This window comes from Ammospiza nelsoni, chromosome 6 (assembly GCF_027579445.1).
Source record: "Ammospiza nelsoni isolate bAmmNel1 chromosome 6, bAmmNel1.pri, whole genome shotgun sequence".
In the NCBI taxonomy this organism is placed as follows: Eukaryota; Metazoa; Chordata; class Aves; order Passeriformes; family Passerellidae; genus Ammospiza; species Ammospiza nelsoni.
The window spans coordinates 27,517,516-27,589,604 of record NC_080638.1 but is presented as its reverse complement, the minus strand read 5'-3'; the positions used below and the strand labels follow the sequence as shown (position 1 = coordinate 27,589,604).

Here is a 72,089-nt window from a genome sequence, read left to right as displayed (position 1 = left end):
ATAACAACAAATGAACTAATAAATGCTGTTAAAAAGAAAAATCATGAAGTAATCAAGAATGTGTTTTCATATAGGTTTAGCCAAAAGATCTTAGAAGTAATTTCTTTGCCATATTTTGGAAAGCTGGAGTATGTCCCTAAAATCACCAACTGCAGGTGTGGTTTTAAATTGATGGTTTGTTGCAACTTTAGGGGATGGGAAGATCGCAAAGAGTCCAGGGATATGTTCATGTGGACAACACCATTATAGTCTCCAAAGATTAGGTGGGTTTAAAACAAATTTTTATTCCATGAAACATTGTGGTTTTATCCATATTTCTGTGGTCAATTAGTCAAACATAACACAATAGTCCCATTATTTTATTCAATATTGTGATCAGGATCTGGCATATCATTTGGCTCCCCTTTTACCCTTTTTTAAATGTCAAGCAATATTCCCTTTCTTTGCATACTGCGATACTTTCAGCATTTTGAGACTTTCTAAATTGAGTGTTAACGCAGAAGCACCACCAGCCAGTTTGTTGAGAACTTTTGAGTTCAAGCTCTGGATTTTTAATCTGTTTATGCCTGAGGAAGTAGTGCTCTTACATTCTCATATGGCATTGATGTACTGTGGGTTTTTATCCCCTTTTATACAGAATCTTCTGTTAATAGAACATTTGCCTTTTCAGCATGATTATTGAAAATTTTATAATTTCTGTTTAGTAAATATTCATATCTTTACTTCCTCTTGTGCTCTGTGCTACCTAATACTAAGCCAAGTGCATTCAAGTCTCCCAGATCTGAGGCACCAGTGATGTAACATAGCGTGTCACTGATTCATCTCTTCTCTAATAGAACCTTTCCTTCCTATGCAGGTTTATAATCTCACAGCAGCTTCCCTAATATCTCAAGGGTTCTGGAAAGATGTGTACCCAGGAGCTAATTACAGAGACAGATACACCAGTTGCTGGTTCACTGGATATCTGTTAATAATTTGATACTTCTGACCTTGTTGAATGACCTCAGAATCTCTTTCTCCTCTGCACTGGAGAACATGTATTCACTTCTTGTATTTCTGTACTGTGGTTATTTTACTGCTCATCTATATCCTTGTGGTTATCTGATATATATCACTGTCATATGAGAATAAAAGCATGACTTCTTAAAATCAATCCAGGAAGTTTTGTGCATGCATCAGCAAAGAAAAGGGAATAAAAAAAAATGTTAGTAGATATGTCAGAGAGCACTTACAGCTGTTGTATATGTGATCACACAGATCTTGGAGTTGTGTCAGTCACTAAGGCGCATAAAACACCAGGTGTCTAAACACTACAAACTGTGCAACACAGAAATGAATGTTAGTTTTTGACTGGGAAGGATGACGGGAAGAGGATGAGTGTTGAATTCTGTGCTGCAACATGTCACCAAAAAAGCTTGAAAGTGACCAGGTATGGTTAGACATCATCTGCTATATTTTGTGGCAGAAATATTGCAAATAATACACAGTTTATGTGGAAGCAGATGAATCAGCAGTAAATGGAAAAGACAACAATACAGCGCATGTTAACATCTAAGCATATTCATTTTTAGGTTAACACAACCAAAATTATGTAAAAAGAAGTTCTGGTAGTACAACAGGGCTTTGATGTGCCTGATGAAAGTATAAATTAAGCAAGGTTTTAAATTATTTTTCACAAAACCTGTGGAATTGGGGTAATTTAGAAATTAATGGAAAACACTGAGTGGAACATGGAGTATTAACTGCTGGATTAATGAGGATAGATTCATTAACATTGAGGACAGAAAAATAGAATTGTGACCAGACTGAGGAAAGAAAACGTTAGACTAAGTGATCCGTGTTTGTTTAAGGGTAGAAATCACTGAATACTCAAAGCCTGTGTTACAGATACTGTAACAGCATCTATGTTTCAGGAAGCAAACATAATGTTGCAAAAGTACTTGCTGAGAATAGAGATCACAGGCTGTCTTAGAAGCATGCTTGGAAACAGACAGGCCATTACATAATGGAAGGGTTAACGTGAATTGAAAGTTTGGGGTTGATTAGGCTGATGTCTAGTTCCAGGAGCATCATGTAATGAGGACTGCCCCATCCTGTCCTTCTCAAGGCCTGCCTCTCCCCCCCAAAATAAATCGGTGTCTGAAAGACAGGAACAAGTTTAAATATAAGACTTGAAAAGAAGACTATTTCCAGCAGTACCCATTTCTGGAGAAAATGGCAGCATTAAGAAAACCAAATGATCTAATATATACATTTAAGAGAGTATTTTATGCAACTGGCCAAACTTCCAAGCATAAAAATGTACTGTGTATAATAGTACAAAATTACTGAATATTTAATAACAGTGCACATATGATTATATGAAAACATAATATACCATGCAGAGATTTCAGATCTTAGCTTCAGCATATAACTTACTACTGAGAAAAAGAAAGAAACTTCTAAATTTCATCAGTGTCAGTTCTGTTGATGTTACAAGTAAATATCAAGGTTAAGAATACATAGCCAATTCAGGAAGCTACAATAAATTCCTAGCAGTGTTAATCCATGGCTGGTGTTAGTCTACTTGGAAGAAACAGGAAAGGTTTCCTTTTATTAGCTGTTACTCCATTTTATTTTCAACTGAGTTGGAATAACTCCGATCCAAATGCATCTGGATAAACTTTAATTTACATAAATTAAATTACATACTGAAAAAGTTGAGAGCAAAATTTATTCTCTCTTAATTCAGATGAGGCTTTCTCTACTTCCCTCATTTTTTCAGGTGCAGTGATGGGGTAGTGGTTAAGAAGTGTGTGAATATGCATATGAGATTTTTGGAAGGTTATTTTATTTATTTTCAGAGCTGCTAGTAGGCTGTATGAATTTAGGTAAGGAACGGAAAGCAATGGTTTAGCTGTGAGTTGTAGCTATGAACATTCTGGGATGAACTTTTAAATCAAGTTCATGCTGTCTGTACTGTCCAACCCTTACTCCAAAGAAAGAAGAAAAGGAGCACCCTTGATATTGTTTTCTGTTCACCCTAGCTGAATAATGCTTTAGTCACATTCATGGCACTGTGGGCTCTCTTGACAGTGTCATTGGTGTTCTCTGTGGAGAGACAGGCCAAGCTTTGACAGGCAAGTGCTGAGGTACCATGGGTTTGTTTGGTTTAGGTGTGTTTTAAAACTCCAGCTAATGTAGCCAAAAGCAGGCATCTTACAAGAGAATTAGATCACACTGGCTATTTCAAGGGTGCAGAGGTCACTTAGCTGTCCCTGGATTTGATATAACAAGGTTCCTAAATCCCTTAGCAAGTGAGAGTCCATCGCAGTATTGATAATTTTTGTTTATTTTTATTCTTCAAAGAAAAATTATGCTTATTAGGCAGAGGGCTCCTTCTCATGATTGACCACTTGTATCAGCAGAAAAATATCTCCAGTTCACTTTTGTTGGCTGGGAGGTTAAGACACTTGTCCTTGGCTATACCAGTGAAACATTTCAGTCCTGAAACACTGAGAAACACTTCATCAACACAACACCTAGCCTGTCCAGAGAGAATTCAATTCTGTCACTAACCCACAGCTGGCAGACATGCAATGAACTGCTTTTTTAGAGAGACTGTTCTCTGCCCAATATGTGTACAGGGGGCCTCTGGACAGACCAGGTGATTTGGACACTTCTCTGTCTATTGAAAAGAAATTCCATTTTATTTCTAGTTCTTTTTCATGACAAGCTGCTGTACTGTTTGCTGTAGTCATCTGCATCTAAGCTTTCAAGGCAAAAACAACCCCTCCAAACCTAAGTCTCATTCTCCCTTTCTTTAACCTTGAAGAATAGAAACTTCCTTGTTCATTACCCTACAGAAATATGTGGAGTGTCAGGATGGTTGAAGTGGTGGGAAACAATGCTGTTAATAGTTCCCTGCATGTAAATGAGAACTGGATAGGACTTCTGGAAACACACGAGGAGCTGAAGAATTGTTATTCAGAGCTAGTACTGTGAGCTAATGGCCTGTTTCAATAATGACTTCCATTAAATGTTCAGGGTTTTGTATACAACATCAGAAGTAAGACCAGAGGAGTAAGTCTGTGAAACAACAATGTAATACAAGAAAAAATCTTGCTGCTCTCTCTTAAACTTGTTTGACAGTTTGAATTCATCCTGGAATGTTGTGTTCCACAGCAGTTGCACCATGACCACTGTGCTAGAACAGAACCAAGGTGCAGCTTCAGATCAAAGAAAAACAGCCATCACTTTCAATCTCCTGGTGGAGGATTGATGAAAAGCAATTCTATGTGTGTTAACTTTGTGATTTGATTTGATTAGCTGATGCATTCATTCAGTGATTTCAGAATTTGATTATCTAAGACACCACCATTAACCTATTTGATTTATTGATCCATGTTTTTTGTGACATGGCTATAGTTAGATTTTAATTTACAAAATTTGAACCAGTTTTGGCCTAGTAATATCTTTGTTTGATCTTAATATTTCCTTTCTAATTTTTAGAGAGAAAATCTCTGCAGAGAGCATAGGTCTATGTTTTGTGTATTATTTGTTCTTTAAAACCCAGAAGCCTTCAGGGAAAAAATGTAATTTAGTTCTGGTGTTTGAAAGATATGGCTTTCTTTAAATTAAATTCTTTGTTCCCACATATTGCACAATATTTCAAGCAGCAGGGAAGCAATACTCTGTAAGTTGCAGTTTGCTCATTATAAAATCTGAAATTAACTATTAGCAGGTAATTATCCACAAACTGTCAGTCATTCATTTCAGTAAATCTCTTAAATACATCAGTTCATATGCATAAATCCCAATCCTTACTGTACTGTGAACTGACTTAGCAGAAATAGAATTAGCTAAAGAAAATAGCATCTAAAATCCCAGCATTTAGTTCCACTGAAATATCATAATGATGCTCAAAATGAATCATCAAATTCACTTATTTGGAAACCTGGTTGGAGGTCAAAAGCTTTTATATTTAACAGGCTTCTTTAGTGAAAGTCAATTAATCCTGAGATGGTTGTGAATGAATGCAGTGTGCAAAGGAGCCAGAACAGAGAGAGAAAGCCACAAAAATGTCATCTGTGGGTGGGAATTGAGGCTGGATTTCAGTGGAGAGGTGAAAGGCTCCTACAGATGAGGGCTGGCTCTGTAGGAAGTGAGAATATGTTCTATGTCTAGGAGGGCACCTTGACTGTCTATTGCTTGGAAATATGAAGAATTGCATAGTGTAGCTGTGTCAGTAATGCTGAAACAACCTTACAGCTTGATTTCTTCATGGCCCTGTTTGGTTTGGTGTTCATGCCAGACTACATGGACTTATGTAATTGTGCTGTAGGTGCCAAGGCAAGGAGTCCTCGAGTGTGTGACTTAGTGACAGCAGATTTACTTGAGCAGCCAAGCCTGCTGCAAAAAAAACCAGAGGACTACAGGACCCACTGCATCCCTTGGGTTACTGAGTACCAAGTGCCGCAGATCCAGGCAGTCCTGTCATGAGAATTTAGATGAGAAAGGACTACAAAACATTCAACCTATGCCAAGAGTGCTGGAAATGCAAAATAAAATAAAATAAAAAAAAAAAGGGACAAGAGCTGACTGAGACACTAAACTCAAATCTGAGGCAATGGAGCGGAGCAGAGCTGCCTGATGGGTTTTCTGACCCAGGCCCAGTGTCAGAGCCAAAGATTAAATCTGATTTCATTTTCATGTGCCAATTGCAGCATTCCACCTGAAAAAGATAGTTGCTTCATGAAATAGTAATTTGAATTGTCACAAAGACTGCTGTAGTATTGCAGCAGTGTCAAATTAGGTAATAGGACATGCTCTGATTGTGGGAGTAAGAAAAAGTAATTAAAATAGAATGAGTTCTTTTCACTAGCTTGATTTTTCTAGACATCTGAAAACAATTTTGGGAAGCTTAAGTAAGAGTATCCCACAAGCTAAGATTCTTCCTGTTTGGAGGAATATGCTGAAATGAGATTTCTTTGCTTAATTTCTAAAATGCTGGTTTAAAACTTCTCGAGCAAATTGTTCTATATACCAGTCCTACCAGGAAGGAAACTAAGTACTAACTGTGCAGCATGCCTGCTGCCTTAGTTTTTAAGATAATAAGGAAATTAGGGTCATAATTCTTTGTTCCTCAGTAACTCAGTTATTAGACTGATTTCTAAAGAAAGAACAGGCTTAGGATCTAATACCAGTAGCAATATTTTCCATTAATGTCTCTGCTAATGGCATAACAGAATGAGAAAAATGAGCTTTTGTTTTGCTGATCCCCATCCTCTGAGCTGTAAGTTCAATTGGATGTTCACTGATGAACATTGGCTGTTCTGCCTCTTTCCTTCCCAGGGTCAAATAGCCATATTACAGGAAATGGCAGAAGCAGCATGAGCAGAAGAACCTTTATTCAGTCTTGGTTTATATGTTGAATGCAAAAACCATCAAGACAGGTTAGAGAAAATTGATCACATGAATAAAATTAGCTTCTGCCTAACTACATGTTTTCATTACTCTCTGTTTTGCAAAAAGCAGAAGCAATAGGATCTCAGTCACTAGTAGTGCAGACCCACACATAGGCATATTTACAGGTGTGCTCATTGATACCTTTAAATGAAGGCTAGGAAATGTGTGAGCTGCAAGTAACAGTACATACTCAGATACTGCCTTCTTGTATGGAAGCCCACCATAATTACTGTGTGGTGTATTTTTCCCTCATCAGTTGGTTAAATCAAGAGTGGTGGGTAGGGCTTCTGAGACAAAGAATTCTGAGGAAGTCAGTATGGCAAAAAGCAGATGCTGCTGTTCTGAAAAGGCACAGGTCTTGTACTCCTTTACCTGGTTCCCAAGGTCTAGCAGCTACAGCCTTTGTCTGCCAGAAAATGAGATCCTGACGAGTGCCTGCTTGTGAATGAGAACATAGCTTTGCTACCATACCCCAGTTTTATTAAGTACACTTTGCCACTAACACTCCTGGTACGTTCTGTAATTTCCAGCAGGTATCATATCTTCTGCTTGGCAAAACAGGATGGCACAGCTTGTGACAGTTGGAGACTATTCACTTTGGGACTCCAGTGATATATTCTTAAAACAATGGGCATTACCTGAGGTCAGGTTCTTAAAATCAAAACAAAGCAACTCCAAACAAACACCACAGCAACAACAAAACAACCCCCCCAAACCAACCATGGCTTTGCAAGGGTTCCTCAGCGTGAGATAGACGAGAATCTTGCTTCATGATCAGAAGGCTGGATTTATTAATTTATTATATATATTACATTAAGACTATACTAAAAGGAATAGAGAGAAAAGTTCAGAAGCTGCTAAGCTAAGAATAGCATAGGAATCCAAAAACAAGGGAGCTCTCTGTGAATCTGTCCCAGAGAGCTTTGCCCCTGATTGGCCCTTAAATGTAAACATGGAACATGGGCCAATCACAGGTGCACCTGTTGCATTTCACAGCAGCAGATAACAATTGTTTATGTTCTCTTTCTGGGGCCTCAGCTTCCCAGAAGAGGGAAAATCCTAAAGAAAGGATTTTTATGAAAAGATGTCGGTGACACCAACCAACCAACCAACCAACCAAACCCCAAAACCAAAAACCAAAACAAAAAAAACCCCAACTCCCCCCAAAAACCAAAAGAGAAACATTTTTTTTTAATATTTGAAGGCAATTCAGTTGTGCATGCTGCTTTTCTCATATGAGTTTATTCTTCTTCTCTCTATACAATTTTATTTGCAGTGCTATTTCTTCATTGTTACTTATCTGAGAATGTGAGTGAGAGCTGGGAAGTTGGCTTCCTTTACATTAGATAGAGCCTGATTCTAATTATCTGTGTTATCTCTGTGGAGTGTATTATTGATCAGAGCTTCTGCCTATGCCTAGACTGTCAATAATCCATGGAAGAGCTGAGATTGGGATCCAGTTCTTGAGGCCTTAAGGGTTTCTCTCCCCATCCTGAATTTCATAACAGATGTTTCATACAGCTCTAAGAAACCACAGTCTCATATAGCTTAAAAAGAGGTGGCCAGCAGCCAACTTCCAAATAAACAACCTCTGCTCTTTCATTAAAAGAAAACATTATCATAATATTAAATTACATGTCAAATGGTGAAGGTATCTTTCCTTGTGTACAAGATGTTATACTTTGAAGTCACAGAGCCCAGAGTGATTTTCATATGAGGGTGACCAAATAGGAAAGAGGGAAAAAATAAATAAAACAGTAACACTGGTTGCTTTTCACATTCCTTTTCTGGTTATAGAAACACATGTGTTTGGATAACAAGTTTCTTGTTACCCACATCATCTTCTTCCCCTGAACTTTAATGCCTGATATTCTTTATTTTTTTATCTAGGATGTGTTACCTTTCTAGTATGCTTCTCCTTATTGACAGAAAAAGGTAAACTTTGCAGCTGTACCTTGGTGAAATATTTTGAAGTCAGGTCATCTGTCCAAACTGTAGTTGATGCTGTTGGGGGAAAGAGTAGGAAGCTTGCCAATGAATCTAGCTGAGATAAAGGAGAAATTTCATGAAAGAGCTGATTAAAGGCCAATTTTTATCCTGGTGCTAGGTAGCAAGCTTTTAGATGAAAGGGATGACTAGCAGCTAATCCTACTGACTATTACTATTTTTCTTTCTTTTCAAACGATGCAAATGAAACTTCTCACTCATCACACACCAGTTCTTTGTAGAATACAGGAAAGTCAGGAAAGTGACCTGGCAAAGCAGTGTGAGAATCTGCCTCATTCTTCATTTGCACCAATAACTTATTTGAACTTTGGTTTCACACTGTTTCTTGTTCCCTGACCCCTTCCAGCTCAGTTGGGGGCTATTTCTGGGGCTGACAAGTGTTTTTGTTGGCAGCTACTGATTGACAGTCTGGATCACCAAGTATCACAATGTATTTAGCATTCTAGATGCTACAAGAAAAATAAATCTGGTTGTCCTTGAGTTTATTTTGTCTTTTTTGGTGCCAAATGATCTCTTAAAAATTCTGGACACCTGCTTTTAATCCGATTGTACAGTTGCTAGCCCTTTAAAGTTTGCTATTGACTGTGTCTTGAGAATTCTGATACTCACTTCTGCTAACAGGGGAACTGAGTGACATGCTTAGTGAAGTCTTGCTGTTCTGGTTTCCCAGCATATTAATATTTTAACTACCTCCCAGTTCATTTTTCTTCAGGGATAAAGACATGAAGTATAGGCAGTAACAACTGCATTCTCCTTTCTTTTGTGAGTTTGAACTGGTAAGTCATGAATGATATATTGCAATAACTATCATGTCAAAATAGTTGTTATTTGTTCAACTAACTTTGGTACATTTGAAATTATTGCTCAAATTAGTTAACTAAAATGAGACTGTAGATATAACTACAGTAATCAAAATGCAGTTTACAGTGTTTTGCTCTCTTAATAATGTGGAACTTCACTACAGAAAACAAACTAATCAGACTAGCTCAGTAATAATAAGTACCATTTCTTAACAGATCTCTATTCAAATCAGACCAAACACAACCAATAATGTCATGGTTCTAGCATGTCTCTCATTCTACACCCCATGGTCTGTACATACTGCTGACTCCTCCTGTGGATGGTTTTTTCCTCAAAGGTATTTGTGTTATTGTTATGATAAGAGTTTTGAGCCTCATTCTTACACTTTGATACTCAGATCAGTACTTTAAATCACACATCGTGCTTCTGATACCAGACTACATTTTGGTACTGTCAGGAGGATTGTAGCTGTGAGCTTTTCCTGTTGCAAGATTTTCTGCCTTCTTTACAGAAGTTCATGTACCAGCACAACATCAGATGTAACCATTTAAGTATCGTTAGAGAATTGATAGTTTAACAGCATTTTCCACAGGCTCCTAGGAAAAAAATCATGTATCTGGCAGCTCTGCATCTCCTCCCCATTTATTAACCACTCTGCTCAAGCTGAGTGTGGATAGGTGGGCTGTTGCCTTCTTTTTTGTTTTAGAGTTGCTTTTGGGGAGGGAAGGGGTTTCTTGGGTTTGATTAATTTATTTGTTTAATGTTGAATTGCAATACCTATGAGTTATGCTTTTGCTAGGTTTATTTAGATCTGTCATAATCAGTTGTTCCTCCTTGGATTGAGATGAACATCATCTCTGGGGCAGTCTCTGGAGTGATTAAATAAAGATGAGTAGAAGCAAATAATTAGCAGGCTCTTTCAGTCTTTGGTCTTTCTATAGGGGTGGTATAACTCTTTGTTCTTCTTCCCTCTTTGTTTATGCTCTTCAGCAGCAAGTGGATTTTATTAAGTCTTAATGAAAGTAGGAGATGATGCTGTTTCTGAGTGAAAATGGATGGATTTATAAGCTACATACAAATTAGTTTCTGATTCTTCAGTAATCTCCAAACAGATTCATCAGAAATTGAATGTTGGAGAAAAGCTTGTAGGTTTTATTGACCAAAAGACTTGGAGAAGGAAATTAGTGTTGGCTGCCCTAGTTGGTTCCTTGTCCAGGTGAACCAGGAGAGCTGATAGGAAAACAGCAACCAAGTCTTTGCTTCACACTTTTCCTTTTTTTTTTTGCTAAAAAGCACCTTCCCCAAGAGTGTGATCCCATCATCTGTATCATTGCACACAGTGGCTCAGAGCATTAGTAGCAGGATGAGAATGGGGACCCTTCCTCTTGAGTAGTGCCTGCTCAACAATGCTGTACCTTGACAGCCTCGGTTCCTGTCTGGGAAGAGTTACCAGACAAAGGAATGTACCAAAAAAAAAATCTTTTAATGATATATGGGCATCCTTGTAGCTGTCCTGCACTGCTGTGCAAGGCTTAAGTACTCAAAAGGGAATCCTTAGATGATGAAGAGCTGTTGACAGTCATCATTGTGTCAAAAGTAGATCAAGGAAAAAGAAGTGTAGGAAATGTGCCTTTATGCTCGGAATAGCCTCTGTGAGCAAAGCAGCCCCTGAGGGATTCTTAAAGCAGGGCTTGCATTTCGAGCATTCCTGAGGTTCTTACTAGTAAAACAAGGATGGAAAGGGACATTAAGTAACCTCGAAGATCAATGGAGCTCAAGGACAGATTAAAGTCACTTTTGTCCTCTCCACTTATGTTGTGTGAAATCAAGTAATTGAAAATAATTTTATTTTTACTAAACTTAATTCTGCAGGATCAATTTCATATTCATTGTAATAATTTAATCAAGACCTGGATCTGGAAATCATATTTCTTTCACTTTCTTGCTGGCAGACAATTCCTCTTTTTCTGTGAAATGTTGCAGTGCTGTTATGTGGAAGTTGAAGTGGGGAGACAGAGCTCCTGTACACGCACTACAAAGTGCGGAGGCATCCTGAAGCTGGAAGTTGAGCATCTCCTGAAGGACAGATCTCTAGCAATTTCTCTCTCACCTATTTTTGCTGGTTGCTCTGGGCAACTTGCAGAATTTTTTTTTTGCATCTTAGCATAGGGGGTTGTTAAAAACTAGATATTCTCTTTCATGGGAAACTGATTTTAGAAATCTTTTTTCATTCTAATGATGATGAAGACTCATAATCTTAACATTTTTCACAAAACAAATTGTTCCAAATTGAAGCATTGACTTTATTAAAAGTAGTCATTCAGTATGGCAGTCTGTTTTGAGAACATTATTTTCCTTTAGCTAGATATAATTTTACTCTATTAATGTTAACTCTAAACTCAGAGCATATTACAGAGTGAAGATGACATGTTTCAACCTTAACAAAATGATGTAATATTTTCCACTTGATTATTTGGAAGATAGTAGTATTTCCTATTAAGTAATGGAACTGGCATTTCCATACAAAAACATACCATGAGAAAATGGTCACTCAGCATTTTGCTATCATCAGCAGAGAGTGAGGCTTCAGGTAACCTTTTGAGGGATCCCATCCATTCTGCTTTTGTCTCTGCATCCACAGGCTTCATATCTTCCTTCACCTTCTGTTGTGCCTGTCACCCCTGCATGTGTGAATTCACAGATACCTCCTTTTAAGCTGCAATTGAAAAACCCTATAAGTGCTGTTCTAAAGGAATAAACCAATTATATTTCTTTCTCTACATTTATGTGCAAGAGCACATCAGTTTGTAAGTGCTGTTCCCTCCCACAATTGAAAGGCAAAACATATTTCAATTGTGTATTCTTGGTTATTTGTAGCTGCTTGAAGTGCTTCATTAGGAATTGGACACATTCCCCTACATTTTATTCATTTCAGAGTAATACATAATGTAAGTCAGTCATCTAAGTTGCATTCTCTCTGGGAGGATGGGTCTTTGGCAATTTGCTGTAAAACAGGTGTATTAGGGTGCAATTTCTTATCTCTTTTCTCAAATGGCAAAGCCAGATTGAAAGGCTTGAGTCCTTCCACTCTCCCCATCTTGTCATCCTTCTGATTTTGGCAACAGCCAGTGTGGCTTGATGTGAACAAGACTGAAAATATTGAAAGTTAATGTAAAACATTTAACCCAATGAGAAAGGAAAATTTTCCTTAAGAATGGATAGTATTTTTATTGCAGAAAAATGAAAAAGTATTTTGAGGTTTGGAAAGGAAAGTTCTTGAAGAATCAAAGAATTTCATGGTTTTGGTTCATTTAACACTTTTGTTTTTTTTCTTTTTATTTTTCTTCTTTTTCCCATTTCTGTTTTTGGTCAGTTTGCAAGAACCCAAGATCCATATTCCTTTCAGGGAAAGCACAGTTATGCATCTCTTAAATGAATTTTTTTCCCCATTAATGTGAGTGGAGGAGGAAGGGAGGAAAAGGTGCCTTTGTGCTGTTGTGCAGCACATGATTGACTCTGAGCAGCCTAAAAAGAGGTGAGACACAGTGCAAAACCCAGCCTTTATTACCTGTAGTGGTAATGAGTAGTGAACAGTTAGTGTTATAAAAATAGACATTTGAGTATTGAGCAGCTTAGCTATAAAAAGAGAAATCTCTCCAAGTTAATGTGGCAATATGTGCACACATAAGTATGTGCATGTGTGCAACACACAACCAGCAGGATGAAGTAGATGCCGTATTTTGGATTTCAAGAAGTGGTTTTGGCATCCTATTTCTCAATAGTAATTAAAATAGCAATTCAGATCTATTTCAGGAGGTGTAGATATACACTGAAAACTGAGTAAGAAATCATAATTAGCAAGTTGCTATTCAAAGGCAATATGCCAAGCTAGGGAAGTATCGAGAGGAGGACCCAGGAATTTCACCTTGCGTCCTATTCAATAGGTGAGGTTTGTGAGAAAAATACAGATGGCATGGGCAAAATTTTTTCTGGGTGAGTTCTGTCTAGTGGCTGTAGCACAGGGGTGGAAACCTGCAATGTACTGTACTTAGTGCCAGAGCTTCACAAATCTTTGCTTTTGAAGGGAGACACAGTGATTTTGTTAGAAACAAGTATTTGATGCACGAAGGGATGAGGATGCACTCTACAAAGTGTTGGGGAGAATAAAGAGTGGTTGCACAAAATGATTCAGGAAACACCACTATCTAGGGAAGGAACTGGCCACTGAGTGACCAAATAAAGAAAGCGAGGAAATGTGAGACAAAGCAGCATTTTGTGTATCCAGGGGCAGCCAGGAAGCAGCTTGCTGTGAGCAGCAGGAGAGGGGACTGGAGGAATTTCATACAACCCTAAGTGTCTAGTCATTCAGTATGTCATGGAAACTGCAGATGATCTTTGGCAATCCAAGTGAAAATTATAACAGGGACTTACTGGTTGTGAGAATCCCTTTGGATAGATCCACTTACCACCCCTCATGGAAGAGTCTAGTCAGCAGGTGGGCAAGGAGGTGGTGTTCTGTCCCTTGGGATTGCAGCATCTGAGAAAGTTCTCTGAAGAAAATATCTACCAAGGCAGCTACCAAGTATAGTCCATAGCATAAGTGACTTGATTTAGTTTTGCAGAATATAACTAACTTTTAGAAATTTTGTAATAGTGCCAAAGAAGATGGACAATGTATGTTCTTAGGTACTACTCATGTTCTGCATATAAAACAGGAAGAAAGTTAAAAACAGACCAAACAAATAAAGGTCTTCAAGTATTCTTCTAGTCAGACAAGTTGTATAAGACTTGTGTCAATGAAATGCACGTCTGTATTCTCCAGTGAGAAGAGATTGTGCAGTTTGACTGGCCTCCATCTCACTGGAGAGGAAGCAAACTTCCAGACTTGTTAGGACAGACTTTTTCAAATGGTTAAATTAACAGCTGAGGGAAATGATAGAAAAGGAAAAATTAAAAACGCTTAACAGAGAGGCAAGATATTGAGAATAAAATTAAACAAGGCCCTAAGGACTAAAAGAGGAGTTCTCCAACTGCCTGTGATCATTGTGATGAGGCTGGCTAATAAGCAAGTAGCAGTGAAATGCAATTAATAACTTCTAAACCTACAGTGATGATAAACTGGAATTTCTCAGGCTAGGAGGAGGAATTCCTGTAATTCAAAGGACAGAAGTAAATTTGGAACAGTGTTGTATGTAAAATGACATTGCCTCTTTCCCCAGCCGTTGAACAAAATTATCTTGAAGGTCAATTAATACCTAAAATAAATGTCAATGGGATTGCTGATGATAGCTGTACACTGTCAAACCCAACTAAAGATCTGGATAAGATAATGACTATCCTCTTGTGTATAAGGGGAGGGAAAAAAGTATTTTTTTTCCTTGTGTGTGTATGTGCATGTGAAGCCGTTAACAAAAGTGGCATATTGGTGGTTTCATTCTGTTAGCATGGGAGCAGACTTGCAGACATTGAATAGATGACACCATCAGAATGAATTCCCCTGTCACTTGTTAGGATAATACCTTCCATCCATTCTAAGCATATAAAGAATTGAGATAAAAATTGAGTTCAGAACCAAACTCAGATGTTCAACAAGTGGAAGTGGTTGTGGCTTGAGTACACCTTTCTTGGAAATAGAATAAAAATCTTAAGTGGTCTGATATGTACCTCAGATGAGGTATTCAAATAAAGGGACTTCTGTGCCTAAATAACACCTGAAAGTGGTATATCTTGATAGTTCCAGAAGAGCTAAATCTCTCAGAATGTAAAACAGTGCCAAAGGAAAGTGCTCAATTGAAAGAAAGTTCATGGACAGAAAGATTCAGATAATAATTTAGTTGCTTGTTTAAACAGCTAGAAAGCTACAAGCCTATAGCTGACAGGGGAGGCTATGCTGTTACAAAAATAAGGAAAATACTACATTGCTTGCACTAAAAGGAAGTTGAAAAGTTGAAAGTTTAGCTATAGATTAAAACAACCAAAAGAAATTAAGAAGAAATCAGCAGGAAGTCTAAGGAAATTTTCCAAGTACATTAGTAGCAAAAATATTTTAGCAATTATGTGAATCTGTCATAAATGTGTGTGGTAGGTTTGTCAATAATAGAGACAAAAAGAAAAATTATTCAATAAACATTAGTATTCTAGGAAAAAATAAAACAATTGATTTTTCACTGTCACATAGAAGTTGTGCACTGGCTTTCTGAACAATGAAAAAATATTGTGAAAAAACCTGTTATTAAAATGCCTACTTTGTAAAACAACTGTTTGAGACAGCTTGTGTTCAAGAATTTTGAAAGAATTAGTAACGAACTTTGAAACACTTCCATGCATTGATATTTACAACAAGGGTGTCAGGATACTGAGGAAATTCTGCAGAACTGGAAGAAAACTAATGCTGCATTAGTACTTTAAAAGGATAAATGTAATAAGCTGGATGACAATACTTAATTACATCTGCTCTACTCCTGCGAAGTAGGACTGCTTGGTAATACGAAGATTGCTGGCTTAACATCAGCCAGAGTAAAAATACCATAATATTATACATAGGATCAAAGAGCTAGAAGAGGGTTTATAAATACTTGTCAATCCAAAGGGCTTATTTGAAGAGCCATCTTGTTGAAGCATCAGTTTGTCAAATGCATTTACCAGTGTGACAAAAGTCCTGTAGGAAGTTGTACCTTCAGTCACATTCTTAAATTAATAACTCCACATGTGTACTTAAGTGAGTGTGTGGTGCAAATTGCTGTGTCATGTTTTTGGTTTAAAACACAAGTATCAACCACAATTATTGTCAATTAACTCTACCTATAAGTTTCCCGTAAATGTAAGTTTTGGGTTATGTTCTCTTTGGGAGTTTAAGAATAAGTCAGAAGACAACATTAAAACTGTACTTCTGATCTGCTGATAACTTACAGATTAAGGCAGGAAAAAAAAGTCAGTGTTCAATGGAACTCACCCATGGAATTAGGTATCTCAAAGAGAACTACAGTGGAGGTTGGGAATACATGTCATAGAAGGAAATATGTCACAGGACACCTGATGTCTTGGTAGACAATCAGCTACAATAATTTATTTTGGCCAAAATGTTTTAGGAGATTGGTACATGGATTAACAGAGAGATCTCAGGAGAGAGAGAATGGCCATTCTGCATAGCATGACATTAGTGTGCACTGATGTCTGCCTTTTTCCCTGAAAAACTGGAGAGGCCTCTAGAAAATTTTGAAGTAGCACCTTGTAAGCCTTGGGAAAATTGTATTTTGTTGTGTTGCTCCCTTTTGACCATTACCTGCAATCTGTCTAGACAGAGTACAACAAGAGTGATGAAGTAAGCAAGGGACTTGGGGTAGAACCAACTAATGAGCAAAGAATATGAGAGATTATTAGCAAGCAGTAGGATATCCCAGTGATATTTTCAAAGAGCAAGGTCAATAACTTAAGGCTGTAAATGCTCATGAACAAGAGAGACTATTTATTGAGCTGGAAGTGGAAGTTTTAGGATCAATAAAAAATGCTTGAATAGGTAGCAAACAAAGAGTCTACTTCAGGCTTAGTGTGACTTTCTGACAGAGATATTTTTCTGTATATTAATCTCAGAGAAACAGTGAGAAACATTAAGTGGCTATTTTGACGTTAGATGGAGAATACAACTAGAAAGTGCTCTAAAGGAAATTCCTGTTTTGTCATAAAGATGCCTTGGCTTATCTAGAACTGATTTCCCATCAGGAGTTCTGTAAGTATTTTCTGTAATTTTCTTCTCTTCTGCAAGGTAACAGCAGGATGCAGGATAAAAATCACCCCTGCAGGTATCTTATTGCTTTTTTTTGGTAAGATAGTGAAAGAAATGGAATTATCTTCTCAGTGCTGTAGGTTTCTTATTTTACTGAAAAAGAGATGGATTTGTGCTCTGCTGTTAAAAGATCCCATCTTTTTCCTGTGGCAGTTGAATATGTTACACTGTTTCTTCCTGATCACTTTATGTTCCTTAATTACAGACTTAGCTTAAAGTCATTAATCTCCTTCCTCTCCATCTTATATTTCTTCTCACTTTAACAACTGACTTTTGCTGTTCAAGGTAGAGAAATCATCGAGGTGAAAAGTAATAGTCATTATTATTTTTTTCAGGCTGAAATTTATGTAATACAAAAATTACATGCAAATATGTGTGAGAGGACATGATGTGGGACGATCAGAAGCATCTTAGTGACTATATATGCTAGATTTTTCAATTCTATCAAAAAAGTTGAAAAAATGAGAAAAAAAAATAATTGGGAGATAAAGTAAGAGCATATGCTGGACTAGAGGCTGCTAAGCTGCTATTGTGAGTCTTCTTCTGCTCAGCCATAGCCAGAAATTCTTTGCTCTGATGAAATGAATTAATGGGAACCTATTTCTGTGGGTGCATTGTCTATCACTGACTCTAGGGTCCTCTGTCCAAGTATATTTTGCCAGTGAATTTGGCTGTATATGACTGCCCTTCCTTCCTCTCAATTAGGTAAGTGGCATCTTCCCAGGACAGGTAAATATGGTTGTTACACTCATTAGAATGAACTCTTGCAGTTTCTTGCCAAATTGATTAGGGTGTTACCATTGTTTTGTATCTTATTTGTCTCAACTATCACCAATGGCAATGGAGGTATTTTCCACACTGAGGGAGTAAATTCATGTTTCAGGTAGCTTAGGGCTCCTTTGCTGGTAATATGCCACTGGATCTTGTGCTTGTTAATGCAAAACAAGAGGAACATCCCAAAGGTGTTTCTAGGGGAGGGGAGTGGGGGTGTGACTGCATCAAATATTTTGTGTAAGTTTTAGTTGTATCAGGAAAAATGTCTGTAGCAGAACTTCTGCTATGACTGCACTATGTTTGTGGGTCCCATGATACTCAGGCTATTTCCAAAGTATACAAGCAGCTTGGAGTGTGTGAGGAGATGAGTGGGTGGAACAGACTTTACATAAAACCCTGAGGGAAGTAAATACTGAAGCTATAGCAGTGCTGAGTGAAGATTGGGAGATAGAAATCTCAGCAATATCTCAAAAGACACAGAACAGAAGTTGGGAGAGCAGACTTCAGCTGTCAAAGCCCTTTACATAGCAGAATTTCTTTTCATATAATGAAATAGATTTGTTTGCAATATATGATTGTTTATTAACATGGATTTCTCATAAGGCTGGCTAAACTTTGGCCACATAATTCCCATTCTTTTTGAGGATTTCATCCTGTTATTGAAGATATCTTGCTTATCAGAGCAGTGCCTGTGTCACATATGCAGTGCAAAACTAACTTTTCCTATTTTAATGTCCCTAAATATTTGGAAACAGGAAAAAAATATAGTGTTTGACAATTGATCTGTGGAGACCCCAAATCTGTCACCAGTAGAGCATGTGTCTGCTGCAGCATAATGCTGTTCTGTTCTAAAATTGCTCTTCCTTGGAACCCCTTGAATTACTGCTGTCTTTAGTAACATAGTAAAAGATGGAAGGATGCAGCATTTTCGTGCTATGAAACATTTCACAGCATTTTACTCACTGTGTGATGCATTGTCATATATACTAAAATTAAAATTGTTACAGCAATTCAAAATCAGATTGGATATTGCTGAAAACTTATATGCAATAATGAGTGAACATATGAACATATGTTCAAGTTTGAGGGGTTTTTCTTTTTATAGATATTGATGCAAGTTTTCATAGTATTATTGTTCAAATTATCTCTGCTGAAAATATCTTAAATGTTATAAATGACATGTCTGTACATTCCTGTGTCAACTGCAATTCATGTGAATAAGATTCCTGTCCCCTCTGACATGATTTGACATTTTTATATTGCTGAATTTATAACCCAAATGGCCAATTAATTTGAAAACAATTAATTTTGCTTTCTGCCTGTGAACACCTTTTGGCAACAAATATGTTTGTTTTTACCAACTTGTTTATGACTTCTAGAAAAGACCAGAGATAATCTTAGATACAAACTACTGCATGCTTAGCTCAGGACTTGTGTATTTTCACATGCACAGGTTAAATAAATAAAAGAGCTGCTGTTGGTATGAATTGTTCTGGAGACATCAGGAGGGTACTGCCCCAATGCACTGCAATGAAGGTGAGAGTGATGTAGCAGGGCTTCGTTATATATATGCACATGTTTTATAATATGGGAGCAGAGTTTTGTAAAGCAACATCAAACACATCCCTTCCTCTTTTTATTTTTTTATAGCTGTTGTCTTCTGCTCTGGTTCACATGAAGAAAACTCTTCTTCACCAAATCCAACTCAGAAGCTCTCCCTGATAAAAAATAGGATGGTTTCATTGCATCATCCTTCTACACCAGGTACCACACTTCCTCTTCCTTTACATCCTCCTTATTTCTCCTTCAGAATCTAGGTGTAAGATAAGTGCTGGCAGTCACAAGCACCTCTTACCAGAAAGCTATGGCACTGTATTTCTGACTGGAACTAGAGCAATGACTCAGAAAAGCCAGTGTAAACTGAAGGGAATTCCTTATTTCTGTATTAAACCAAAACAAAAACCCTACCAAACTCAAAACATAGCATGCAAACCAAACCACAAAGAACCCGAAACAACCCTCCACAGAAGAAACTTACTGCCTCCCCCCTCAATAAACCAAAAAATCCCCAACACAGCAGGAAAAGAGAAAAGAAAGAAAAATAAAACCACTTTGATCAGCACACTGAAATCCACCAGATTTGAGATTGGGAGTTGTTGGAATAAAAGCTAATTAGTAGAGCTGCTTTCCCACTACTATAGAAGAATTATATTTTTTTTTATACTGAATGAAGCATTTTTCCAAATGGACTTGTATTTTCAAGGCATTGTGAAAACCAAGTGAGCTGTGAGGTTTTTTAACCTGTGTTCACTGCTTCTTGTCCTGTCAGTGGACACTACTGAGAATGCTTAGCTTCCGCTTCATTCCTGGTCATCAAAGTGTTTGTACACATTGATAAACCCTTGACCATACTTTTCTACAGACTTAACAATCCCAGCTGTGCCAGCCTCTCTTCTTATGTAAGATGCTCCAGTCCCTCAGTCAGAACCTGTGCTGGACTTGTTCCTGTAGGTCAGTATGTCTCTTGCATTAAGGAGCTCAGAGTTGAGCACAGAACTCCAGCTGTGGTCTCACCAGTGCTGAATAGAGAGGAAGGATCACCTCTCTTGATCTACTGACAGTGCTCTTCCTGATGCTGCCCAGAAAGCTGCTGGCTGCCTTTGTTGCACGGGTGCATTCCCTGCTCACAGAGAGCTTGCTGTTCACCGTGCTCTCCAAGCCTTCTCTTTGGCTGCTGTCCAGCCACTCAGCCCCCAGCACGTACTGCTGCACGGGGTTATCCCCCTAGGTGCAGCACTGGGCTTTTCCTTCAAGGGCCTCCTGCCAGCCCATTGAGATCCCCAGCCTGCTGAGGCTGCTCTGCATGGCAGCACAGCCCTGTGGTGTGTCAGCTGCTCCTCTCTTTTGCAACGTCTGTGAGCTTGCTGAGGGTGCACTCTGTCTCCTTGTTCAGGTTGTTAATGAAGATGCTAAACAATAAAGACTTTTCTGGGTGTCAGAAAAGTCACACATTGCTCCCAGAGGGTGGCAAGGTGACCTAGCCTTGCCAGAGGAATATTCCTTACAGTAACCTCTTCCAGAGGGTATCTAATTCTTTAAAGTCCTTTCTGACAAATCCTGCACTGTCCATGTGCTTCTTTCAATCCAATCTTATTTGGAGCATTTTTGTAATATCTTAAAATACGTCCTTTGCTGATTGTAGTAATACAGATCTATTTCTCTTTGATACCTTTTTTTAAAATTTGTCATGTTCTTCCTTTTTGCTGACTTGTACTTGAGGTTCTTCAAGTTCATAAGCAAAGCTGGATATGAAGCACTTGTAAGATGGTACATAGTGGTGTTAAAGGTTTCAGTTTTCAGTGTTTCTTTCACTGTAACCACGAGTGTACCCAGTTCTCTTACTCTGTGATTTGTGCTAAAAACCAGCTTACTGTTGATCAGCGCAATGCAATGCATATAACCTCTTCCCAGAGAAAACAGTCTTTTTTCTACTGGATGTCAAAACTTTCCAGATCAGTTTCAGACGCTTGCAGGTACTCAGATTTCTTCAGTGTCAGGTTGTGGCAGACAGACATTATAAAGTTCAGAGAGCTGGGAATTAGGTGCTTTTCAAGGGAAAATTGTGTTCACCTATCTCAGCTGGGAACCACCTTGTCATGAAAGGCACACTCAAAGGACTAAGTCTGCATTGGTACAGTCCTTGCCACTGCAATCGGAGGTATTATTAAGGTTTGATGAAATGATTTTGTCATAAACAATAGTTTCAAGTAACTGTCTTCTTGAAAAAGGCAATTTTTCTTTCCTGAGCTTTCACTTTGGTCTCTTTCACTGTTACGCTCTTGTGAGAGAAATTGCTTTCTGAGTTTTACCACCAACTAAAAAAATTATCTGATAAAAATATTATTTCTACTAACAATAAGTCTGTAGGTACTGAGTTAACCTGTCAAACCTCAATAAATTTGAAACAGCACAGCAGGTTTGGGTCAGGACTCTGCTTTGTCTCACATTTCTATGGAGTTTCTGAGCTATTTAGATCCCTAAAGTTTTTTTATTGCACCATCAAACCATAGCTTGGAGCTGTGCACAGACATTTCTCCCTAGATCCAACAGAGCCAGGGGAGTGACTGGAGTCCTCATTCCTGTGTGCTGCTGGTATCTAGCATTGCATACACACACACATGCACAGTTTGCCAGTTCATCTGCTTGTGGCTTCCATGCAAAAACGATGGGCTGAACAGTGCCCAGGCCTTTCCTAAGCTGTATGCATTCTATGAACTGGGCTAAGGAGGTATTTGGATGGTTGGCCCAGGTGTCAGTTTGAGAGAGGTAGCAAACTCCAGTAGGAGCAGGCCAGAAAGAGTTGGGGAGTATCCAAAGCAAGGGAGGAGAAGTGTTTGGGTGGGAGACCACATTCTATGCCAACCCAAAGTTGTGTGCAACTCTCTAACATCTGTGTTTATTTTTCCCCTGCTTACTGGATGTTATTTTATAAAAATGACGTTAGACGTCAATAATTAGGAGAAAGCTAGTCTGCTTTTGTTGTCACATTCAAAAGAGGCTTCCTTTTCTCATTTATCTGAAAATTTAGTTGAAATATAGGCAATCTTCTGGAGGCTCTTATGTTTTTATTTTTGCTATACCTGTGCAGACACACTTCCTTGTTATATCCCTGACCTTAATTCTGTCCTTCCTACCTGCCTGTTCTTCTCCACAGGAATAGGACTACAAAAGGCATATCTTTGTGTCATTCGTGTTTGCAAGGTTTGAATACCCTCTGAACATCAGGTTCCTCAATATGAATGTTTAGTCTCTCAGTATTTCTTACTTGGCCTGGGGACACTCCAGTTATTATTGCAATATTATTATTACTACTGAAAATAAAATATCATGCAAATTAATATCAGCTCTATTCAGCTCCACTCTGTGTGGGAGAGCTTTGTGCAGCTAACATCCCTTCAGGGAGTTTATATTAGATTGATGAGAGAGCAGTGAATTACTTCTTGTATGGTTTATCATATGCTGATTATGAAAAATTCTGGCCAAGATGATCTAGTGTTTTTAGTACTGCGAGCAAACTCTGGAGTTTGTTAAGAAGGTATTCTTATCTATCCTGCTAGAGGAAAGTAAAACTATCTTAAAAAGACAAAAATAAAAAAATGTGTAAAGCTTGCATTGCTCATCTATTTTGCTTGAGAACCTGTCAAGCTCTTTCTATTGCAGGGAGAGGGTTGCCCTTAGAGTATCAGTTCTTTCTGCCAAAATGCTAAATCCATACAGTTTCAATATCCTTGTTGATATTATTGGTATTATTCTAATTTGGGACTTCAAATACTTGTGGTCTAGACCTTCAACTGATATGACTTACATTCTGCCAAGAATTTGCAGGTTAGTTTTTCATTCTTATGTGTTCCTTGACCTGCTCTGGGAGAGATTCTGTTGCTATAGCTCAGGACAAAATTTTCTTTTTCTCTTCAATTCTTCTATTTCTTGGGAGATATAGCCCCCATACACTGTACATTCAGTCACTCATGTGCCCCTTGAGATGAGATAGGCCTCACTGAAACCTTTGGTTTCTCACAACAGAAACTTCTTGTGTCATCGGCTCAAGCTGTTCATGGGTGACGTCCACAGACAGTTTTGGAAAGCCAGACTGGGTGTTATCTTCCATTGGTGTCCTGGCATCCCAGGAGAGGCAGCAGATGCTTCTGGAAAACCGTTCCTCCCACGGAGATGTTGAAGGTAGGCAGAGCTACAGCTCCCCTCGAACGGATCCTGGCTGCAGCAGGAGTCAGCGGGCTGAGGGCTCAGGCCCATGTCACTAGAAGTGCCACCATGTGCTGCTTCTGGTGCAGGGCTCCCAGAGGCCCAGTCAGTGCCCAAGAGTCAAGGAGAAATGACCACGTAATGCATGTGTGCTGCCTTGGTTGTGCATGGATGTACCCTCTAAGGAGCCAGCCCCTTTATACACTTATTTCCTATCTCCCCATTTTGGGATAAGCTGCTTTTATTTACAGAGTCTGCATTTTTTTTTTTGGAAATTCAACCCTATACAAGCCAGAGCTGGCTTCACTTGTTTGCTGTCTGACTGGCAAAGTCTTTGGCTTTTGTTTTGTTGGACATGTCTTCAAGCATTTTTTGGTTTCTTGTCATTTCTTCTATCATTTCTTTACTTAAATCCTTAATTTTTAATTTATTCTTTCTCTCTTTTTATTTATGTGCATGGCTTTTCCTTTATTCTCATTACTCCTTTCTTCAAACTCTTTCTCCATTTTCCTCTTATTATGTCTCTTCCATCCATGCTGTGTGTCTCTTGTTTTGTTCTGTTTTTTTTTTTTTTTCTCTTCACAGGGGCCGTTTTCCTCCTGAACACCAGTAGACTCCCAGATAGGTGTGAGTTCAGCCTGCAAAGCCCCATCCTGCCTGGGAGCTTGGATTCTTGCTTGCTGGAGCTGTCCATAGGTTCACAGGATGCTGTTCCTCTTCTCCAGAGATTCACAGTTGAAATCAAATACGCAGAGACAAACAAAAACACAGTAACTTCTCTGAGAGCTGGCCATGAGGAGAATGCTGGGTAAGAGAATAATTTTTCAACTGTTGAGCCTTTGAACTGCAAGGTAGAGTGGAGTTCCTCTAGGCTGCTGTTTATCAGTGTCTTTTGCCTTCTTGAGATCATTATTGCTACCATAGCAGAAAATAAAGGTATGACTTTCAGGACTAGAGCACACAGCCTCCTGACAGGATGCCTGTAATAGACACAGGTTTTGTGTGTCCCCTTTGCAAATGACACACCAGCTTAGATCTTACTCTGCTTCTGTCCCATTTGGAAGGGTGAAGAGTGATTAATTTTTTCACTGATTCTAGGACTGCAGCTGTAAAATGCATTCAGTCCAAAAACTGCCTTGGTAACATGACTGATATCTCTATGGATCCAGTGGGTCCTGCCAATGCTACAAGGGTCCCAATTCTTATTTTGAGGTGGGGTTGATTTTACCTCTTTAATAATTTCCTCCCTTCTAGTAGGTTCCGGAGTATCCACTTCTGCTCCAATTGTAGAGTTCAAGGAGGGCAAAAGCTGAGGTAAGAAGAGGTGAAGGAAAACAAAAGAAAATGTAACAACCACAGATCTTGTCCTGTATTCCCTTTGATCCTGCCAATGTTTTACTTCTTTATTCCTGTGTGTAGCAGAATGCAGTAAGGAAGAGAAATGGGTAAAGGGAATAAATCACAACAGGAAAAGAAAGCGAAAAGTCCACGTGTCATCTAATTTTTCCATTTTCCATGTGCTTGTTTTTCCTTTGCTGCAGTCCAACTTGTAAGAACCTGGGTCAGACACATAACAGAGTTTTTTATTTCCATCACCTGACTGACTCCCAGGGAGAATTTAAGCAAGAGATCCCAGTTCTTGTTTTCTTTGAATTCTTTGGCACTCCCCAGGCTGCCATAGAGATCTGTAGCAAAGAGTCCCTGTCAGCCAAAGATAGCAGAGTTTGACTAAAAAATCTTTTTTTTTCCAGATCTCTCTCTCCCTCTTTCTCTCTCATTTTCAGCTGTTGCTCGATTCCTTCCTGGCTATTCCTTTCCCATCTTCTTGCCAATTTCACTGGGAATCTGTTGTGTTTTCTGGGATTAATTTCTAATATCCTTTTTTTACCTACTCAAAGCTGCCCTTGCTACTTTTTGAATATTTGACAGGCGTCTGCAGGTGCAGCTCTATTCCACAATGTAAACTCATAAAATACCCTTTTGCTACACCTTACTGGTCAGACCAGGCTTTGCTGGTAATCACTGCAGCATCTCTGGAACAGATCATAGATGCTGTTTAGCAGCTTATTTGAGCACTGCAAAATAATTGTATGTGAAGTCAAGATTATCATCTCTCTAAAAGTGATGGCATTTAGATTTATTAGAATGAAGTTCCTTCCTTATTGGAAGTTGGCACCGACACTGGTATTACTTTTTCTTACTGAATGAAATGAAGCACTGGTAAGCTCAGAGAATTTACTCTTAAGATTTTAAATAGGGGAGGAGACCAAATCCTGTTTGAAATCAAGATAGAAAGGAGGATAGAAAAGAAATAAAACAAAGTTAGGAACTATCAAATACCCTTCCTTTCCTCCCTCATTACAGGGGAACTTTAAAATCTTGGTACAATTTAAAAAAAAGCTGACCATGCAGGCCAAAGAGAATTTATTTCTAACACAGTGATTGACTTGCTTCTTGCTAGGCAGGTAGCCTGAAATGAGCATTCTCTCCATGATTAAGATTTTAACAACATGAGGTGTTAAGGAGAGATTACCCTGAAGGGTTTCCACCTTACAGGGACTTTCCACAGGGAATAGGAGTTCTACAAGTTTTTCTGTCTTAACCAAACCCTGCTGCACAATTTAGAGCAGAACAAGGGGGGACAAGGAGCAGATGACCTTGAGGTAGATGCCTATGTGTAGTGCCTAGTGTAACCAGTGAAAATTACTACCAAGGGTTTGCCTTCAGATCAGAATAGAAACCTGGACATAGAGAAAAGTCTAGGTGGCACTTTTTTCAGATAATCAAGACACACCAGGAAATCCTGCTTCAGTCCCTTTTGTCACCTCTCAATTCCATGACCAAGCTATACTTCATGATAAACTCCAGCTGCACCAGACTACTTCAGTGAATTCTTTTTCTGGACCTAGAAATATTCTCCTGATGGTTTTTTCTCCTTCAGGATCCATCAGCTACACAGTTTCTAAAAGCTTAGATATATGTCACATGTAAGAGAAAGTTTCCTGTTCACCTCACCAACTAGTAGGACTTATAATTAAATTGGTAGTATGGAAGCTTTTTCACACATAAGCCCTAATGAAAGAAGAAGAAGCAGATGGACTTTTGGTACTATGTTCTCTGAACAAGTAGGGCAAGGTCACAAAGTCATGTTGTTTATTTTTAAATACCATACCTATAGATCATGGGTGTTCTCAGCTATTACTGTTAGAAGGAGAACTGCTGAGGGAGTGAGGTGTTTAAGATTCTATGCATTTACAAAAAATATATAACATTTAATTTCTCATTATATCAGTAAAGCTCAAACATCAAGACCCTGTAGCCTTGCTTGCAAGGACAAGCCTTCTTTGTCTGGCACCTAACTCAGAAAACTGTTTTCACTTCCTCAGGGTTATGGTTATGGTGCTTATTCAGGTCACATCTAATATATGTTTTTTTAATTTTTTTTAAAACTTTATTTTCTTAAATGTTTTTACTATTTTGCTTATCCTACCTTTTCATCTTTGCTACACAGACTCAGAATCAGCCACAGTTGAAAATTCTTGAGTCCTGTGTGGTTTTGAGTGTTTTCACATGCTTGTGTTTGTTGTGGACCACAATTATTTCAGTGTTCTTAGCCAAAACTGTTTCAGTAAGAAGCTAGCTTCTTTCAACTCTAAGTACTCACACTGCATTTAAAATAAAAAAGCATCATTTGGGGCAGGGATAATATTTTCATTTTCTGTAGTTAATAAGCCTAGCTGATTTTGTTCTCTTTTCATTCTGGAATGACCACGGTAGTCTCAGTAGATCAGAAAACAAAAAGTTCATGGCCATGTGCACACATGGGTTTTCAGTTAGCCAACCTCACAAAACTGTTTATTGCTTATTTTTTTGTGTCTTCCCCCTTTTTCTTGAAGGGATGGTGGATAAAATGCTCCACCATCTTCTGAGACACTTGAAAAAATTTGCCATCTTTGACACTTCTACTAATGTGGTTGTTTTTTTCCACAAAAGTTATTTAACTTCTCCTACTGCATGGATGACAAGGGAGTAGCCTGGAAAGTCTTCTCAGATAATGCCTAAATGCATGCTGACAACAATGAGCAGAACCCTTTTGATTAAAAAATGTATCTAAAAAGGGTGAGGCTGTCCAGCTGCTATACATGACTATGAATTTTGAACACCAAGCTGGGAGTATGATTCAATTAGTGCCTCCTGTGCCTCTCTTGAACTTGCACCCAAAAATATACTGTGTCAAAGAATAATCCTCTAAGAGTTTGGTGAAGGCTGGAGTGGTAGGCATGTGTTTTGCACTCTCTATTTCCTTTTAAGTCCAGTGGTTAGCACCAGATGTATGTGAGGACATGCAGAAAACAGCTTCCTGTGTGTATAAAAGTAAAGTACAACTTCTAATCTTTATGTTCACTGATTGAGTCTAGAAGCATCTAGCATACACAGCTTTGTGCAAAAACCCATGCAGTGGGACCCCCTAATTTAGAAAATATTTCAGCTTTCATGTTCTGCTTTGTTGCATTTTTCAGTCCTAATGAAGAAATGGTTATTCTTTACATACAATATTTCCTAAAATTAATCATCAGTTATCTTTGTTGGATATAAAAAAATCACATCATAGAAAGGATTGGTAGGAAGAGGGTGGAAAACATCTGTTCAGCAGAGAAGATTGAGAGGCTAATGAAATCCCAAAGTAAACCCTACAAAAGAAAATTTGAAGTTAAATTTTTCAGGGTGAATCTTGAATTTTCTTGCATTAAGCATTAGATATCTTGCAGCACTAAACTTTCTATCCATGCAAATTTCTCCAAATTATATCAGACCCTAATAGTTCTTCCATGCATACAGATGAATTTTAACATCTCTTTTTAGGAGAAGAGTAATATTGCCTCAATACTTAAGATCTGGTTTGACATAAAATCAATAGTAAAGTTATTGCCAAGTGTGGTTTTTCTGGAAGCCTGCTGCAATGATCCATCTTCTGCTGGATCAACACTGGGCTTCGTTCCTCATTCCATTAAGAAAATTACATTGGCTCTGACGAGCTTCCATTTCAATGGTGAGACCAAGCAAAGAGGTGTAATTATTTACAGCGTTAGAAATCTTGCTGCAGTTGGATCTAGTGGGGGAGGCTTTCTTGAGGAATACCTTGATGATGAAGAGACTTTATATACAAAAGCACTCTGTGTAATGCAAAGCCACTTGTCATTTTTGCAGCCTTTGAATGCTAGACAGCTTCTTTTGGCATGTTATAAATGGAGAAAATTTCAGTAGCAGAGATATTTCAGTTCAGAACTGGGATGTTTCATGGGAACTTAGCAGCTCTTCTGAGCCAGAGCGCTAATTTGCAGCAGTAGTGGCTTAAGATGGTGGCCTTGTTCTTCCACCAGATACCACAGCTCTCCCAGCAAAGATGGCAGAATAGGCAATCTGTCTTCCTGAGTCATGGCATTTCAGAGCTTGGTTTATTGACTTAGATGGCTAGTTTTATTTTGATGTACCAGTCTATAAACAGCAAGTTCCAAAGTGTCTGGCTCATAAAGCATATAGTATTAAGGTGCAGCAGCTGAAACAGTCATTGTTTTCAGCTGTGGGGCTCTTCAGTTGCTACTGCTAAGTGTACCACTGGCTGTCAATCAGAGGCTGTGTGCCACAGGTTCTGCACTCAGTGTTGTGTTAACACTGGCAATAATGTGGAGTCTCAGCTGGAGTGTGGGTTGTAACTTGGTAGAGGTATTAGAACTGTGCCTAATAGCTAAATTTGAAAGATTGTCCTTACCTTTATAGGCTTATTGCACCAATTTGATTATGACTCGTTCATTCTTGTGGTCAACAGGATGCAATGGAGTGATGAACAAAGCTGTGTCATGTAGCAGAAGTGACTCAGTTCTGGGTCAGTGCTGGATGGTCTTGGATGTTGTCCCACAGTGTGGCAGGGGGGATATTTATAAGAATATTTATGAGATGTATTTATAGGTGCTGGATGTTCCTGAAGCTGCACTGCAATACAGATTGAAAGCAAAGCAGTTGTTCTTCCATGTTGGGAAGTAGATATTGTGCTGTTGCAATTCAGGGCTGTACCTTTCTGAAGATGAATTAAATTATAATGAGCTATTGAATATATTATGATGGGACAGGAAATAGAGGAAATAGGGTCATCCTCATGTAAGAAGAGCTCAGTTTCATTTGAGTTCAGGATAGTTGTGGGAATATATGTGTGTGTACAATTGTGAAGTGAGAGGAGGGTGGATGCCATAGAAGGGATAGTAAAAGATTGTCCAGACGAAGTTATATAATTATGAAGGGAAAATGCAAGAGAGGGTGATAAAAAATTAAAGTTGCTCTGGATTTTTTGCAAGTGGCAAATACGGTTCTGTGATTTTTATACTGAGTCCAGAAGAGATGTGTTTGTAATCTGGTGTTGCCTTCTAAGGTGTTTCTGGTGCAGTGGTACATGACCACTTCAAGGCAGCTGAAGGCATTTCCTACATGAAAAAATAATCCTAGGAGCAGACCTGATCAACATGTCTTAACACTGTGGCCTGGCCTTCTTATTACTCCGTTGGCAACCACTTTGGTCATTTGTCCAGAGTTGACAAGTAACATCAGCAATGTGTAGAATGCGGGTAAAATTATCTCTGTCTGATACTATTTTCAGAAAAAGAGCTTAGAGCAAGGATTCCTTTCTCACCAGCCTTGCTCCAATCTATTTACAAAATAATAACACATATATTTAACTGTGCTTTACTGTCTTGCTAGCATAAGATATAGGAACAGATTTGGAAACAAAAAAATGAAGTGAAAATATTTTTAAGAATTCTGCTGTAGTTTTTAAATGATACCTGGATACCCTGACTTCCATCAGACTTAATTTGAGTGAAGTACTTCAAAAATCCCCTTTTGGTATCTCTCTCCAGCTTGTGATGTCTTACAACCATCTTTAAAATTAGGGTACAGGGGATTATTTGTTTTTCTCCAAACTGCCACAACTGCTGCACAATTGAGAAACCTTTGCAATCTAGATTTGCAGGTTATGGCATTGGGTCTGTAGTGAAATGTAAATGGCACAAGTAATCTGCATTTCATGGAACAGCACTTCTCTTCTGTCCCTTGCTTTATGGGTGCACTGTGGTTTGCTAAGGCGGAAAATCAGACAGGCAATACACAGATAAAGGTTTTCATTCTTGACACAACCAAGAAACATTCAGGCTCAGACATTTGCTTCCAGAACACACAATGTCAGTGTTGGCTTGAGGAGATCCAGAGTCTTGTGCAGCTGCTTGGTTGATCTGTACTTTAAAGAGCAAACAGAACACAAACACGTATGTGAAAAGCACATATTGGGGTAGTGTGTCACCAAAACTGGTGATAATTTAAGATCCATTTAAGAATCATTGGGAATGGTTGGATCTCTTCATCATTAACAATAAGCTCTGCAGCAAAGATAACTTTACATGAGCTTGCGAGGCTGGACATCACTTGTTTTATATTAACACCCATTTCTTATCTTGCTATTTGAATTCATTGATCCATTTCCCACATGGATACTATTACTTCTCTTTGGTACAATGCAGAATCGTTATGCTGGAGACTCCATGGAATCTGATGTGCTGTGTGTATGTCTGATAACATTCTTTTGTCCTCTAGGATGAAATGGAAACACCTGGTGGCCCAGATTGGACAAATAGAAAGACCTTTCAAAATCACCCTGGTGTATTCAAACTGCGGAGCACAGGAGGTTGGAGTACTGGCAGTGGGCTCCTTGCAGCTCAGGAACTGCTTTCATGGTATGCTGCAACACAGACAGGTTTGGAATGACCATACACATTCTCACCAAAATGGGGGACAGGATAGAATTTAGAAGAAAGATGAGTAACTCAGAATTATAGAACTAATTCTAGTGATCCTCTCTGCTTTTGAGCTTTGCTTTGTTTGATCTTTATATGGGAAAAAACCAAAAACAACTGGACTTATGCTGAATCCAAAAACAAGGGTGAAAAAAGTCTTTAGATTATTTTAGCATTTAGTATTTTTCTCTCTTAAATAATCAAGAACAGTCTACCTTGTGTAACCAAAGCCTTTTCCATACTTGGGCTTTATCTAACAAATCTATGAAGAAAAGAAACAGTTATCTGCTCCTGATGGGATCTGTTTGTTACTGCCAGGCTGAGAATTTGTGTCTAAAATGAAAATAATTGGAATGTAATTATTTTCTTTAAGGTCCTTAGTGCTCAGCTAAGACCTCAGTTTTACCTGGAGCTTACAGTTTTGTTCTGAATGTCTTGCAAATGATCCTCAGCGGCTGTGCAGAACCCTGCTAATGTCATTTAGGCTTCTTGGAAGTGCAGGAGTCTGTCAGCACAGGCAGTCTCAGGTTGGGGACATAATCATCTTCAGTTCCTGAATTTCATGAATTAATATAATGTTATTGTTTCCATTTTGCAGACCCTGTAGAAATAGCCTGGAATGTAATGTAAAAAGAAAACACTATTGTGAGCATGGTTTTGATCATATTAGAAATTTAATTCTAGTCATTATTCTTTTAATTTAACATGCTATATTTTTAATGTAATTTTTTTGACAGTCCTAGAGTTTTGAGGGGATGCATAATGCCTGAAGCAGTGTGCTCTCAGTCTCTAAATAACCTGGTGCATGTATCTGGCACAAAATAGTGTCATGAAAAATTATTTTTTCAGAGTGTGTACCTGGATTGCTGCAGAGGTGTTCTTTTCTCTTTCTTCTGCAATTGGTTCCCTAACTTTTACATTTTTTCCAGAGTGGTAGCGTCCCAATGTAACTTCTGTGCAGAGCTCTGCTAAAGGGCAGCATGTCCATAACAGGCCTGAGCACAGCCCTGCATCCACAGGACAGGCTGGGAGCATTGAGAGTTATGCTTTTGGGAAACATCTGACTTAAAAATCATGTTCAGCCTGGTTGATGGGTACCTGTGAAGTCAGTCAAATGCTCCCAGGCTAGAACTGACTAGACTAGTTAGGGTGCATGACTAAAATTTGTGTACAGCAAGCCAGCTTGCTGGGGAAGCAGCTTCCTCATGGGCTGGATGCCACAGCTGGAAGCTGGCACAGAAATGAGTCAGCAGCCCAAGCGCTGGTTAAACTTGAGCTTCAACAGGGCATAGCAATGTATCTGGAGATAAGTGGGTGTCCCTGCCTCCAGCAGCAGGGTGCCATGCAGCATGCCACAGCTGCCTGGCAGGTGCACAGTCATGTGTGCAGAACTGAGGAGCACATCACAGTAGGAAACTGCTAGGCCCTTCATTAAAAAAACCCCAAAAATTATCTAAAGATAGAACAAACAGATCAAAAGCAGTACATCAGAAAGAGAAGGGCAAAAAATTTTGTCCAGGAATCTCACGCTGGATAGAAACCTACATGAAAATAGCAGAGATTTATTGTATGAAGGGCAAGGTCCTACAAGGTCCTGTGAAAACTAGTACACACAAAGGGTCATACTCATCCTGTCAACTCATCTCTAGATATAGTTCTCTTTTTTTTTCCCTATTAGATAAAGAAAATCAAGACCTTTTTGTATATGACAAAGGCTCAACCTTCCCCTGCTTTCATGGAGGCTGTGTCAGCCACCTACAGATCTGTGAGTTCATCAGTGATTGCCCTACCAAAGAGGAAGGAGTGAGGTGTGGTGAGTATGTGGCATGACACTTCATGAGAACCTTCATTCCATTAGAAGAAATAATTTAAAATACAAAATAAGTTAAATTGATCCCATCTTTAGATTAATTCAGTATTTCACCTCCTGAATTAATTTGTCCAATTTATGCTAATTGGATACCAACATTCTCTTTGAAAAGTCACCCTATAAAGAACCAAATGGATTTAAAAAAAAAAATGGTTTTGTTTCTTAAGTATTGCAGTAAGGAGCTCAATGACCTTCCCTTTACAGTTACTGCTACTTCAGAGAAAGGGAAAATTTTATTTACATGTCTGCAGGTGGGTGAAAATTTCCTTCTGGACCCAAGATCTAAGCCTTCCCTTCAGGAAAGGGTATTAATCATCTTTCCACTCTTAGTTACCTACAGTGTCACAAATCTGTTCTTCCAAGATCCCCGTTCAGGAATTCTTGCACATCAGGACAGAAAAATCCCCTAACAGTGTATGAGCTGCTAAGAATTAATTTTAGCTTTAGAAAGTACAGTGGTGATTTAAAATAATCTGTTGATTTGCCTTCCTTTAAGTGGACACAAAACTTTGTGATGCCTGCAATTTAATATGTAGCAAGACCTTTACCAAATTTGTGGCTGCGATTTGCCATTCCTGAGGTTACAGGGGCTGCAGTTTTGCCCAGAATTTAGAGTAGGACAGCACAAAAAAGACTCAAATGTTTACAGAAGCAAAGTGTTGGCTTTCTAATGGTGACTCTGGAAATAAATGAGACCTATTTTGATAGTGTAGCATATGTTGGATAACTTGGACAACAATGGATTTTCACTTTTGTTTTTGTTTGTGTTCTTCCATAATCAAGTTGCTCCTATTTTCCTACTTTTTCTTGTTCTCAATTGTAGACAGTCTCCCAGAGGGTTCACATTGCTCATTTGAAGAAGGTCTGTGTGGCTGGACACTGAATGAAACCGCAGCATCTTCTTGGTCTATTCGGGGCATTTCCAAAATGATTGAAGAGGACTCATTTATAGGGTCTACTCTGCAAGTCACTGGTGGTAGATTCTTTATTGTTCTCTCTCCCACTCTGTGCATGCATGTACACAAGAGCCTTGAACTTAAGTTTATTTAAATAGGTTGAATAATTTTGGCATCATTGCCAAATGAACTTCAGCATCAGTATTATCTGTAACAACTTCAACTTTTGAACATGACTCAAAACTTTATAATAAACAAGTTCTGCAAAAAAGTTAACTCAAAACTCTCAGAGAAAGGATTCTCCTTCATCTTTAAAAAATTGTATAAAGCATATTCTTCCATCCTCCTCCCTCTTATGAGCTGCTCGGCTACAGAGCACCTCAGCAGCAATATGATAAATGCTGCATCACAAGGTAAAAATTGCCCAACAGAACTGCAGAACTGTCAACTTGCTAAATAAGAAGGAGACCCTCACCTGTTCAGGCTGAAAGTCAGAAGTGTTAGTACACATGAGTCTTGCCTCACAGTTCCCTGCCAAAATGAAGGGTTTCCATACAAGTATCCTGTTTGTCTCCTGAGAGCTTATGTAAGCTCTCTCTGGAAATCAAGACTGCAAACAAACTCTTCCAGCCCAGTGTTTTACTCAGCAAGGGTCATTGATGCTAATGTGTAGGAATTAGGAGTGTAGATTGGTGTGCACCTCTCTATGGGAAGACCTTGAGTGGTCTCTGAGGTTTACCCACTCACATTCCAATAAGGGGTTTGGGGTGTTGACTTTTGTGCTGCTAAAATCTACCAGACTATTTACTACAACCTCACCAACAGACTTGCTTTCAAGCCCTGCTTACACCTACATATGCTTTCATACCTACAGCAACATTAATAATGTTAAATTGTTTCAAGTGATTACACAAAAAAATAAGAGATCATTTTGTCTTTTTCACTTTTGTGTTGACAGGACACTTCCTCTACCTGCGAGCAGACAGCACTCAGACAAGCGGTATGGCTAAAGCTTACAGTACCAGCTTGCCAGCCAGTCTTGCCACTGAAGACTACCAGGTGTGTCACTCTGTCTAAGCACCTTTGTGGAGTAAATCATCAGGCTGTAGGCACCATTTACACAGTTAGCCTGTTCTCCTGTCCCTCTGCACAACACTGGAAAGCAGAAGAGCTGGCTACGCTGCCTAGCTGGCCATTTGTTCAGAACTGGAAAGGGGATGTGAGGTGCATCCCCAGTAAGTGAAAGCAGAAGCCCCAAATCAGTTACTCCTTGTGGAAGACTCCCCAGCCTGGCTGTACCACATAGGAAGAGTTACTGAGAGGTAACAGCTAAGTTGTATGGGGCAGCCAGTGTTTGCAGAAAATGGAGCTGTCTGGCTGGGCCATTCATTCTTTTAGTATATCTGCTGCATAGATTTTTCTTCATAAATTCTACAATACTTGTACAGGAGTTAATAAACTTGATAGTTTCACTGAGAACAGGACTGTGAAGTTAGAATGCATTGGATTTTCCAGAAATAGATGAATATAATAAACTTCTGATCATATTCTTCAGGAATTTCATAAGGTTAATGCAACCTGGCCTTGATAAAATCACACAACTTGCCTTGCAGCTCTGAGATGCTGGAATAGAAAATATTAAATAATATTATAGTCATAACACTTAGGAAAATTAAGCTGCAAGTTTGAGCTGGAGTCCAGTCTTGCTATGGGAAAAAGAGAAAGCTTTGATGTCTCCTAAATAGAGCTGGGAAAATAAATACGGTGCAGGTGCCAGAAATGTAACTTTGGCATTTATATTTATTTATAAATCCAGGTAAAATATGCTGGGTACAACATAAACAACAAAATAAAATGTGATTGGAGATAGGTTTACAAAACCAGGAGAGGAGAAGCAGTAGCTGTTGGTTATTGTGCAGAAGCCACAGGAGATTCTTTCCTCCACTGGCAAGGATTTGAGGCCACATTGCAGGATCAAGGAACTTCTGTGGTTGTTCTTTGCAGAACATGTGTGTGCTCCCTTTCCTGCTAGTACTGGAGCTCTCTGTAACATTAAGAACAGCTGAATATTCACATTAGTGGTAGAAATGGCAACTTTCTCTTCCTCTGTGGCAAACTGGAAGTGGTTGTTTCAAAGAAAGAGGACAAGTCCTGCTTCAAAACATTCTTTGGCCTGCTGATTTTGTTGCTCACTTGTCTCGGGGGTGCTACAATTCAGGTGGTGCCTATGAATTGGAGCAGGTAGATGGACTGAGGTTTCCTGCCTCTAGAGACCGTTCTTGTTTTAAAGGTATCTGGGCAGGACAGCTCTCCCCTCAGAGAAGACAATAACAAGGAAATCAGTCCTCTCACCCAGATGGTGTCAGAGGCTGTGGATATTGTCATCAGTGATTGAGGAACAGCTGCCCAACAGGAGTGTCCGTTTGGGTCTTTGCTGAGAGAATTCTGTGCTAGTGACGGTGCTGAGTCAAATACAGTCAATGACTGGAAGCTTAGTGATTTCTGTCATTAAAGAATTTGACCCAGATTCAGAGGTTTTGTGTCTCAAATTCCTAGGGACGGGAGAAATTACTACTTTTCCCTTTTGTCACAGATTACCATTCTTTTCCTCTTCTTCCTCTGTTACAGATTCAATTTTCAGTGCATGTTTTTGGAAGCTACAATGGTACAGTCTCCTTCTCTCTCAGGGAAGAGATAAAGGGAGCTCCAATCACCTTGCCAATGTGGGAAAGGGCAGGGAGCTGGAGCGACCACTGGTTTCTCATCACCTTACCGATGCCAGTGCTTCAGAACCGGTAAGAGCTCCACTGTCAGCAGCCAGAGTTACCCCTATAGATTTAGTAAATTGTTCCTGTCTTTGTTGTGAAGTGTCACTTTCATTCCTGCCTTCTTTCAGAGCTGTTTTAAGTGACTCTGCTTGCTCAGGAAGTATTCTGCCATAAGTGCATATCTTTGTGCACATGCATGGCTTAGCTCAACACAACCCCATGCCATGTGACAGCACTTCTATGCAGCCTCAAACAGTACTTAGGTTTTGGGAACAGCAAGCATCTGTACTAAAAACCTTTTAGCAATCTGAGCAAGCCAGTGTACTTACAGGGGCAAAGTGCTCCCAGCAGGGAAACAGCTGCATTAGAATAGCTGCACTTCATACTCCCATAGTAGAAAACACTCACATGAGTCAAAGGCATGGTAATCCCACAGTTCAGCCAATAGAGCTGTCCAGTTTAGGATCAATGTCACTGTGGCCTGGGCAGCTGGAAATCCTTCATTGCCACATTACTGATGCAATGATTTCAGAAAAAGACTGTTGCCCAAATGAGCTTTACACTAAAGTTTTCATGGGTTTAAATGTAGAAATGCAGTGCAACATTGGTTTTCAGATGAAGTGAAATGTTGAAGTTTTAAAGAATTTCAATGAAATCAAATTTAATTCAGGCATTTCTTCTCCCTCACCTGGCGAAACTCAATCTCAAGCCATGTAGCTGGTGTTGGTAGCTGGTTATTTTGCACAACATAAGCTTTTATTTTTTTCAATTTCTCCAATCTGTTTTTTTTTTTTTTTTTTGGTGGGGGGGAGGAGGGACATTTGGTTTTGGGGTTTTTTTTGCGTATTCCTGAGGAAGGCTTGTTTCACATGAAACTTAAGGAAAAAAAAAAACCTCCAAAGTTGTGCAGTGAATATTATAAATGTTGCTCTACCTTCTTTCTGGTTTAATTTCCTGATTATCTTTCAGTATTATCAGTATTATTTTTGCCTCCTGATTACCTGTCAGTATTATCACATGTTCACCATGCACACATTTGCCATGAATGATTCCTTTAGGGTAGGATTGGTCTGCCTGCTAGCACTGTATTTAAAATTCGTGTCTGACACAATCTGAAGCCCTGTGGATTAGTATCTGTTAGTTGTGAATATGTAGAGTGTGGCCAATATGTAAAGAATTAGTGCAGAATAGCTCATTTCTCTGAGCACTCCACTGTGGACCTGTCTGCAGCAGAGACCAAGGGGCTCTTCAGAGCTATTTAAGAACTTCTGCCTCCTCTGATTACAATCCCTTATGCTTGTTCCCTGAAGCCTCCAATTTCGGTATTGGCCCTTAATTCCAAAGCAAAATTAATCTTATGTGGCAGAAGGGAACGGACAGCAAGACACTTTTTTTGAGCACTAGCCAGAATGGCATGAAAAACAAATTGATATTCAAATGTTCAAATACCGTAATGTTTGAAAAAGTTGAGCACTTAGGCAAAATGAAAGCTGTAGTTAGGTTATGCATGTATTAATTATTGCAGTCTATTTCAAGTAGTTCTGTCTTGTTTTACTTCATGTAACCTTTCTGTATGACATTTTCAAATTTAAAACTGAGTGGCATAACAGCGATGATCATAATGAGTAAGGATGGAACTGTTCAGTCCAGAAGGCAAATCTGTACCAGCTGTGATAGTCAGGTGACTTCCAGAAGTAATAAGTTGCCATTTGCTACATTGATCTGTAACAGACACAGAACAAGCACCCATTGAGTTGAAGGTGCTGAAGCCATTTCCCCAAGGGAGGAAAACCTGGTCTTTGTGCTCCTAGGACATGGGCTCTGTCCCAGTCCTCTTGTCTTGCTGTTTCCATGCTCTATTCCTTCTGTCCTATCTGCTACTGTGTGCACTTGTTGCCTTTCTTCCTTGTTTTCATATACTTGGTCTCTCTTTTGCTTCAGCCTCCCATTTGGGAAACCGTTTTATCTATCGCATGCCTCTGGTTGTTATTTCCTTTCTGAAATTCTCCCTGCTTCTTGTTTACATCTCTCTTCTAGCAGCTGCTATCTTTGTGTGTTGTTTAGTTTTGGATTTTTTTTAATTAAGAAGTCTGAATCCCTTCCCTGCACTTCCTTTCTTCTCCTAGCTATCTCTAGTGTGCTTTCATTTCAATGCTCCTAGACCTACAGTAAAGGTTTATTCCCAGTACTCCTGTTTGATTGGCTATTTAATTCTCTCTGTAGATCTTGGGCCCAAATCCCCTGCACACCAAGTCTAAGCTCCTCTGCTGTAAAATTCCCAGTGAGCTCTCAGTCTCTCTCCAGGATAACACCTTGTTAACTCTGGATTCAGTTTAGGCAGCTTTTTTTTTTCTTCTGTTTGGCCAGAATCAGCAACAGAAAGGAAAGTTGGGGAAAAAAAATGTTTATCTTTTTATTTGGAAGGGTAGTTCTCACCTCATGTAGCTGAAGCAGGACTGACATGGACGATAATAGCACTGCGTGGAAAGTACTATTTGCCTGAGACTTTCAGATATCCAGGGAAGAGGAAACTGCAGGATTAAAAAAAAATGCAAGGCATAGAAATGTCAGGGATTTAAAAATTTCAAAGCTGTTTTCTTAAAATTTTAATTGATTCTCATTCATGTGAAAAAAAACACCCTCATGCCTGATACGTGGCTCTCTTCCTCCCAAATTTCAGATCCCTCTTCCAATACCTAGTAGCACAGAGTACTTAAAAAGTTACCAGCATTTTTGAGCATGGTCAGAATCATGAATCCCTGCATTGCCTCATCCTCAGCACTCACAAAATGTTTTGACTGCTAGAAAAGCCATACCAAGTCACCCAAAATAGAAAAGTTCAGCCTAAGTGACTTTAATGTTAGTGAAGTTGAAAACAATTGTAAACAGAGGTGTGTGATAAACATTGCTGGACAATTTTACTACAGTTTGGTATATAACATCCTGAATGACTATTCTGTGTATTTATGGATGTTGTCAGCTTTCCTTGGTAATGCAAGCTCTAGCAATGCTGCGCTTGGGTTCATTTTTAGTGCACATTTTGAGCTGGCATGCTGTTTTTCTGTATCCCAAATATTTGGGAAACTCCTGTTCTTCTCTAGCTATAGGAAAGTGCTGTACTTTTCCCTGGTTCCTCAAGGGGATGGTAGGCAGGAGTAAAGTGGGCAGGAAGGGGACAGACCACACAGCAGGAAGAGTAGGCATGAATTGAGATATAACAAGTTGCAGGCCATGAGCTGCTTCATGGGGCCAGAAGTTGAGAAACCTTAGCAAAAAGAACACAAGAAGGACACAAAGGCTCTGTTTAGGTAGTTTTTAGCAACACCTTCATCCAATGAATTTATTTCTTAGGAGAAAAGGAAGACAGTTTGCTGATCAGCCTCCCAGCTGGGCATCTAGCTACTTTGAAAAAATGCTTTTGGTGATTGGCTGACAAATTCACTGACTTGGCTCACACACACAAGGAGAAATAATGCTACCAGAAGAAAACCAAACAGACAGATGACCAGACAACAGAGAGCTGGAGAACATAATTTGTTGGGGTCAGCAAAAAGAGATTAATGAACAGGAACTCTGGAAACCCCTCAGGCAAAGACAGCACTGAGTTCAAAAGAAAATTCCTTCCCTTTTTCTGAAGTTAAGGGGAAGGGGAGGCATACAGAGCCTAGAGGTTATGAAATGTCAATTCTCATGCACTGGAGGTGGGGAGGAGCTGTCATTTCTCAAGGTCCCCCTTGTACTGATCTGCCCCTGCTTGTGGAGCAGAAGCCTACCTTGCAGTGCAGTGCCAGGGACCCTTGTCTGCTCTGTCTCCATGGACCAGACACAGCAGATTGACCTGACCAAGGGTATAATGCCACATGAGTGCTGTAAGTAAGGGGTAGGATGGGCTGCTTTGCCCATGCCTGTGGGTCCTGCAAGTGCCCTGGTTCTGGGCTCAGGGTGCTCTGACTCTTTCCATCAGACAAATGGGGGAGTTATTGTCATTTTTCAGCGGACTTACACACGAGGTTTGAAAACACTCTTGCTAAGCCTGGTATTGAAGAGGAGGGTTTCTGTAAGAAGGGGATCTAATGAAAAATTCTTCTAACACCACAGCTAAGAGGTCATTCAAAAGACCCTTGATTTGCATTTGCTGCTCTTAGTCTTAGAGTGCTCAGATCCTGAAGGTGTGGATGCCTTCATTTAAGCACAAGGGGTCATTCTTGAGTTGGGGTAAAAGCAGTTTATCCCTAAAGATTTTTATGCAGCAGTGCAACTAACTGTGGATATCAACCAACATTTGGTTGGTGGGTGGAATGCACACACATATTTTACTGCCACTAATTTGGGACAAGTGTGTTCCTAGGCTGAATGATTAATGTGTTAGGCAGGTCAGTGCTTGATCTCTCATAAATCATCATTGAGCTTTACCAGAGACAGCAACAGAGGTCCTGCCCATATGCTTTTAATAAGCTCTAAATGGACTGGACATCAGACATCTGTTTATTTCTGAAATGTAATGAAAAACAATTCAGTTCTATCCATTAGAAGGAGATCCTTCAGCTCATTTTCTTTCTTCCTTGTGAATTCAGAAGGTAGCAATACACATGGACATGACTAAGCTCCTAGATAAGGAGCACCTGGTCATAGCGGAAAAAGATGAGACAGCCCAGGGAGCTAAATCTTCAAGGAATTATGGCTGAAATTTATAAAGTCCTACCCTTCTGAAATAAACTCATATCACCTGAGTTACACTGGCTGAGGATCAGGCCCAAGACATTTGGATATTCTGCTCAGTGTTTATCTTTTTGGGGGTGGAAAGAAGAAGATATTTTTTACCCCAGTCTAACTCTCTGACTGTTTCTGGTAATGAATATGGATGGTTGTTTGTGTATAACAATTAGTGGGGGCCAGTTGCTTGTATGTATGTGCAGATAGCATGGGAAGTAAGGCTCTCGTTCTTGTTCCCCATGAAATGTGAAATTGTGTGAATGTTGTGGCACTTACAAAGGGTTTATATGTGTCTAAGATTTAGAGCAAGCCCTTTTGGCTGCTCAGCTGGACTTGCCCGGAGGAAAAATTCTAAATAGCGATGATGTTTTTTCCATCAAAAGGGAACATTGTATTTTTAGGGAGGTTGTTTGTTTGTTTGTTTTGCTTTCCCCTCTCCTTAGTCCTTTGTTAGTCTTCTCTAAAATATCTGTCTTATTGCAAAGGTTTCAACTGGAACTCCTGGCAACCTGGGGCTGGAATTCCCAAGCTGACATTGCTATCGACAACATTACATTTGGCCTGGACTGCTTCACTGACGGTGAGCCACAAATGTCACAGAATCCCCCAGAAATGTAGGTAGTGTAATCAGCATCCCACAGGTCCAAGACACATGTTCTGTTCTCCCCACAGAGTGTGTATGGATCATTTGTGTCACCTTTGTCAGCACAATGCCATTTTATCTCAGACCTACTGAAGATTGCAAGTAGAGGCAATTTTACTCCGTGTCAATCTCCCAGTGCTCTTTCTTTTTTCTCTAAACTGGGATATTCTGTATCACATAGTTGAGACCTGTCTGTGTGTCTTGGCAAGAAACACTAAACTTACTCCTTAGCCCTAAATGGAGGGATTACATCACACTCTTTTTCCACAGTCCCTGCTGATTTATGCATCCTGGTAATTGATACCTGAAACAAATTTGTTAAAGTCAAAGGCAAAAGTCACCATATTTTTTGCAAAAAAGAAAGACAATAACGGAGTAAATTAACCTTCTGACAATAAAATTTAGATTACTCCAACACGTTTGTTTTAGTCTGTAAGGAGGTGCGTTAGCTATCACTGCCAGGTATATAACAGCTTTCCTTTATATAACGTGTCTGACAACAGTTCCAGAGAAAAATGGAGCCAGTGCTACCCTTTGAAACATGTTAGCAGGAGTTGTAGTGGATTTTCTTAGCAGACAAGGGAAAGAATTTAGGTACTTGTACTACTTGCAAATATTAGAAACTGCCTTCTTTTGTCCCTGGGGAAAAATATGCTTCGTTGCAAAGGAACTGGAAGATTTGCAACACTTGCATGGTGAATTCTGTTGCAGATAAAATGTGGGTTGGTGATACGGTGCCACTCTACATGTCACTACACTCAATATGTCAGCATTTAGGGTCATAGCATGTCCCTGCAGTGGCTACCTGTAGCTAACATAACATGTGGGAAGGCTTATGTCAAAACAGATGTGATAAAAGCTCATCAACAGAAGCCACTATTCCTTCCCATCTTTTTCTGGTTCAGTGTCCTGTTCTCTGTCCCTTTGTTCTGCAGGCACTGAAACCACTCTTCTATAAAATGCTGAGTATGCACAGTTTCACTTGAAATTAAGACGAAAAGCTGGTCCTTTATGGTAATTTCATTTTTTCACTCCAGCTCTTTACAGTCCTCTCTCCCGACCTCCGTGCTAACAGCTAGTTTTGGAATCTTGAGAAAGCTGAAGGGAGCTGAAGGGACTCCAGATGCACTTGGGCCAGCTGATGTGCACCCAGCTGCTAGAGTTTACTGCTCTCAGATAGACCCTCCAGTTTACCCACAGACATTTTGCTGGGAGTGGTCTAGGTATGCATCCTTAGGCAAACAGGTGGGGTGTAAATGCCCCTGCAGCAATGTTATCAGAGCTTGTCCATCAGACCACCCAGGCTACTCCTTATTTTCAATTGGGATGAATTGCACTGATGTCCAGGAGCAACCGGACTTACCCCATCTGAAGGCACGACCCAGGGATGTGTGAGTCATGCAGATGAAACATAGCACAAAGGAAACATTTCTCAGAAGCCTTGCACTTGCCCCTGTTCCTTGAATCCTCTTTGCAAATTGACATTTTCTCGCCTCTGAGACCAGCCCCCTTGTATTTTTCTTCTCTTGACTTTAATTCAGTTAGGTTACAGACAAGCCCAGCAGCTCTGCTGTGTTTCCAGTAATGAAATTACTTCTCTCTGGCAAGGACAGGTTTCAGATGTCAGAGACAGAGCCAATTAAAATCCAAGCAGTGAGTTCTTTTCATGAGGGCAGCAGGAAGGATGTATGGCAGGAAGGAAGGATTTGCTGCTTGCTAGGATGTAAATATTATTTTCTTCATCTATTTCAATTTTGTAGTTCAACTCTCTACAAAACCCAGTGCTGAATGAAAGCACTGTTTCTGTATGCAAGATAGGAAAGAAGGTGAGGTTTTCCACAGACCTTAAAATTGAGAGGAAAGGTTCAGTAAGATTTAAGTGAACAACTGGGTAGTGAGGGCAGCTGAAGACACATCAATAAGGACAAAACCCAAACAGACCATTCTTTAGATGGCAGCTCCTGGGCATTGACAGATGTTTTTCCCTGTGGAAAGGGTGAGGTGAAACCACATTTTGGCTTATACCATTACCTTGTGTAAGACAGTGTCACAGGCTGGATGGCATGTCTGGTTCATTGTGAGAACTTCAGGCAGACAGGCATAAAGATATTCATAGTTTCAGTGAAATAGTGCTTATATAGGAAGAGGTCTGAATTTTGAGTGTTTTAACATGAAAATGTGGACTAGCACAGGAAATAGAATGCTGATAGCTGAGTTGCCCTTCTCACTGCCTTTACTATTATATTTTGGTGCTCTTAAGCATTGTATTGTTCCAATTAAGATCACAGGTCTGTGGTCTGTCAAACTCTACTGCCCTGGCCTAGAAATTTCAGTCTGTGCATAATTTTTGATTTCCCAGAAGATTGCTTTATAAATGGCAAGACTGTCCAAAGAGAGCTTTTGTACAGATTACCTCTACTTCTTGATTTTAGAGTCCCTGATCCATCAAAGTCTGATTTTTAGAAGTATTGCAATCATCATTAGTGAGGTGGGATCTCTGAGGAGACCATTCACACTTTGAGGATCCTGTGAGGTATCTTACTCTGATTAGTCTCAGCCACCAGATCTCTATCTCCCTTTTCACTACAGTCACAGAGATATTGAAGCAGTGAATGAGTGAATTACTTTAGCTCTCTGCTTCCAGAAGATTTCTCTTTCTCCTTTACACTTCCCTCTGTCTCATTTCAGTGGAGAAATCAGTGTTAGCTAAAACCTGGAAAGAGGAAGTCTGTGCTTTTTGCATTTTTTTATATAGATACACCTTAATATGGATTAATTCTTGTTCCCTTCCATTCACTCTACTGTCAACATGTTGGCTGTTAGAAGAGGAAGTGGAAACTAAAATAGACTGAAGCACCAGCCCCTGTGTCCCAGGCTAGACTAGGTCTATAGAAAATGCCACCTTACAAGTTTGTGTCTGACAGTGCATAAATCAGCCTTTAAAGCGTTTAGCAGCTGGTGTGGACAGGCCACTCTCAGCCCATGGTGCAGCTGATCTGCTGCTTAGCACGGAGGAGACAAAGTTTCTTATGGAGAGCAAAGGTTTGAGACTGTTTGGAAAAGGAGGAAAGACTGTTTGGAAATGAGGCATTGCCTTAAGATACTCATTGGGATGGGATGCCACAAAAAAATCCATGCAGACACAAAGATCAGCTCTGTTTCAGAGAGTGATTTACATTCCTTTGCTCTGGCAAACATAACCAGGCTTCTGGTACATCGCTAAGTGTCTGAAACTGTTGTGACCTTTGGAATTTGTAATTCAGTGCAGGCCTTGGGGAACATCTTTTCTGGCCATTGTATTTTTCATTCTGTTTTCTTCCTTGCATTTGATTAATTTCATTTGTTTTGGGTTAATTTCATTTTTCACTGGCTTGACAATTTCACCCATTGAAGTTCTCCATCTCAGTATGAGCAGAGTGTGTCAATACAAAGCTTTCTTTTGTTTGCATGCATCAATGTGCTTTCAGTCAGACCTGGGGGGAATATTCTCAGGAGTAAAAGCTCAGCAAGGTCTCCATGCTTCAATTAGTTATTTGGCCTTTCTGACACAGCTAACAAGGGTGTTAATTATTGCTATTTAGAGCAGTGGCTTTGTGGCAGAGATAATTGTCCATCTGGAACTGAGTGAATCTCTTTTTCAGTAGAGCATCAGACAGCTGTTAGATTCTCACAACTGGAACAAATTGAAATATTTGTAATGTTTTTCCACTGATTAAAAATGTTCAGTATTAAATCAACTGAGAGCTCACAAAATGGAAGGAAGCCTGCCCTTTTTCTTAGAGATTTTCCAATCAAAATATTTGCATAAAAATGGGTAATTTAACTATTGAAACAGGATGCTTGCAGATTATGAGGCAAGGGTTCATTATTACTTTCCTGCTGTAAGGCAGCATTGGTGTTGAGGTGTTCTCAACACATTCAGATGATTTGGATCAGCAATTGATTTTAAATTCCTCCTCTCTGAGAAAGGGCTGGTTTTTAAAGGCTTATCTCAGTAGTCAGAAGTGTATGGTTTTGCTCTGTGATTTTCAAAAATGTTTGTCCAAAGATTAACAGTTTGTGACAAGGGTATGTTTCTGTTACTTAACTCTGTATGTTAGTGAGGCATGTAATTTTATTTAGTTATTTATTCTCTAAGTGAGCTCTCAGAGGCTCAGAGTTGGTTGCTGAGGTGGGAGTGATCTGTTAAGCTGGGTTATTTGCCATGACACTATTCAGAACCAAAGACAAGGATTTATGTCACCACTTTCCTTTACACCTTCAATCATTTGACTGTCCAGAATTGTCACCTGCCTGTTTGAACAGCAGAACATCAATACTTGGTATCTGTTCTCCCACACTACATTTTTCCTAAAATCTCCTATAATCACAACTATGGGAAATTGCAGACCAAGGAGCTTTACCTGCATGGAGTAACATGGAGGGTCTGTGTTCATGTGAAGACCCACTGCCTTCAGCACAGATAAAAATAGCTTACCTAAGATATGGGCTCAAAAGAGTAATACAAAATTATGATTGTTCAAAACACCTTTCTACCCAAGGTAATATTTACTTATCTTAACCATACAGTTGTATTTAATTAATTCGTGTAATCTTTAAATTCTCTATTGCTCTCTTCTACCATCCTCCCACCTCTTTCTCTGTTCTACAAACTATTACAGGAAAACAATGGAATCATTTTGGTGGGAAACGCCAGTACCCGCGTGAGATTAGTATCCTGGATGAACACCCTCTGAACCCCCTGGAAGAGCCCTCCCTCCCAGGTACATGATTCAGTACTGAAAACCTGTCTCTTGGCCATAAAAGGTGACTCCCTTCCTGTCCCCTGTGTGTGATCTGCCTTCCTGCAGCAGTGAAGCAACTATATATAATCCAAAGATGCCAAAGATATGGAGTCTGTGTCAGGTAGTCCCTGTTTGGCTATAGGCAAGCAGTTTGCTGGAGCCCAGCTCACCGGCCCTGAGATGGCAGGTCCTCTTTAAAGAAAAGCAGAATCTCTTAAAGTGAAAACTGCATGAAGTTTGTATGAAGCTGCATGGTTCAGATTTGTAGTGCATGGAAAGGCAGCTTAGGAACAAAAGGCATAGACCTGTACAGAAAGTTGGGAATAGAAAGAGTGCTGAGCACTGAAGCTGAATAAAATGAGTGTAGAAAAGTGGTGTAAAGATGAAAATCCAGAGAGAAGTAAGTAAGGATGAGGAAATACACTGAAGAAAAAAATTGAATGAAAAAGTAAGAGAACAACAGAACGCGGGGGACTAATTTACTGATAGTGGTAGAGATTGCCACTCTGGAGGACAGATAAGAATTGTGTGGGTGAGAAGCGCTGTCTAAAGGAGAAGGTCAGGAAGTGAGGTTTTCTTGAGGCTGTTTTATCAGCCAACAAATACCACTGTGTGACTGTCCCAGCTCCTAAAGGCTGTGTCCACCTGGAATGTGACAATCTGTACTGCTGTCTGTTCCCATTAGCTCAGGGGAGTGCTGTAATGCAGCTGAAACTCATACTGCATTGATCCATCTGCATGTTCACAGGATATTGTCTGTTGGGGATAGTTTTGCTTGCCTTTTCCTTTAAATAAGATTGGAATTTTTCTTTTAAAAGTTTGTTATTTTTACCTCTATTTTAATAATTCATCTCTTAAACAGTTCTACTTTTGACCCTGACTTTTGTGCATAAACTGTATCACATAGTTTTTCAATATATTACTGAAAAGTTTCATTCTTAGGCCTCATCTAATTCAGTGGAGCAGATGGATTTATTTGGGTCTTAGAAAATGGGTGCAAAATAGAAAACATCCTTATCTGCTGCACCGTTTAGAAACAAAAGAATAATGCTTAATGAGAACCAGGATAGAAATTTCCTGGGGAAGAAGGGTCCCTACAGATGGTAGCAAGAGGCTGCTCCCTGGCAGCTTTTGCTGCCACAGGCTTCTTGTGCAAGCCTGAGACAAATCTCTTCAAACTATAACTGTGTTTCGTAAATGGTCACTAGCTGTAATGACAGATGTTTTCAACCCTTGTCTCTGTGTACATGGTTTAGTTCTCATTTGGAAAGTTGAGCATCTTCTTGCTTTAGACTGGCACTGAGAAGAGGAATTTGATCATATCTGTGAGACACTTGGATAAACCCTTTCTTAGAAGTTCAGTCCCTCTTCCCTTTTCATTTCCCCCCTCACACCCTATTGATAAAGTTTATCTTCAGCCCATGACTTATCAAATAGTGTGTAGGAAATAAGGGGAGAGAGGAGAAAACAAACAGTAACCATAAGAAAGCAGTAGTTGTGCTATGACTAGAAGAAAGTAGGTATAATCTGAGAAATGCAGGCAAGCTCACATCTGACTCAACTCTTGCTATTTTGCTCACAGGGGACACAACTGTTGTTCTGTGGTGGTTCTCAACATGTGGTGCCAGTGGTCCCCATGGACCAACTCAAGCTCAGTGTGACAGTGCCTACAAGAACAGCAATGTGTCAGTGACTGTGGAGAAGGAGGGCAGGCTCCGGGGAGTGCAAGTCTGGAGAGTGCCAGCCACAAACAGATACAGGTGAGGATCAGTGTGTGCTGGGGGACAGCCACCCTAACTGCTTTTTGTTTGTGGATTTCCAACAAGCACAAGTGTGGGACCACCTGTACTGAGTAGGTGGAGGGGACAGTGAAGAAACAGGAGCGGTAGATATAAGGATAAATATCTGATCTACTTGTGAAGCATGGAAGGGTGAGCAGAGATGTAGAAGAGATCAGAAGAGGAGTAGAGGAGAGAGAGTGGGCATGCAGCCAAGGAGTGCTGCCATAATCTCAGTCCTGTAGCCTTAGACTTCTGGCTGTACCAGCTCACGCTATTTGTTCCTGCAGTCTCTGTTTCCAGTACTCAGGTGAGGGTTGGTCTGTCCTCTTGTGCAGCCTACCTACATGGGACTCAGACAAAGAATAGTCACAAGCTGCTACAGCAGGGGAGCCTGCTCAGGAGAAATGTCTGCTTGGAAGTGAAGGCTGGGAGACATTGCAGATGGATTTATTTTAGGGATGAGAATTGTGAGAGCTGTTTCTTCATTTATTTACTTTGTCTTGCAGGATTTCTGCCTATGGAGCAGCCGGGGGGAAGGGAGCCAAAAACCACAATAAGCGGTCCCATGGTGTCTTCATCTCAGCCACCTTCCACCTGGAGAAAGATGAGCTGCTGTACATCTTAGTGGGGCAGCAGGGGGAGGATGCCTGCCCTGGGGTGAGGGCCATGAAGCACATGTGGGCAGAGACCTTGCAGATTCTGTGGGTGGCTTGGGGTTTGGTGATAAAAGATAGAAATCCCAGAATCCAGGCAGGAGACAGGAAAGACTCAATAAAAGAAGTTAGAAAGAATCTCAAAACAGATATAAAGAACACTGAAAAGAAAAACAATCCCAAAATGCACAAATATGAAGCCCACAAAAACTTTGCTTTAAGCTCCTCGTGTTTGAAATAAATTCTTCATCAGCTCTCTTGTGCTTATTTTAAACAGGAAGCTCATAGACAAGAGATGTGCTCCGTCTCTTGTTTTTCCACAGTCCAGGGTTTTTGCTGTCTGCCAGGATTTTCAGAAAATTTACTGTTACTTATGGAATCATCCAGCAGTGTTGTGGCTGCACTGTGTTACATACTCTCTAGGCTTAGAGACTAAAGCCTGAGTCCAATGCCTACCAAAACCAGTGAGAATCTTCCTACTAACTCCAGAGGCCCCTGAATTAGGTTTTTGTGATGATAAAAAAACACTCAAGAGAAATGGAAATTGGTGACATGAACACTTATGCGTGTGTCCTCACAACGCTATACCAAATGATCTGAAAGTCCTTTGGTCACTTAGGCTCAAAAACAATCTCTTTTCAGCATCAATTTTGATACTCTCTTGTTCCAGAGATGTTGTTAACCTCTGCCCAGGAACAAAGCTGTTTTTTCCTCACAGACTGGTGTGTTTGGGGATGCATATACTATTCCTGTTACTATTTACTTTCCCAAAGGAGATGATATCTTACCCAGATGCTCCAATAGACTCCAAACCCACCCTTTCTTCACTTTATATAATAAAAGAATCATATCTATTTAAATAAAAGATACATTTGTGTATCTGCAGTTCCCTTTTCAGTGCACTCTCTAGTCTTAGGTCATAATCTGAAAAGCTGTCCATTAATCTCTTGCATTTCATCATTTGTTCTCCAAATTGCAAATCACAACACAGCACTATCTCCCTTTGGCAGGTGCTACTGGAAAAAGTTGCAGTTAATTTTTCCCACTTCCAAAGCCCAACTTTCTTTGGCTTTGAAAATCGTGATGAATCTCTGTATTGGGTGACTAATGTTTGTTTTTCTTTCTCTGGAGAAGTTCTGCAGCTCCAAACCTTGATTCTCTCTCCTCAGATTTACCCCAGTTGCTTTCCCCCGGTCTTTATCTCATTGCCATCATTTGTTCTCCTATTTAAATTAAGCAGACAAATTGCTTCACCGACTAAGAAAGGCGATGCACCATCACTAACAGAATCAAGAAAGAGTTCTCCCTCTGTCAATTTTCAATCAATCTCAGTCTCAGTCTTGGGATGAGATGCAATGGGCAGAAAATTGAACGTGTTCCACCTGAATGTGATGAAGAGCTTCTTTGCTGTGAGGGTGACTGAGAACTGGAACAGGCTTCCCGGAGGGATTATAGAGTCTTCTTCTCTGGAGATGGTCAAAAACCATCTGGACACAATCCGGTCAAAAACCATCTGGACACAATCCTGAGTTACATGCCCCAGAGAAGTCTGCTTGAGCAGGGAGGTTGGGCTGACTAGATGACCTCCAGTGGTCACTTCCAGCCTTCCATTCTGAGATTCTACATGAATGAGAGGACACAGGCAGTAAGACTGGTGGAGGAATAGGAAACTGGTTCTCCAAATTGCTTTTCTAAGATATATCAATAGATTATTCCCAACTATGTGTGGATCACCTTTGCTTTATGCATTTATCTCCCTGAGAAATAAACAGTAAATGTGTAAGAAAGTTCTTAGAATTAATCCAGAAGCCAAAATATCTAAATGTTTTGGTTATAAGAAGTTCTAAATATGCAAAATATTAATTATTTAATTAATGTGAAATTAACAAAGAGTTAATACATTTTTGCAAATCAGAAGTTACAGACAGATCTATCCCTCAGCTGTCAGTCCAAGTAGAAAAGGTCACTTTCTACAAAGATAATCTACATACTGGTTTGTCTATGTCTAATATGCATGACAGGTATTATCACATAATTATACTGAAATACACAGACAAGTCTCAAGAGCTGGACTTTGCTGATATCTGATTCCATTTCTTGTCTCCTTTCAGGGCAATCCTGAAACTCAGAAGATCTGCTTAGGGGAGTCATCTCTAATTGAAGAAGATTACAAAAGAAAAAGGGACCTGAAGGAATGGGCTGGAGGAGGTGGGGGTGGAGGAGGAGCAACCTACATCTTTAGAGTAAGTATTTCCTCTTTGCATCCTGCCTGAGCAGTGTCCAGCAGAGCTACTAGCTCTCACTGTCAGTCATGGCATATGATAAACAGTTCTTTTAAAAAAGATTATGAAAAATGATTCTTTCTCTTCTGCCTTTTTCTCCCTCTCCTCTTTCTGTCTCTCTATAGGTTTTGTCTTTTTAGTTGTTGATCTCTTTTTATATACTTGTTTGTATTTATCACCTTCATTAAGCTAGCTGAACTGGTTCCTCAGTCCTTAACAGCTCAGATGTGGGAATTACACCAGGATCCCACTTTAATACTGGCAGCAGTCTTTAAAAAATATGTCACAAAACCTTGACATTCAGTTAAACAGTTACTTTTGTACTCAGGAACATGATGTGAAATATTTTTGTAATGATTCTATGAGACAAGCAGTAGCATTACCCTGGCCTTATGCCAGTCTTCTTTGGGATGCTTTCATCATCTTTGATAAGTTTTATGAGTTGGCATATCAAGGAATGTGAAGTTTTTCTGATATTTGATGGGGGGTTTTCCAGCAGAAGGATGGCATTTTCGAACCTTTGCTCATCGCAGCAGGAGGAGGAGGAAAAGCCTACCTGAAGGCTCAGGACAACTCCCTGGATGATGTACCCCTGGAGCAATTTGAGAACAGCACTGCAGTACCTGGAGTCAGTGGGAGGACTGGGGCAGCAGGTGAGACACTAAAGCCACACCAGGTCTGAGTCACGTGGCTGAATACACCCATTGACCTGTAAGCATGAAGTGAAGGGCTTCTTTTTCAGTCTTTTGGTGTTTTTCGGTGGCAGTAGTTTTTAGAAATATGCTGCTAGTCTGTAAGGGATATCTTCTTATATGTTGTGTCACCAGATAAAAAGAGAATGCACAGGACAGCTGATGAGTGCTCCAGTAGAAGCCATTCCATAGAAGAGAGGAAGACCCCTCTCTTCTATGAACTGAACTGGGGAAAACGACATTTGAGGGACGGAGCCTGCTCCTTCACACTGTAACAATGGCCTTTGAAGAGAAGACATTTTCCCCTTACTCCCCTTAAACCCTAACAACAAAATTATATTATGGGAATTATACCAGAAATAGAACCTTATTTATAATTTTGTGATGGCTGTGCCTAGAATCCATTCCTAAGAGATAAAAATAATCTGGTGGTTGTCCATCTCCTGCTGTAGTAGGCTTACAGAGAGGCCAGTAAAGTGAGATATAGAAATCCAATTTATTTTTATTTCCCTGATAAACTCAGCATATTACATGGCTGACTGCCCTAACCAGTTATCCTGAAGGGGAGTGGTAGGCTCCTTATTTTCTTAACACCACAAGAAATTGGTGCTGAGGTGTCAGTTTATTCTGTACATACCACAGGCTGTGCATTAGATTTCCTGTTTGTTATTGCCCATGACAGCAAGGAGCTTGTCTGTATATTCTTTTAAACTTAAAGAAAAGTTTACCTTGAACTAGGCACTTAAGAAATTAATATGGACTCATCTCCCTCTCTCTGCAAAGCATCTCTCCTCGTGCTGCTCTTACCTGTTCTTATTTTCTTTTCTCACTCTCTGACTGAAGGTGGAGGTGGTGGCTGGCAAGATGAGAGTCTGCTTCCTCAGGCTGGGAAGTCCCTTCTGGAAGGTGGAGAAGGAGGTCAAGCTTGTCCCCAAGCCCTAGCCAAGCTCCAGTGGACCACCTCTGGTGGTTTTGGTGGAGGAGGAGGAGCTTGTACTTCTGGGGGAGGAGGCGGAGGGTACAGAGGTAAGCCTGCTGGGGTAAGAGTCATGGTGATTAATTTTGTGCCCTTCAGAGCCCCTGCAGGTCTCTTAGTGCAGAGGTGCATGACTGCAGGAGGTGAGGCACAGATACTTCAAGTTGAATGGTATGAAACCCACCCTCTCTCCACCATCTCTCCATAACTGGAGAAATCAAGGATAAAAGTGTTCTATGTGATTTAATATTTGGAAGGTGTGATGAATCACCCCTTCACCCATTTCCAAGTTACCCATGGAAAATATTCCATTTCTATTTTCTGTTCAGAACAAATACATTTTTACCTTGCTGAACTGAGAAACCTGCATTGGATGAAGTCACTTCACTAACATTGATACTGGCTGGGTCAAGTGAGGGTTTGACATTATACCATCCAATATCACAGGAAGGTTGCAGAGTGACCCCAGGTGATAATGGGAATGAATGCAACCTTTCAGAGACATCATATTTTTTGCAACATGCAGCACTGATCAGCTAGCCATACTCTTCTCTCCCCAGGGGGACATGCCTCTGAGAGTGATGATATCACAGCTGGTGGGCAGGATGGCATCTCTTTTGTGAACCCCATAGGAGAGATCTTCTTGCATCCCTTGGCAGGTACAATATGGTTCTTACTCTCACTTCTTTTCTTCCTCCTTTTTCCTTCTTCCTCTGTATTTCCTCTTTCTTCCTCCTTCTTCTCCTGTCTTTGTTCTTCTGTTCATTTCATTGAAATTTATTTCATACTGCAGGTCAGATCTTTAGCTGTGGTCATTTCTTTAAGTACTTTCATAGTGCTCTGGGACCTTTTTTCTGTCAATCTCTAAGCCAGGAGAGATACCAGATTCAACCACACATCCTCAGTCCCCAACTTTTTCAGGTCAATTCACTTCAAGGCCTCTCTGTTTGCTCAAGGGACCAAATATCTTCTTCCCTACTGATCCCCATCAGGCTTCTGACATGTCCACACTGTGTTGGACTATCTGCTCTCCTGCAGAGAAGGAGAGAAGTTGTAGGTACCTGCTGGGTTTTGTTCTGTTGGCTTTTTTACCTTACTGGAACAAGATAGGAAAAACTGAACTAAGCCCACCTGTTGTGTCTGATTCCTTGTTCAGCCATGGAGAGTCATGGTGAGGTGGAGGTTCAGATCTATCTTAACTGCAGCCACTGCCACTCAGACAACTGCAAGAGGGACCCTGACACCAACCTGCCAGTGTGCCAGTGTGAGATGGGGGCTGTGCTGGCCAACGACAATGTCACCTGCACCGGTAAGTTAAGAAGTTTTAGCCTCACTGGATCATATCTCTATTCTTTATATCATATCTCCTTCTGGCTTTTTTGATGTTCAGTTCCTGGGTTAGAGCTAGTGGATCCAGTGGACAAGGTGGTGTGAGAAATGTCAGTCAAACATAGGACTGAAAATTCCTGCTGACCTTTGCTTACATGCTGAGCTGCATCTCTGCCACCATCTCCAACATTCACATTTGGATTAGGCGGGAGGTAAAATATCTGTAAAGAGACATGGTGTGAATTTCCTGAATGGGCTCACTATCAGATATTTAAGCATAAATACCTCTCCAGGATAACGTACCACCTACTGCTGAGTTATTTAAGACACAAATTGCTTCCTTCCACAGCAGTTTCCCACTGTGCCTGTCAGCTGATGCCTTGTACTCACAGTTATTTCCTTTCACAGTGTCTTGGAGCTCCAAAAAATCAAGACTGTAGACATTTTCAACTTTTGAGTAGTGATGTTACCCATTTATAGAAAAATGAAGAATGGATAAGAAATATGTGGTTTATCAGTTTGTGTTCTATCTTCACAATGATTTAAAAATTATTTAAGTACTTTTTCAACCTTCAGGATTATAGAGGGATTTGCTGTAATTTTTATAAAATGCTCTGACCATGATCCCTGTACTGTTTTCATTCTTCCAGTGCCCCAGGGTCCTATACCAGAGGGACAGCTGTCTCTCCCCCTCCTCTTAGCTGTGGTGTCTGTGATTGTGGTGCTTGGAATGATCCTCACCTGTGGCAGCCTGTCCATCAGTAAGATACACTTACTTCTTATCACCCTTTGACCTGGCTTTTCCCAGCTAAATTAGACAAAAGGAGACCACCTGGCCACATGCCACTGCTTTCAGTACTTGGAGCCAAAGTGTTGTGGTCTCCCAAGGTGATTGGAGGAACAGGGAAAAAGAAGTGATAGGAAACATCACCACCCACAGTTAGACACAAGCATAGTCCCAAAGGGCAAGGACTGCTCTTCCCCACTAATTGCCACAGAACAATAGAGCTAGGGAAGCCTTCTTAGCAGGTGTTTCTGTAGCAGCCACTGCAACACTAGATGAAATCACAATCTGTAATTAAATATATAATTCATTCAAGGAGATGGTTTGCTTTTTTGGATTTGATGTCAGCAAGACATCTTGTGGAGCACTCTTCCTCAGCCAATGCACAAAGCAGCATAGGAAACCTAAGTTGTTCCCAGGTGATTAGGTGTTTGCAGGAATAACACTTTTTACATATCCGTTACTAAATCACTGAAGACTGTGAAGAAGAACATGATACAGCAAGCCAGAGACATTTCTGGACCATTTATAATTTTTGGATTGGTGTCATTCTGTTCAGTGTGGCCAGCATTATCTCTTCTGTCCATTTGTAGATCTTGTTTATGCATTTTTATTAATCTCTCCACCTCCAGTTTATCACCTGAAGAAGCAGCAGCTGGAGGGATCCAGAGCACGACTGCAGAGCCCGGAGTATAAACTGAGCAAAATCCGCACATCTGTCATCATGACCGATTACAACCCCAACTACTGCTTTGCAGGGAAAGCCGCCACTCTGAGCGAGCTGAAGGAGATCCCACGGAAAAACATCTCTCTGCTTCGGTGAGAAAACAAGGCCCATCTCTCTTGCTGACTGCAAAGCACTCAGTCCAAGTCAGCCAAAATACAACAGATGTGATACTAGCTATGTTCTTTAAGATAATTTGATTCCATGAAGTTCTCAAGCAGAAGTGTAAGATTGTGAGTCTCCTGTTCCATGTTCCCACACAAAGGTATTTCACCTCTACTGTGATTGTGGTTTTATTGCACTTGCCTCCTGGCAGCAGCTCCCTTTCAAATCTATAGCAGTATGTCTATTTCAGCATTTCCAATCACAAGGAAATTTCCTGTCACAAAGAGATACACGCTAAGTTGCTCTTCATCGTCCAGATGATACTGATCAAAGTTATATAAGCTTTAGAAGGAACAATTTGATCATTCTTATGTCTTATACAATCTCCTGAAGACATCAGTCTGCAGCCACCTTATTCTATTGCTCTCCATTTTTCTTGTCTTTCTTTTGCCACAGTTGGTGATAGATCCTAGGATTGAGCAGGCCTATTTTTTGTTCAGAACCATCAAGGTTCCAACCTCCCTTTTTTAATGATAGCGACAGAAAATATTGATAAGCCATTTTCAGAAGTTTTGAGTTGTATTGGACTGGATGAAAAGAAGAGCTTGGCCAGCTCTTGGATCCAAGGACATATAACATCTGTTACCCCTTTTCTTTTCTTGCAGGGCACTAGGACATGGTGCATTTGGTGAGGTTTATGAGGGAACTGTGGTAGGCATTGCAGGGGACCCCAACCCTCTACAAGTGGCTATCAAGGTCAGTACCCACAAATTTCTTCTACAGCAATAATTACCCATAAGAGCCATGTTATCCCTATTCCAGCTGGAAATGCATGTGTATCACATGTATAATGACATATGCATATGTGTGATGCAGGCTTGGACACATTGCTGCATCCAGACATTATCAGCTTTGATGAGTGCTTTCTCACAGGTTTTTCCACACAATGTACTTAAAAATCTGTGTTGTTTCTCAATTACTTCCCTTCATATTGAGAGTAGTGCTTTTCTACTGTATATGAAATTTTCAGGTAGTTTTTTGATATTGCACAGTGTTAAGGATGCTGTTGTGAATACATATTGTGATTTCACAATAATTTCTCTGTCATTAATGGCAAGAGACAATAGGCTGGTTTTCTCAGAAATGACTGCTGTTGCATCAGGATTTGTCAATTACTCAGCCCCAAAGTTAACGATGCTCATATTCTGCTTCTGTTATTTTATAAGCCTGTGACTCAGAGAAACAAATCTACTTCTATGAGTTCAGCTCAAGTACATAGCCTTCATTAATTAAAGAAAGTTCTACTATTATTCATCCTGGCTTTCATGTCATGAACTTCCCTGTGTCACTGTACAAACGTGGGTGAAAACCCAGGACACTAATAAGCAGTTGGAACTGCCCAGCCCATTTTCACTATTCAGACTGGAAGAAGCACCAGAGCACAGTGGTAAGCAGAAGGAGATCAGCATGTCATTCATTTGTGGTAATCCAGTTCATCTGTATCAGCAGAAGATGTCCAAATCTGCTGGCAGGAAAGAAAGCTACAGGGGCATGTGACACAAGAATTTAAATCAAGTGGCTGTGTGTGTCATATGGCATGCAAGCATGTGCTGCAATGTGGACACAAAGAAAAGGGAGAATAAATAACAGCTTGTCATTTAAAAAACCTTCCTAGGTCTGTATGTCCCCATCTGATATTTTTCTTGATGTGTACCTGAAGATATTTTTGCTCCAGAATTGTGCATATAGTTCAATTCACACACACACAAAAAATTTTCGAGTAGGTCATTGTTTCCTGTCCTGACTTTAACTAGCAAATGGGTCACATGCAGTGCAATAAACTCGGCACTGAAAGGATGAGCCCCTACTCTTAGGTGCCTGAGGTGATTTATATGTTACATGCTCATTCTTTTATTTTCTTTTTTTTTCCCTTTTATCTCTGGTGGTCACACAAATGTTCTCAATTCTTTGGTGGAATGGCCCTCACTGCCTCAACAGACCCTGCCAGAAGTCTGCTCTGAGCAGGATGAGATGGATTTCCTGATGGAAGCATTGATTATCAGGTATAGTTTAAGGGGCTTTTTTACTGATAGTGGGCAGGGGGAAAAAGAGTAATGTAGGTAATCATAGAATCCTTTATTCCCTTGCCTGTGTTCAGAAAATAAATTCAGTCTTATTTTTCACCAGATGGCATTTAGTAGCATATAAGGTACTACTTGTTTATCTCAAACAAGATAACTGAGGTTCTTTTGTTGCCTGTTTCTGGTGCTTTAATGCCAGTAGGCAACTTGGCTGCACACAGCAGAGGGATGGAGAAGAGAATCAGAAGGTCAAGAAAGCTCATGGATGAGATAAAAACAGTTTAATAGGTAAAGCAAAATCTGTGTGAGCAAGCCAAGCAGCGCTGAAGAATTCCTTCCCTATTTCCCGTGAGCAGGCATGTGTTCAGCCATCCCAGAAAAGCAGGACTCCATCATGCACAGCAGCTACTTGGGAAGACAAATGCCAAGCTCTGATTGACCCTTTCCCCTCCTCCTCCTTGCCTCAGCTTTTATAGCTGAGCATGACACCATACAGTATGGGATGTCCCTCAGGTCAGTTGGAGCCAGCTGTCCTGGCTGTGTCCTCTCACAACCTCTTGTCCTCACAGCCTTCTCACTGTGGGGGAGTTGTGTGTATGGGGAAAACCTTAATGCTGTGTAAGCACGGCTCAGCAGCAGCTAAAATATCAATCTGTTATCAGCACTGTTTTGATCACAAATACAAAATGTAGCACCATATGAGCTACTGTGAGGAAAATTAACTCTATCCCACCCAAAAATCATTACAATTTAACAAAAACTTTGGTTGATCGGTTCTGCTGATCCTGTTCAAAGGAGTAAGAAAGTGCAACATTTTTGTACAAACATTCTGCATTTGATTTGATGTATTTGCAAGCTTGACAGAACATTTATAAGGTCCTATGTGCATGACCCTCTGACAGTGAAATATAAGATCTCTAAAATCTTGGAAAATATAACAGACAGCCATTCCTCTTATCACCTGTACTTTAGGTATTCCAGCCTTAGAATTTACTTCATTAACAGAAATCCATAATCTGAAAACAATAGTAGGATCATGGATGACTTCAAAATAGTAGCATAGTCAAGGTTAATTGTAAGTACTTCGAATTTATAGATTTTGAATTTGTGCAATGTGAAGTTCCTCTTCTCATTGTCTGGCCCAGCTTATAATTAGATGCTGGTTTTCTGCTATTAAAGCATGAATCTCATGACATAGTGCCACTCCCCACAGTCTGAAAGAAATGTGGTAGCTGAACAGGAGATAACACTGATGTATGTTTTTTTAAAGAGCAATTTTAATCAATTAAGGAGTGCCTTGATTCACTTAGTAGCACGACTCTTTCTCTTCCCCAACTTCCTTTCTATTTTTAGTTCATTTATTATCCAGGTAATAATTTTCTAAGGGAAGATGCTGCTGTCTAATGACTGAGTCTTACTGTGCTTTGTGACAAGCTCAGCTTCCTTTTATAAAAAGCAGAATCACAAAAGCAGCTGCTGCAGTAGGTATTAGCTGAGTCCCTCCGGCAGACTAAACACTGAGTCCCTAGTCCCAAACTAGACAGCGCTATGTCTAAAATAACCAACACTGAATTTAAATTCCTTCTAGCCAGGACTTTGTATCACAAATGCCAATGAAATTTGCATGCTTAACTTTCTTATCCCTCTCGTGTCACTCTCATCTTTCAGTGTGTTCATTAAATTCTTTCTTCACAGACAGAAGACTCTGCTTTGCTTTTAGCTTTTTATACCTTCTGTTGAAGACTTTTCATGGGCAAAGCCAGGCATAACCCTGTTCTTGGGGCTGTCATGACCAGAGAGGCATTTTGATATGGCTGAAGATTTTTTTGTAACCGCATCAGGATTTGCTTCAGTCCAGATTGTCAAATATCAAGTCAGAATGAGAATGGATGGATGTTGGCCAGGTACTAATGCTGTGTTTCTCTTCCATGTGCTGTGACCTTGGCTTTCAGTAAGTTCAATCACCAAAACATTGTGCAGTGCATCGGTGTCAGCCTACAGACACTGCCTCGCTTCATTCTGCTGGAGCTCATGGCTGGAGGAGACATGAAGAGCTTCCTTCGGCAGAACCGACCTAGGATGGTGAGAGAGCTTCCATGTGAGGCTGTGGTTGATTTTAGTATGACTACTTTTACATTTTTATCAACTGGATAAAGACACTGAAGCCAAGCTAGGCTGTGTGTGTGTCCCAGCTCCCACAGACTTCTGGATACTTGTGTTGGTTTGCTTGATGCAAGCAGGTGTCAGTGAGACAAAAACCAAGCAGGGCAAGAAACTCCAATAATTGAGGAGGTAAAATCCTGTCCTGCCATTGTAGACTTCACTGACAATTAGACTATAAATAATTGGTCTTCTTTTTTTCAATACCTGCTTTGTTTTCCATGTACTGTGATGGCACGTGAGGAGCTGAAGTTATAATCAGAATTCATAGCACTAAGTCCTCAGCAGGTGTGCGTCGGCACCATATGGAGAAGTACAAATTTATACCAGTTGAAGAGCTGAGCCTAATTTATTTGATATATCTCAGACTTTGATTAGCAGTGTAGTAATTTATCTTCACCCTTCCTGAGAGCAATAAAGAAGTTCCTAAAGAAAAAATGACAAAAATTTCCCTATGGAGAATGATGTAAAGGGGGTGAAAATAAGCAGGGCTCCTGGAAAAAGTTTTCTTTATTGTTCTTAGGGAAGTGTAGATGGTGAAGGGTTAGTACCAGTCCTGGAGTCCTGTAGTAAAGCATTCCTTTTTTGCATACAGCTCCTGAGGGTAATCACTGTTCTTCTACCAGGTACAGATAAGCTGATGAATGCTGATGTTGGTGTAAAGATGTGCACTTGTGCATTTTTACTCTCTCTCACTCTCTCTTGTTCATGCACTAATTTCTGTTGATAATTTATTGACTCACTCTTTAAAAGTGGGTGCTTTTATATTCTCTTCTGTCTCACCTTTTAAACCTGCTTGTCTATTGACTTCACACAACACAGCAGGGAGTAGTTCTCTCCCAGCCCCTTTAACTGGCTATTCACACCAGGCCATAAGTCTCTTGCCAGATTGCACTCATGTATGGTGCTCAAGAGAGGCGAAATCTCCGGAAAGTTTTTGGGATTAAACAAGAGTTTACTCATTTTCTAATTCTTTGCTTTGACCTACTTTATGTTCCTCTTTGCTCCTGACTCATTTAACCCTTCCCCCATCCTGTATGTATATCTCTCCCTTTCCCTTCTTCTGTCCTTCTCTGATTATACCCTGCCTGAATGACATTCTTCTACTTCACTCTCCTCCCCTTACCATTTCGTGTCCTTTTCCAGAATCAGCCATCCACACTAACAATGCAGGACCTGCTGAATATAGCCAGGGATATTGCCTGTGGCTGTAAATATCTGGAAGAGAATCATTTCATCCACAGGTGAGGAGAAACAGTCTCTTCTGATCTGTCTCAAGGTGCATCAGGCTCATACACTTTCTATTGGCAGTGGATTAGACAGGACTAATCTCCACAGGGGAGACAGATTATTTCCTCTGCCACTGCAGGCTTGTGCTTAGATGACCAAGTGGATCTCCCTGGGTTTTTTTAGGAGTTAGGCTCTGCACTGCTCTTTGCAGTCCTGAAGGGAGGGCAGTGGTCTGTTCCAAGTGAGAGGGTTTAAGTACTAGTTTTTGAGTGCCTGCAACGTAGAGACAGTTGAAATTAGCCCTGTAGTCCACTAGATGGTAGTGTCACTCAGTGTTGGGTGAGAAGACAATAAGCTATTTCTTTCCTTTATCGTCTCCCTATCTTGACTTAAATGCTTTCCCTATCCCACCAGCACAGGACAGTCCATAATATTTGAGGCAAAGGCTAGAGAAGGGTAGAGCAAGGGTGACAGGAGATAAAAACACATCTCAGGCTTTCTTCCCAGCTCAGTGTCTGACCTGCTTGCATGGTTTTAGTAAGCCCATATTTGTTTCTTCAAATTCCTTTTTCCTCATTTGTTGGGCAAAAAATGTTGATATAGCATGCTTCAAATAAGACAAAATTATTATAGAAGGGATAAAGGTTACAGTTACCCTTTTAAAAATTCTGGTTGTGTATTGAAATCCTTCAGTTTTATTTAGAATTATTTCAGCTCATAATGTTCCTAGGCATAGTGGGCAACTGGCTTCCTTACTGTGAATTGCATGCTGTGTTCAGTGCTTGTGTGTAAAGGAGAAGAGAGCCCTTGCACACCAGAGGGTCACAGAGGCTCTAACCAAACCAAGGTGCAGCCTGGAGATGTGCAGGCAGGCAATTGGGCTCACCCACATGTGCAGCACATGTGGGGCTGCACAGCACAGAGCTAGGAAACACTGGGCAGGGGCTGGAGAAATCCAGGGAAACAATGGCAAGCAGCCATTGGAGCAAAAAGCCAGGAGGTTGAGATATGGAAATATGTTATAGGGCTTTATGATTAGAACATCTGAAACAGATTTCTACTGTTTATATTGCAACAATAAGGAAGTTCTTGTGGAAAAGGGTTAGAGATTTCTGTTGTTAAAAAAGAGCAGTAAGAATGTGCAAAAGGTTGTGGCTCTTAGATCTCTTGGATCAGTATTCTAATTGGAAACCTCTGAGTTAATCACTACAGCATTCTATTTTAGAATCCTTACTGTAATAGTAGCAGCAGTGTGTGACTTTAAAAAAACAAACCTCTGAGTCAATCTTTGCGCTGTTAGATCTCTAATATAAGCAACCTGGGAATGGCTTCATTTTGTCTTAGCCAACAATCCCATAAATCTGAACACAAGGAATTTCCCTCAGGTTTTGTATTAGTATTTGTTAGTGATGTCAGCATTGCTTAGAGTGGGTTGGGAAATGAAGAAGGCTTTCATTACAGATATTAGGAATCCTAGGGGTAGTGTAGTGGGGTTGTAGAGAGGCTTCTACAGGGCAGGAATTGTCATCTAGGAGTCACAGATGATAATAGAAGAGAAAGTTGAACCTGACTTCCAAATCCTCAGAGATTTTTCAAGGCTGGCAATGGAAATAAACATATGAGTTTTCAAGGAGCTTATTTTTCTTGGCAGTTAACAGGACCCTCACAGTAATATGATTCTAATTACCTTCTTTTCAGAATGCATATTTAAAATGAACAGTAATATTTTAGCCTTGGCCATGAAGGAATCACTTCCATTTCTCACAAGCAAAACTTGCACCCAGCTAACAGCTGCTTCCACATGGAGCTTTGACTGATTCCATGGGAGATATCCAGAAGTAACAAAGCAACAGATTACCAAATCTGGTTCTACATAACTTTTCAAGCAGTTTGCTAAGACTGTCTAATATCATCACATCTTTAAGTGATGAGGACGCTGCTGAGATGTCACTCTTTAAGAAAAATAGAGCAAGAAAGAAATCTGTCATAATGTGGTTGAAGCAAAAGAGGTTAGGTCTGCTCCTCTTCTGATACAGATGCTGTTTTCTGCCTTAGTGAAAAAGGTGTGAATGGGGAAAGCTTGGCAGATGCTGGGTAGAAGATATAATTCAAATACAGTTTAAGAATTGTGGTTAACAAAAATGATAATGTAACTGGAATTCTTTCATATTTTAACAGGGCTCTTCACATTTGTTTAAAGATTACTCAAGTAAGATTTGCAGGACTGGATCTATTACTTTTTTTATTCCTTGAACTACTTAAGAATTTAGAATTATAATTAATTTTAATTTTTTTTAAGAGATATAGCTGCAAGGAATTGCCTTTTGACCTGTACTGGAGCAGGACGAATAGCCAAAATTGGTGACTTTGGAATGGCCAGGGATATTTACAGGTAAGTGAAGGGCAATTTCAGTTCTGTGGGTAACTCAGTAATCTGTATAATTTTGACAGGTTTGAATTGTTTCATGATATGTGAAGCAGTGGATTCATCCATTAGAGGTCTGATTTTGATGAGCAGCTAACTAACTTGTGTTAACAGACTGTAAATTAACAGATCTACGCTTATGAACCAATTCACTTCAACTGTGGTCCCAGGAAACTACAAACACTTGTGGACACTAAACCAAGCATAGGAAAATTTATTAGGCAATTGATCATAAACAATCTTAAATTAAAATTAAAAAAAACCCAGCAACCATACTTATCACTTCATGATGTCAAGAAGACTTGCTGCACCAACACCCTGCGCAAAGCATTGGCAAGTTTGATGCCTTCAGCTGTGCACAAGAACATCCTCTGTTTCCATCTCAGTTGCAAAGAGGATATAAAATGCTGCTTCAATGCACTGTTGTGTTGATGACTTTTCCTTTTTCTCACTTGGCCCCCACTGTTACTTGCAATCCCAGCTGCTGTTACTGTGGTGATAAGATCTTTTCTGTATCGAAGCCCGTTCAGGCTGTGTGACATTCTCTGTGTGTTTCATCTTTCCCAGAGCAAGTTACTACCGCAAGGGAGGAAGAGCCATGCTTCCTGTCAAGTGGATGCCACCAGAAGCTTTTCTAGAGGGCATTTTCACCTCCAAGACTGATACCTGGTAATAAATGTCTTTTAATCACTTCTGCTACTCACTGAAAAGCATCAAAAAATGTACTGCTCAAGGAACAAAAGTGTGCTCAGCAGTAACCCTAAAGTAAGAATTTCCCAGAAAAAGATGAGAAGTCTTCCCATTGCATTCAGTCGAAGTATGGCTAAAGAATCCAGAATAAGAATTTAAATGTTGAATGCAAATAGAGATCATAAAAATTTGCTATTCATGAAAGTAGGATATTACAAAAAGCCAATCAAGAAGTAAAAGGAAAAAGCAGATTAGATTCTCAGGAAGTCTCAGTTAAAAATCCAGATAAATATCATCAAATGCTTCCGTCAGCCTTCAGAAACTTCCAGTTTCCATCAGTGACAGGGTCTTCTTATATCTCTTGTAAATTACTCTCTCTGTACCACCCAGGATTACTTTTTTGTATATTTTTTCTTGTTGCCTATAAAATGACAGCAGGTTTAATCAGAAGTCCTTGCTGGTTGCTGAGGAAACAATATTTATATACTGATTTCTCATGCGACTTGATCTTTCTTTAAAATAAGCACCCCCTCAACAGTAGCACATTCATGCACAGGTGCTGGGGTATGGAAGCTTTCCAGTTGCTTAAGAACACTTCTTTCTCTGTACAGCAGATCCTTCAATATGCTGTACTGAGGCATTCCCTCAGATGCCACACTGACCCAGTTTCCTGAAGTTGTTAGCGATGCCGGAAGACAAGGATTGCTTATCAGCGCCTAGTTGTGAGCAGCCAGCACTAAATATTTTGAAGGAAAGTGCTACAGTTCCTGTAATAGGCTATTATAAGTAACATGCATATACTGGAAATTTGACCTTTGTAGCAAAAAGTGACTGAAAATTCTGACCTTACTGAAGTCCTGGCAGAACTCTCTTGACTTCAATGAGACTAAGTCATACATAATTCCTAGTGACACTGGCTATCTGACCTGCGGATGTAAAAAACGCACAGCCATATCAGAAATGCTGCTGCCTTTCAGTTTCACTGGATGTCTCTCCTTTGATTTTATACTTGAGCATCTTGCTCTGAAACAGTGATTTAGGAAACATTTGAAGGTCCCTGTCTGACCATCTAGGAGCCATTCCAGAAGTCACATTTGCATCTCTTGAGCTGAGTAGAGGCTCCTTCACAGCTACACCCCCCACACTCACAGTCAGACCAGGTTTCCTTACCAGCTCGGCCCCAGGTTTCCCATAGCAGGGCCCCAGAGGTCAGGATACTTAAAATAATTTAATCAAGACGCAGTAACAAAAGAACGACTTGAGCTCCTTCCTCTGAGGAGGGGCCCCCCCAAAGAAAGGAAGCCCCGGGCTTTTATACCCTCACTCACTCTCTAAATGTGCCAAAGTCTGGAGTCATTGGCTCCTGCTGTGTCTCTGAGTGTCCGGTCACCTGGCAATGCCACAGGTCCTCGCCTCTTGTTTTGCATAGGGTAGGTGCCAGGTCACAGCCTCCTGCCTTGGGCTTCTGCCACCCAGAGCTCAACCTGCAGGCAAATTACCAGCACCAAATGTATTCCTCAATACAAAAATCTCCAGTTTTCCCAACTAAGGCAAGAAATATCCATGCCAGATCTAACAGTTCTTTTTAGTTAGACCATAGAAGTTTATTTGAAACCTCTGCAAAACTTGTTTTGGAGCTTGAGCAAAGGTTTTGATTGATTGGGGGCCTTCTTATGTAAACATTGACTCATTATCACACTAATTGCATATTACTGTAATTGGATTGCAGCTTTGAAAGGTCATTGCTGTGGTGCTGCCTACATAGCTACAAGCTAGGTTTTGTGGAGCATAGATGAAATCTGACTGGTATTTTTGGCTGGTTTCTGACACAGGTCCTTTGGAGTGCTGCTTTGGGAGATTTTCTCTCTAGGCTACATGCCCTACCCTTGCAAAACCAATCAGGAAGTGCTGGAATTTGTCACCAGTGGAGGAAGAATGGATCCACCAAAAAACTGTCCGGGGCCAGTGTAAGTATTTCCTTACTCTCACAAGCCAAGGTGTAGTACATGTCAAAAATGTGGACAAAGACACCTCTACTCAGGGGATAGTGATTGCCCTCTGTGTTAGGTGGGTATTGTTAAATATGTCTTGAGCTACTGCCTCTTGTATACATGTTAGAGCAATACAGGATTTGCTTTAAATAGCAGCTCCCCAGTCAGGCAGGATCCAGGGATATAGAAATGGTAGATCCACTTTTGCACTCCTCCTTTGAGCCATGTACCAAGTCTGATCCCTTGGACCCTTGACCACTTTATTCTGAATAATCTTGATTAATCTTTTTTTTTTTTTTACTTTAAGGTACCGGATCATGACACAATGCTGGCAGCACAGTCCAGAGTATCGGCCAAACTTCTCAACCATCCTGGAAAGGATCAAGTATTGCACCCAGGTACTGGTCTTTGGTATCCAGGTGGATGATAATCCTTTGAAGGTCAGCTATTCAAAGACATTAGCTTTAGACCCTAAGGCAAGTGAAAGGTCCTCGCAGACTGACATAATTACATTACTAGTGAGATAACGAATAATGTGGTGCTGTTGGCTCTTTTCCAGTGTTCATCCTCACTCTGGCATCTTCCACCCAGCCACAATGAGCATATACTGTGCAAATGGATGCTTTTAGCTCTCAGCTTGTTCAATTGCAAAACATCCTTCATTTTGTCATGGAAAGGTATTTAGATCTCTCTCAAGGTCCATATTCTGACCTTGCCTAATATTGCTCAAAAGCCACAGCTGAATAGTTATGGAGTGGAGAGGGGGAATGAAATGGCACAGTGAGTTCACTATCCAGTAACATTTAACAGCTCCAGGTCTGGATCCAACCTCTCAAAAGAGAAATTTTATACTACAGCTTAGTCACTTATTTAAATGAAGCACAGTCTCTTCTCAAAGGAGACATGCAAGTCTCAACAGCATGTGATGTCCAGATGGAACATAGCACCTTGTTTGATATGCAGGAGTATTGCCCAAACCTGTGACAGTCACCCTGAAGATGTAACAGACTCTTGTCTCTCTTTTTCAGGACCCTGATGTGATCAACACTGAGCTGCCCATGGAGTGTAGCCCTGCACCAGAGGACGAAGGGAGTATGGTCATGCGCCCAAACATTTCCAGTGGGATAGTGCCACTGCTGGTAAGCCCTTCTCTCACCCCTCAGACAACACCTAAGACACTGGGATCCCACCATGCTGGGCACAAACTTGTACAATGTCCACAAGAGCTACTGGTGGAGAACCTGAGCAACCGGACTGCCCGAGGGCCCAGCCTGCCGTGCCTCAGTGATTTCAACAGTGGGTCGTGGTTCCAGCAGACCTCAAACCAGAAGCTGGAGCCCAGCAACCCATCCGCCCACAGACTTAAAAACAAAACAAAAAATCTTTGGAATCCAACATATGGATCATGGGTGCTAGAGAATATCTGTCACTTCAGCCCCAGCTCCAAGCTCAAAGCAAATCCAGAGCGAGAAGATTCAGGCTTTGATGGGAATTGCAGTTCTCCTAGCTCTCGTGCATCTCCAGCATCTCCAAGTCAAAGTAACTACCCTCATCTGGATATCAGTGGGATTGAACTGGTGAAACTCCAGACTTTCCCTTGTGGCAATGTAAATTATGCTTATGATGACCTATGCTATAGTGCCGAGCACCAGCCATCAGCCTTGGCAGATGTCAGAGCAGCTGTGCTAAGGAGCTCCAGTCTTCACAGAGATGAAAAGCCTTTTTGTAAAAAAGAGAAAACATCAAGAGAGAGAGACTCTGGTCTGTCTTTGTCAGATGACCTGAGTGTTACTCCAGTATAGTAGAAATGGTTCTTCCAAAGATCAGGGAATGTGTGTGTCTGGAAGGACTGCTTCCTGTTTCACTAACTTCCTCCACTTTAGCTCGATTAAATGAGTGAAGTTTCAACATCAGCAGTGTTCTGCTTCCTCTGTCTACCTGCTGGATCCTACATTGCTAAAGGCACTTGCATTTCTATCTCTGTCCTTCAAATGCATTCCACTGAACCAGCTTAGAAGTAGAGAACAATGGCATTGTTTGTCTGATTCAGAATATGGTTCCTAAGGAAAGAACTCCTTTTCAATCTGCTCAGGTGAAAAGAAATGGACCTACCATCCAGCTGAAGTACTTGTCTGGAAATAATGGCCAACACAGGTTGTGCTTCTTTCTGAACCAAGAATCTAAAAACATGTGCTGTGCCAGCAGCAACCAACTTGCAAAGGCTACTACGTTCCTGAGAGCTTTTTACAGTCCTGGTGAATTACTAATGCTTATGCACTATAAGGGAAGTAAAAAAGAGTAGCAGCCACATTTGCATCTGTTTTATTAGTAGACCTTGTGGAAGCTATTGCTCAAATTGGAAGCAGTAGGAAAAATGAAAAAAAAAAAAATCAGGCTCCTCTGAGCATGGGCTTTGTAAACAAGCAATGAAGAGGAAAACATTTACCATTAAAAAAGCAGTAGCTGGTGGAGCTCATAATATTCCTTTGAGTAGTGGAGGAAATGTGCTGCTTGCCTCATGGTGTTGCTTTCCTCACAGCTCCTGGTGTCGAAGGGGCAGGTGGTTTTTCAAAGAAGGGTGAGCTGCATGGTGTGATGAGAAATGAACTTATCTTTTAATGGACTACTTAAAATGAATTTCATTTTGTAAGTACTTTGATATTCAGCATTAATTCTCTATGCTGTGTTGGTAAGAACTTAGCTGAGGTTCTTGGGTAACTATCTAGCATTTGGTATGATGGAGTTCTTGGTTTTAATACTCCAAGGTAGAAAGTAATGCAAAGGAGAAGAATAGTGAAAGGAAATCTAATGCAAACCCCACTTAGAGTGTTCTTTTTACAGGAAAGTAGAATATCTCAACCATTTGAGAAAGCTAAAGCCATGACTTGGCTTCACACAGCTGAGCAGGTAGCAATTGTTCCTTGCCTTGCAAGTGCAGACTTGTTTATAAAGGTAGTCATTTGTTTCCAAGACAGCTCATTTCTAAGGCTTTCTTGAGTTATTTAGGATCTAAATTCATGTTTACGGATTAAAGCTGCAAAATAAGGACACTGAAAAGGCAAGTAATTTGGATTAAGTCTGAACAGTCTTGGAAGCATTCTGTTCTTGTACCACTCCTGAATGCCACACCTACAGTGGCAAATTACATGCTGTCTTTGTGTGTAATCAAGCTGTGCAGTGAGATGCCAGTTGTAGACTTCTCCAGTTCCTTTCTGAGGCAAGAGGTTCTCTGGTATATCCTTTATGCTTAGTGATCAGCTGCATGTCAGTCTGAAGGTGCAGGCTAGCAGGTGATGGCTTGCTTAGACCAGACACTTCCTGTCCTTTACATCAGTCAGGGTGGACACTACTGAGCTGTGGTAAAGAAAATCACAGGGTGAAGGCATCTTCAGCACAGGTTTATGCTTCATTGGTCTGAATTTCTATCTCTTCCACGCTTTGTATAGTTTTAGGCCTTTGACTTTAGAATGGACAATTTTATACAATGTCAATTCAGAGCATACAAATACCTTAAGAGCAGGTGTCAACAGGATGGGAGCAGACTCATTTCAGTGATACCCAGCAACAGGACAAGGGACAACAGGCACAAACTGAAACATAGGACATTTTTCCTGAGTATGAGAAAAAACATGTATTTACTTGAGGGTGACAGAGCACTGAAAGAGGTAGCCCAGAGAGGCTGTGTAGTCTCCTGCTCTGGAGACACTCAAAATCCACCCAGACATGATCCTGTGCAACCTGCCGTAGGAGAACCTACTTGAGCAGGGAGGTTGGACTAGATGATCTTTGGAGGTCCCGTTTCACAGCAATCCTTCTATGATTTCCAGACATAAATGGTGATGATGGTCACCTCTCAGCAAAGACCCATATAATGTGGAAATAATTCTAAATCCATGGTGTTGTAAAATGATTGATGGTCAGAAGAGAGGGGTCCCTCTGTGTGGGGCAAATTTCAGTAGAAGTGTGGGGACTGATGGGTTTAGTGACCAAAGGAGATTAATGACTTTGCCTCACGCCCTTCTTCCCATTTCACCTTTGCTTTAGCTCTCTAGCTTCTCTCACGTTTAGTTCATTGCCTGTCCTGTCTTATATCCAGGAGTTGCTACAGCCCAGTTAGATGAGGCAGAAGAGCCCATTTAGCAGGAAACTTTCTCATTCTCTCCTCTTGCAAAGGCTAACATTTTTGATCATATTTCAGACTGGCCACCTCTGCACCATGCTAGCCAAAAATAAATGCATTTACTTCTAACTATTGAAATTCAATCAATTTGTCCTTACTTTTCAGATTGTATTGCTTTTATGGTTCATCCATTAGTAGGTTTTTTCCTCTCAAAAGATGACCTATCAAACTTTCCAGTAGTTGTGACTTGGTGCCAGCACCTTGGCCCCTTCCTCCCTGAATATGAGATAAGGCCACAGCAGAGTGCAGTGATCATGGTTCAGCTGCAGTGGAGGTGATGCCAGCTCACTCTTCAGCCCTCGTCTGTCCTGAGCAGAGCACAGGTGGTCAGGGACATGCTTTTGCAGGCCCCTTATGACTCTGCTTTCAATTCTCCTTAGCCATTAGCATGGGCTGGAAATTGGTGGCAATAGGAGTGAAATACTGGCTGGTTCAGAAGCCATGGGAAGTTAACTATACTACCTTCTCTTCCCTGAGACTTTTAATGAAGTAGCAGAGAGATGACAGTTCTTCATATTTTTAAATGACTATAAAATACCCCAAGATTCCAGTGAGAAGCAGGCATGATCTCTACTGTCGAGATGACTAACCAGCTTTGAGCTACCACTGTTTTCCCCGTGAAGCCCTTGCCTCAATATAACTCACAGATTTAGAAAGGCCAGTAGTGCCAAAAGCAGGGAAGCTATTGAAAAGTGAAGTGAGAGGAGAGCACAGCTCTATTAGCAGTGCCGGGGCAGTCTTGGCTGTAGCTATGCCTTCTTTTTATAAATAAAGTGCAAGTCCAGCACATGGGACAAATACCTGATTTTACTGAATAGCTGCATCAAGGTACTCGTTTACAGGAAGCACATAGACAAAGCTGCACTGAGACTGAGCAGACTTCTATCCTGACCAGGATCTTATCCCTAAGAGTGATCAA

At 40.3% G+C, this 72,089-nt stretch overlaps 1 protein-coding gene across 1 annotated transcript; it reads left to right on the top strand.

The window, feature by feature from the left end:
- The first annotated feature begins 19,332 nt into the window (after positions 1 to 19,332).
- Positions 19,333 to 69,717, top strand: LTK (leukocyte receptor tyrosine kinase). The gene is made up of 29 exons (XM_059474888.1): positions 19,333 to 19,348; positions 19,463 to 19,576; positions 23,396 to 23,551; positions 24,161 to 24,383; positions 31,214 to 31,353; positions 33,092 to 33,226; positions 34,107 to 34,259; positions 35,138 to 35,238; positions 36,808 to 36,974; positions 42,146 to 42,240; positions 46,965 to 47,066; positions 48,670 to 48,847; positions 49,375 to 49,525; positions 51,633 to 51,764; positions 52,300 to 52,456; positions 53,339 to 53,521; positions 54,032 to 54,130; positions 54,628 to 54,780; positions 55,451 to 55,561; positions 56,217 to 56,403; positions 57,079 to 57,169; positions 58,412 to 58,476; positions 60,447 to 60,576; positions 61,801 to 61,898; positions 64,184 to 64,276; positions 64,877 to 64,978; positions 66,832 to 66,966; positions 67,298 to 67,388; positions 68,019 to 69,717. Exons 1-29 carry the CDS (start codon positions 19,333 to 19,335, stop codon positions 68,790 to 68,792), a joined length of 4,332 nt encoding a protein of 1,443 aa, XP_059330871.1. The 3' UTR covers positions 68,793 to 69,717.
- Positions 69,718 to 72,089: the final 2,372 nt, after the last annotated feature.

What these genes read in the sequence shown, in the direction of transcription:
- LTK (XM_059474888.1), top strand. An exon ending in GCTCAGGAACTGCTTTCATG is followed by an intron (nt 31,354 to 33,091) that starts GTATGCTGCAAC and finishes TTTCCCTATTAG; the next exon opens with ATAAAGAAAATCAAGACCTT. An exon ending in CGACAATGTCACCTGCACCG is followed by an intron (nt 54,781 to 55,450) that starts GTAAGTTAAGAA and finishes TCATTCTTCCAG; the next exon opens with TGCCCCAGGGTCCTATACCA.